Source organism: Lepisma saccharinum, chromosome 23 (genome assembly GCF_977018435.1).
Source record: "Lepisma saccharinum chromosome 23, izLepSacc3.1, whole genome shotgun sequence".
NCBI lineage: Eukaryota > Metazoa > Arthropoda > Insecta > Zygentoma > Lepismatidae > Lepisma > Lepisma saccharinum.
The window spans coordinates 10,611,742-10,683,830 of NC_139251.1; the positions used below are offsets into that span (position 1 = coordinate 10,611,742).

Genomic DNA, 72,089 nt, shown 5'->3' on the forward strand with positions numbered 1-72,089 from the left:
CAAACACTGTGACTACATGATGATAATAATATATGAAACATATTCCCCCCTCTTGATTGGATTAATTCCAGTCAAAAGATTCGCAAATTCAATTTTCATTGGGTAAGGGAATCAATTTGTTCACTGGTCTTTTAGTAAACCCTGTTTTTGATCTAATTTTTGCCACACACACTGCACCGTATTGTATATTATTATATGTATTATTGTATAAAAATTTTGACCAACCAACCATGTTTGTTGTTTTTGCGCTCTCGTTACTGAAAAACTGGTAACAGCCCGCTGTTCCTGTGTAGTGTATAGGGCGGCCATCTTGCTGACGTCACATTTCCCATCAGACCACGCGCGCTGATATGTGTACTTACAACAGAAGAGTACATATACCTGTTATTTATGTGTGGTGAAAAACGGTCTATTACATTATTATGTTTTTTTATTGTTGTATTAAGATTACTTGCTTCGTATTATAAGCTAATCAAAATTAACCAATTTGATTGCAAATGAGTTATTTTCTATTATTGTAATTAATAGGTATATATTCTACAGGAGACTTCATCTACTTGATTCAGCCGATGAGTGGATATCCAGCAGAACCTATTTTCATTATCTTTTATATTTTATACAATTATTGAACTGAAATTTATAGTTATTCTACTTTGTTTACTAACTTTTACACGACTCGACTCGTTCAAGAAAATATTTAAATGTTGGGTGGAAATTTTAGTCATAAGTTGTTTGACCCCTTACATAAAATTCAATTTTTTGGAATTTTTAAATTATATAATATGAAAATATAGCATGTTTCCTGTATTTTACGCTCAATTTTCACGAGATGGATCGGAGGACCGATTCGATGATGTGATGATTAAGATCATAATAATTTAATAAAATTGATGTAATTGAAATTTACAAAGGAACACCTAAGCCTAGTCTGGATTCGAAACCGGAATATTATAGATGGTCAGATTATGAGTCGACAACTAAATTTTCAAGAATTTTTCTCTAAAAAGAGTATCTAACTGATCTCATAAAAATCAATAACATTGCTGCACACCTACGAATTTTGTTTAAATTCCACTAATCAATCTAACGTCATCTTCCATCAGTAAATACCCTGATCGACCCACTTGTATGTACTTATCTTGATTATGAGCGTAGATCTGACAACATGGCACTCGGTTGCCATTACAAAAGATGCTGCCATCTGTTACCTTTTGTACGGCCTTAAGTGAGAGTTTGTAGTTCACATTAACGAATAATCAGTACCGGATCCATAAACCTCAAAACCCCGCGGTACGAGGGGAAGCCGGGGATGAGCAAATCTTTAGGGGGGGGTGGCTTTCGATGCATGTAATATAGTGTTCGTACTCGAATATGTGTATGTAAAACAATAAACGTAATATTTTTTTCCAGCACCGCAGAGCACCTAGTTTTGTGTAAGGTAAAAGCATATGCTATTAATTTTAGGTTGCCTAACAAGCGTAGTTTTTCAGGTAGTAATCTCTGTTGAATGCTACATGCCACACACTAAAAGTCAACTTCTTTCTAACAACGACTTTTTCATTCCTAGCTCTGGTGCGGGGCTACTACTTGAGACTGTACGTACAGTGGGATCCATGTGTATTACCGTGCAAATTGTCCATCACCACCATGTTCGTGCACTTTATTTGATCTAATAAGAGCTTCAAGAATTAAATGAAAGCTCAAAACAAGCTGTTGAAAAGTTCTGTAGCAGCATACATAAAAATCCATCGCTTATAATCACATAGGATGTAAGAGAAAAAAATAATGAAAATAGTCATGGACAATTTGCTAAGCAATGCTAGTGGATCCCAATACTAGTGTATTGTACAATTGAGTTTAGTGGTGAAGCGAGTCTTACGACTGAGGATGGGCAAAAAAAAAAACGTGTATGGAATGAATATTTACTTTAAGGGCCATGAAACCTAATTTGCTTACCTAACCAACCTAATGCAAAGTAAAATTTTGTATCGCTAACGCAAGTGGCGAACTAACAATCTGGTAATATTGACAAGAAATCACAAATAAAATGTTGCTTTGGATAAAATAAAGAACTTAAGCGTATATGTGACTTAGTAATGTATCAAGAAACAACACAGTTTTAAAATATTACAAGAAGTCAGTTGATTATTTTTTTTATAAAACACTCAAAAAATGCTGACCAGGGCAGAATTTATTATCAAATAAACACACTATAAACGCGACGATTCAACCTCATAGCAAGGTTGTCTTCAGACTCTCAACCACTTCAAATGCCATATTTTCCGGGGCGGGGGTGCAAAGTTTGTAGAACTGCAAATAATTATTTACCAAATTACATGATATTTATGTACAACACAGTTATTTGTGTGTTTATTTAAACATGTAATATATATATACATTTAGTTTATAGTATTTCAGAAACCTACACTGCTTTGCACATTAAGAGATTTTACGACCATTCGCAATATCTCATTAACATCACGTTTCAAATTACTACCTGTGTGTGACTTCCCTGGTTAATAACAAATGAACGGTTTTGTAAATCAATAAGACAATCCGGGTGTTTCTTCCTTGTGCTTCGTGCCATCCTCTGTTTTGACGATGTTGAAGAATATTCAACTAAATTTATAATACCCATAATTATTGCCAGACAATGAAGCATTATTCTTAATGAAGAAAGATTAGTCCAAGCCATCAGGGTAAGTTCTTTTGCACACAAGCAAATTGCTTTCACGTTACATTATTCTGTGTTGCATGATTTATTTGTTTCATTTACTTCAATTTTCTTCCATTCTTCATCGTGAAGATGAGAATGAACGGTGTTAAGGAGAAATGGTAAAACTTTGATAGCGTCCCAACGGATTTCTTCATATTTACACAAGAAACTACTTCCCGAAATGAGTTTCTGTAGCAGTTTAGAAGTTTGTGTTGGTATTTTCATTCATCGAGAAAAACCGATGTTGTCCGTATATGCTAAATTGAACGAAATGAGTGCTAATGGAACCTAACCTAACAGGCCTAACCTAACCTCGTAGGAATACCTCGTCCCCGTGATGGTTCGTGGGGCTATCGTGAATTTTTGGGGCTAACGTCAATGGTTTTCGGGGCTACCCGTGGATTGTTTTTGGGGCTAACGTCATTGGTTTGTGGGGCTACCCTTGGATGGTTTTGGGGGCTAACGTAAATGGTTTTTGGGGCTAACGTCAATGGCTTTTGGAGCCATTAAACCGTCAATGGTTTAATAATTACTCTTTATGTCAAAAATTGAACTTTTTTCTGTGAAAAAAGCAAAATAGCACCTTGAAGAATCTTTCGCAATGCAGAATAGGTAAGTACGAATGTTACAAATCACGAAATAAACGAGTGAGAGGTGTTGGGACGCTATCGAAGTTTTGCCGAAGAAATTATGTTTTACTCGTTTGCGCATTGTTACAAAATAATACCATGTCCACATTCATGACGAAGTTTTACAAGTGTAGAAATGTTAAGTATATCGAAGAAAATGAAAGGGCTGGCAATTTAGAACCTTCTTCTAAGCCATATTTGAAATATATTCTCTGTAGTTATACTACGTGTAATTCGAATACTTGTTCTTGTTGCAATTACCTATAAAATTACTAATCTACGTTATGCGAGTGAGTGTAGTGATAATAACTAACAAAATCATATAAAGTTGTCAAAAGATTCTCTCTCACTTAAAATAGTAAAGATAGCTTTCAAAAGACACGATTCAAAATGTACTTAACCTGAATTCACAGATATTTAGTGCAAATAGAGAGAAAGCGTAGACAATATATGTTGGAATTTACTCACAAATCATGCAATTTATCTACTGTAATTATTGCTAAATATTAAACATTTTTTGTAGAATTCTTGCGCACTCTCTTTAGGCCATTCATTAAGTATTATTACCATTACGAATACTTGCTTGTGATTTATAATACGTATAATGAATTGAGATCAGTGTGTATGTATTACCTTATACTATTTCAGTTTATTACCAATGATGATTGTTTCTATCATTCTATGGCCTTAAATTGGCACGCTGCAAGTTCCTTATACATGAAAATGTGCTAGGTTGCGTTTGGTTGAGTTAAATTAGTTTAGGTTAGGTTCAGTACAAGGTGAAATCTTTTACAACAATCGATCTCTTTACCTGAAAATGCTTTATTTTCATTTCTTCCCCCCGATCTCTAATATGAATACCTGCTTATTCCATCAATATGCTTTCAGGAATCGAATATTTTTTTAAATAAAATATAATTAAAATTAAAAATCTTAAATGTTTTGTTTCTCAATCAACTTACAAAGTTAAGCAGAAAGAATGTGAGATCAGAGTACCATATGGTGCAGGAATTTTACGAAGGCTCCACATTCATCGAAACAATAAAAAAAAAAGGAAAAGGAAATACATCATAAAACTGGGGAGGAATTTCACTTACGGTGAAGCGGCGTGGTCAGTGTAAGCGCTGCGAAGCCGGAAGTCACAGATTCATATCCTGGTATCGTTGTGTTTGTCCCGTCAACCATTTTTTAGTTCCTTATTAATACTCATCGCCGCGATTTACTTAAAATGTAAAAGACCAACGTGAAATAACCGAAATAGGAAGGTTAAATTTAAGAGGAATGTAGTAGTACCGGATCTACAAACCGCAAAACCCCGCAGTGCGGGGGGCCCGGAAGCAAGTAAGCCTTTAGGGGGGTCCTAAACCATTGACATAGTAGAGGGTTCGTATATGCGTATGTAAAATATAAACGTCGTTACTCAGGGGTAGAGAAACAAATACAATATATACAGGTAAAGGTATGTTTCCTGTACATACAACCGTGCCATGAAGGCATATTTATGGTATGTCGGGTAGGGCCCCACATATTTTCGATGTCGGCCATCTTGGAGGTGATGTGATCAGCACCACGCTGCGGCCGCCCTTACCGCCCACCCCCTGGTACCATTTGATTTGAGACTGGGTGGGCCCTGGAGCCTCTTTATGCGGGGAAAAAGCCGAAAATATTCCGGGTTTCCCGCGTTGCAGTCAGGCTAGAATTTCGCGAGAAATGCAGTGATGAAGGTTTCTTCAACCTATCATTAATCAGGAAAAAGTTATGACTGCATGATTGTAACAAATGTATCATTTTCCAGTTGTGAGAAAACAGTGTCATATGTATATCCCATCACCCCCATCCCATTTTAAAAAAAGGCAGTGTCTGCTGCCACGTTTTTTTTCTGCTGGAACCTCAAAAAAGATGCGCGTGGCAGCAGACTCGGTCTTTGTTTTATTGTGATTTCATCATGCTATGTATGCAATTACGTCTGTAACACATACTGTTAAGTTTTAGCGATTACTTACACAAAAATTATTTAAGATTAGGTCCCTTAGCATTCTTTTAATAATAAACCTAAATGCTCTCGCAGTTAGGTTAGGCTCCGTCAGCATTAAAATAATATCGCTAAATGCTTTCTAAAGAAAAGGGTTCTAAATTACCTGTACATTCATTCCCACTAATCATAAACTTGCATTTCTCTCGTCTTAATATATTCTTAAGATTTGTAACATCCTCTTAGCAGACGAATTACGTGGCACGAGCAAATTTGACCCTTATTCTTACTGCTGACACGCGTGGCAGCAGACTCGGCCTAAAAAAAATGAGTTGAATTCAATATGGCGGCCATAAATGTGGTTCCCCTTAGGCCTAACCGGTTTCAATCATGACCAATTGTACCCAGCCTAACTCCCTTTACTTTCGTTAGAGGGGTGTTAAGGGGCTTTGAATCACCCTCTAGGCCATTATATGTGACTTTGTCAATATGAGATCAAAAATTACACACACACACACAAATATATATATATATATATATATATATATATATATATATATATATATATATATATATATATATATATATATATATATATATATACATATATATATAATCAGTGGCTCGACAGCCCTGAAAGGGCCCTGGCCTATCTCCCTTCTTACACAATCCTACCTAGAGGTGTGGAGATCTTCAACCGGTAATGGGGTAACGTTGAACCCCCAGCCGTGTTAAGAGATTTCCGACACTGGATTACGCTACTCACTCGTAGCTCCCCAAGTTCCTCACGACGGTTGGTTGCCACCGGCCCTATACACAAGCCGAAAATTCCCGCAGACTGAACCCGGGTTCGAACCCATGCCGTCCCGCAGCCACCGTCCAATAATATATGGGGGGGATGTAAAGGTAGGTATGTAGAGGAGGCCATTGGTAATATGTTGCAGGGGGGGCAATATTTGTAGATCTGGCACTGAGTAGTAGCACAACATGACAAAATGTGAGCAATGCGAACCAAGAAAAAGAAATTGCTGAAGCACTATAACTGAACATACTAAACTAAACTAACTACGATATGAAAATTGAAAGTTAGGGAGCAGTAGGTAAATGTTTGGAAGGTTTCGCGCCAAAGTAACAAGTGACACACGACACATGTCGCTTGGTTTGATTGAATTGTTGTTTTAAGTCCACTTTATGCACAGAATGGCTAATCGGGACTGGACCTACAGTTTAAAGTGGGATCCGAACCACTGTACCATGTGCCTCTGCCGGGTAACGAACTCTGGATCCTTGATTACAATGCGACGACGCTACCACTACGCCATCGAGGAGGTTACACATGTCACATGGGAACGAACCAATCAACAGCAACGTTGCACACAGTACAGGCATAGGGAGGCTGTGCAAGCCTGGCTTCGATTGGCGAAATCCACAAGTGACACACGACACTTGTCGCTCACGCCAAGTGTGAAATCTCCCTTAGCAGTAACTGCTCGGTGCATAAGCAGTCATTCACAATCTTAGTCCTTCTTGCATGAATGTGATCAGCACAACGCTTCGGTCGCCTTGACACCCGCCTTCCAGGGTTTCCCCCACCCCGTACTCATCTAATAGAGACTGAGCATCAGAATTAACTAGTCCATAGTAGAGAAACCAAATATTCAAAAATAAGCCTCCAGTTTCACGGTAATAAACTGAGCGAGTTCAGCAGAAATATTTAAGATTTGACTTGAAAATACAGGCTTGCAGTTATATGCTTCAACTTTTTAAACATCTGATTTGAAATCTTACATAATTTAATTAAAAATTGTGTCACAAAAATATACATTGACCATTCTTTCTAAGTCGAAAAATCAACTTTAAAATGAAATTATTAGAAATCTTTCCCGGCCTTCAAAGTATAATTATTATTATACACGTACTGTTAACAAATGGAATGCACAAGTATTGCTCGGCAAATTGTCCACGACTGTTTTCATTATTTTTTCTCTTCCATTTCACATGTTTTAAAGAATGGAATTTTACTAAGAAGTGTAGAGATTACCAGCAGTTTCTTTTTTTCAAATATGGAGTATAAAGGAGTGAAATACCAAGTGAGACAAGTATACTATCTTATGGAGTTTGATCATTTATTCTCTCGCTATAAAGCGAATCTAGCATTCAACTTGGTCGAGAAGGTTAATTTATTTCAATGAATTACATGATTTATAATGTTCATATAATATGGAAACATGGACTACTGCAACATAACTTGAATGATTTAGAATCTGAGAACTAGTGTGAAAACCTAGTTATTTCTTAAAAACAGTAGTGACCCCTGAGATATAGTTCATCATCGAGAAGAACGTTCTACAAGAATAAAAACTTCTAGAAAACTATTTATAAAAATCTACAATAGTACGTCCTTTCCTTAACCAACAATATTTACATTCAATTACTTGCACATATTCATTTATTCTGTTTATCGAGACGTGTACGTATGGAACATATGCACGTTAAACTGGCTTGTTTAATGCATACAAACCTTTAGAAAACGCGCAGTGGAAATTTCCGCATTATAGGTCTACTTATTTTGCTATGGGGCAGCTATGCTATTAGAAAGTACAGATACAACACCTTTTCCAAAATATGCGAGTTTATTCATATTCACATAATGTGCAAGCACCATTAGTCTACATAAAGAAAGATTTTCGATGTTAAACTCGCTGAACTAAACATTTTCGTGTCGTATCACTTGTGCCAGTTGGATGGATATTAATTGAACTAAATAATTAATAATGATGAACTAAATCTATTCCTTTACAGTCAAGTCAATTCTCCACGTAGTTTAACGGACGAGAAAGATGAACAAAGTATAATTTGAGTGTGTGAGTGCCGATTCGAAACTTAAAAGTACTTATCCTTCTCCTCCCATGTCGTGGTTTCTCGGACACCTTCCTAAGGTCTAGAGGAAAAACTACTTCCTCTCCCTGGGTCAGAATCCAAAATGCGCTGCCTGAAGGGCTGCGACTTCGCACCAAGGTTTCCTTGTTACGTCATTGCGTAACCGATTCTACTGACCTCTGGTGGCAAAATAAGAATAATTCCATCCATCTGGCACACAAAAAACCAAAATGACGGCTCCGCGCGCACAACGGTCCATAAACAATACATAGCCTATATTTTCGCAGTGACAGCCCGCAGTTTCCACGGTTCAACGGGCATCGCTGCGTGCCGTGTTGCACGTTCCGCGTACATCTTTACTCCGCTGAATAAAAATATGTAGCCTATAAAATCGGTTTCGCAATGTGAATTGACAATGATAATGGATTTTAAAAACAAATGAAAAGAGCTTCAAAACAAGACCAATATTGTACTTGTAAGACTACCCAATACGAAAAACATTGGTTGTTTCGCAAAATTGACGATAACGGTTTCTTGACAAATTTTAAAAATCTGAAAATTAAGAATTGTGTTTAACCTTTACTCGGCCAATGGGTCACATGTGACCCATAGAAAATATAGGCTCAGTTGGCCGATGGGTCACTGGTGACCCATCGTGCTGATTAAAAAGTTCATGTGCTTTTAGCACCTTCATACTTGTGTGTGAGGTTGTAAACGCTGATAGATGTTCAGAAAAAACTTTGAAATGTCATGTGGAAGATAACCCACCCACCAAGGACCCCCTCCCCCCCCCCCACCGACTCCAAAATTACGTATGGAAGATGGCGCGAATTTTAAATTTGTACACTTATTTCACAAAAATGTTATAACTCTTAGACTATTTGACCAATCTACTTCGGGTAACTTCTGTGTTGCAGCTAAAACATCAGGGCATGCAACCGTGCAGGAATCAAAACGCCAAAGCCAATAAGAGTGGTTGGGTTGGGCGCGGCCCCCAACTTTCCATGAAAAAATCATACAAATGGGGAGTTTGCCCCTCTTCCCCCGCTATTTTGGGACGGAGAGGTAAACTTTAGCCTTATTTTCATAGAATGGTCCTTTCTCAACCGAATGAAAGTCATTTCATGTATCTGGGTGCATTACATTATCGAATATGTGAAAAAGCTCCCTGTTTTTATGATTTTTTTCATTGAAAGTTTGGGGCCGCGGCCCACTTCACCCTTCTTATTGGCTTTGGCTTTTTGATTTCTATACGGTTGCATGCCCTGATGTTCTAGCTGCAAAACAAAAGTTACCCGAAATAGATTGCTCAAATAGTCTTCGAAATATAGTAACGTTTTTCTGAAATAGGTGTAAAAATTTAAAAATTGCGCGCAAAGGCCGCGGGCAGAGAGGGGTTACGTTCGAAAACCCGCTCAGCGGTGTAAAGGTTAAAACCTTTCTGCCTGCACCATACTAAAATTTCATTACAATCGGATCACCCGTTTTCGATTTATAGAATTTCAAAAAGAGCGATCCCTTGCAAAACTCAAAAACACCGGCTCCTTTTTTGTTCTCACGACGATAAAAAATATAAGGAAAACTCGAAAGAAATATTTGGTTAGCAGAAATTAACACAGAATTAAATAAGCTGAATTTTCATGTAACTAGTATTTTATGTAGGTCTTCTGATTAATATTTAATTGGAGTCTAAACTGAAGAATCTACAGTATAATTTTTAATTCGACAGTAATTTCGTGTTGCTTTTGTTGATTGCGTAGCTTATCTTCCATTTTTGACTGTGGCGACGATGAGAATCATTAATGATTAGATTAAATTCATAATGGGACACTCACAAAGAAGCCCCATGTCAGAATTCGAACGCGGGAACTTCGGTGGTGAGCTCGAAAGTCAGCCTCTTAAGGCACTCGGCCATCGAGCCGGTGTAATGTAAATTAGCCTTTAAGATGGAAGAAACGAGGAGCACTGATCATTGGAGGTCGAATTCACTCATAGGAGACGAATAAGAAGAAAACAAAATATCACTTCGAGGCATACTAAGTATTCTGTAGTAGCCTATGTACCTTATTTCACATTTTTTTTTCTACAGAGGGTCGAATTGCCTTTTCCTCATCAGTAGCTCATTAAGTTAATTGAAGGTTCTTGTTTGTTGTACGTCCTGTTCTTACTATTACTTTAGTTGACATTTTGCTGACAAGCCGAACATACAAGGGCGAAACCGAACTTTTACAAAATTGAGAAAATGATATTTGGATTTGTCTCCTTCAAAGTACTCCTCTCCACTGTGCACACACTGCTCCCAGAGTTTCTTCCAGTCCTCTAATGACTGCTGGAACTCCAGTTTTGAAGTGGCGTGTAGGTCCCGCAGGAAGTTCTCTTTAATCTCTTCTCTATTGTCTGGAATCTGTGACCTTTGAGGGTTGATTTCAACTTGGGGAAGAGGAAGAAGTCTGCTGGTGACAAATCAGGGGAATAGGACTGTTGTGGAACATCAGGTGTCTGGTGCTTTGCCAAAAACTCCCGGACAACGATTGAGGAATGAGCACGTGCATTATCGTGATGAACCATCCAGGATTTGTTCTGCCACATCTGGGGCCTATTGCGACACACATTTTTTTCGTAATAGTCGCATGAAGTTAACGTAGAATTTTGCATTCACTGTGGAACCATGCGGCACAAACTGCCTGTCTAAGAACACGATCAACATCACTTTAACATGGGACCCACTCATTCGTACAGTTTTGGGGCGTGGTGAGGATTTTCCGACCCACTGTGATGATTGGCCCGTAGTTTCCACATCGTAGCCGTAGACTTCATGCAACATGTAGTACGTCTCTTTAAAAGTTTTCTGCAATATCACACATGTTCGCTGCTCTTCCAGTTCCTTCATGACAGGGTAACTGAAAATCGCCGCGGGCCCTCAACACACTTGCACTCAATGCAAATTTCTGCATATTGTGGTCAGCAACAGCTTTGAAACTGGGCCAAATTAATAACTAAGGACACCGCTAGGCACCGCCACTGTCAGTTCTCTTCAACGAATTTATGTAGGGGAAAGTGGGGCACGTTGCAACAGTGCTTTATCGGTTATGTAGGATGGCTCTACTGCGTTGCGCTTATTGTCGTTCCAACACACGTTGGTAGGTGTCTCTGATGAACCGTTCGTTACGTCAGTTTTTCAGATGTTGTCAGAGTGGAGGAAGAAAGATGAATTTTGTGGACGGCGAGTAATTTTTAAGAATCTATTACAATTTCTAATATGCAATTCCTATAAATTACCACAGCATGCGACATGTGGTCAATTGAAAGCATGTTTATTGAAGGTGTGGAACGTGATATTGCTTTCCATGTGATGCAGTTTTTGTGGAGGCAAGAATAGCTTTCGTAATCAAACATGTCGGTGAAGCAAGTTGCAACAAATGTTGCAACTTACCCCACAGTGTTGCAAAGTGCCCCATGACAGATCAGCGCTTTGATAAGAAATTAAATGTAATTGTTCACTGTCCCGAATGTGATAAATCGAAGTACGGTTTATTGTCTACTAATTTTACAATCTTTTCAAGTAAAAGAAATATGTGATCGCATATATTTAGTCCTTAGCTTAAGACACGTGGCTGCAGAGTTCAACATTCATTATTCAACTCTCTCAAGATACATACAAAAGAAGAAATTACAATGAAGTGGTTGGTCCTCGTGAGGGACAGAACATGAGTTGTGGGAAGAGAATATCTTCAAAATGTACTTGCAGCGTTCCAGTGATATTATGTTTGGATTAACACCACAGGAAGTGCGAAAATTGGCTCATCTCTATACAGTTAAGTTTGATATAAGTGCTCCTTCATCGTGGTCGGTAAACGGAATGGCTGGTAGCCTATTGAATGGTTCAGGGGATTCCTGCAGAGAAACAAAGATGTTTCCGTGCTCTTGCCTGAATCAACTTCTTTATCAAGAATGTCCAGTTTCAACAAAGAAAATGTGCACATGTTTTTTGACAAAGTTTCCGAAGTTCTGTCCAGAAACAATTATTCATCCTCAAGAATATGGAATATGGATGAAACTGGTGTCACAACTGCTACTGCTATGAAACCAAATAAGGTTGTAGATCGAAAAGGAACAAACCAGGTTGGCATAGTGAGCAGTGCAGAAAAGGTGAACTTGTGACAGTAAGTGCTCAAGGGACTTTTTTATACCTCCAATGCTGATATTTCCACGTAAAAATTTTCGGAACCATTTCATTCGAGATGGCCCAACACACTGTATTGGAACAGATACTTGTTCAGGTTGGATGATAGAGGAGACGTTTCTCCAATTCATTCGACACTTCATTTCGCAGGTGAATCCTAACGAAAACTCCTCTGTGCTTCTTTTTATTGTTACTCTTCCCATCTCAGCTGTGAAGCTTTAAATAAATGCAAAAATAATAATATTACTCTTTTGTCGTTTCCTCCACACTGTTCGCATCGACTACAACCCTTAGATGTCAGTGTTTTCGGCCCATTTAAGAAAGTGTATGGCCGAGCAATTGATTCTTGGCATAAGAATCATCCAGGAAAAACTCGTACAATCTACGACATACCACAGTTAAAACAGCATTTTTGAATGCAGTTACCTCTACCAACACAAAATCAGGTTTTGCTCAAACAGGAATATTTCCCTTCAATTCTGACGTATCCCAAAAAAAGCGACTTTGCGTCGTGTTTCGTTTCATATGGACCAAATCCAGCAGGACAGGTAGATAGTAGGCCTCCCTTATCTGATAGTGATGACATAGTCCAAACTGCCAGGTGCGATACACTGCCAATTACGTCATCTTCAGGTGATGTTCAAAGTAAACCTTTGCATTCGCAAATTGAAATGCCGGGTCCAAGTGGCACACAAATGTCTTCAGTAGTGAGCAGACCTAAAGTTTCCTTCTCTCCTGAAAATGTTCGTCCATAGCCAAAGGCTGAACCCAGGAAAACTACGAAACGTAAACGAAGTGCCATTCTAACAGACACACCTAAAAAAAGGCTTTGGAAGATGCAAAGAAGAGTAGAGCAAAGGAAAAGGGCAAGAAGAAAATTATATACAAGAAAACATTATTCCAAAGTTCTTGCAGAGAATATCACTGTTAAGTGTGTGGAAAATCCTACATAGAGGAAGAAGACTGGGTGCAGTGCAAACAATGCAAAATGGTCCCATTGACTGTGTGCGGAGAGAAATCCTCATTATGGGTGCATTGATTGCAAAGAGTGTCATTCTGACAATGCATAATCACTGTTGCAACGTACCCCAAACACTGTTGCAACTTATCCCATGCATGGGGCACATAGCAACACTCGGACCTGCTTTAAATTAACAGACTTTTCTTACTTGAGGTTCAAAATTACAATTTCATATTTGTTTCTTAAGTAGCCAAAAGACGTACCATTTCATACCATATTTGTAACTTGTTCCAACTGTAATAGTTTTTGAATAAAAAAACTGAAAAGTGTTACAAAGTGCCCCACCTTCCCCTACAAACTTTACAAAAGAATTTCGGTTTATTTTTGAACAGGCTTCGTATCTTTGTGTAAGGAAAAATAATGAAATTATTGAAGTGTTACAAGTCGAACACAAAATTCTCTGAACTTTCTTTTTGGCCACTTGGTGCTCCCGCTCTTCGCAGGACATCTGGGAATGCCAAATCGTCGAATGAGCAGCGGAAACAGGAGGCTGGAATTCTCGATGTCAGCCCTTCACGGCACGGCTAGTTTTCTATTTCCATTTAGGAGAGTTTCGTAGTCCGATGGACAACTTCGACTGACGCCTTCCACATCTTTTCTGTGGAAGTACCGAGATCTCTATCTGCACATAGATCGTATGCAGCTGATAAAATAAATTAGGTGCAACCTTAAGGCTACGAGGGACAATTTCCATGTCCAGCCAGAGCCAGTTGCGAGAACCCGAAACTGCTCCCCCTCCACCGACCTTTACTCTCAGCTATCTGGGGAATGAGAGGTCTGTCCGCTGGATGGTTGTACGATGGGAAGAAAACTTAGCATTACACTTATGGGAGTACTATATTACCTGGAATATCAAATGGTGTAGAAAAACAAATGAATGTAGCATCCTCAATATTTCATTTGCGGTTGGAAAAGTCAAAATGTCTATTTGATTAGACGTATCTTAAAGTTGAAGTTGACTCTCCATAAGGAATATGTGGGATCCTGTAAATAAAGGGTGTCTCAAAAATATGGGACATTTTGAAATGGAAAATAAAAGAAGAAAATGAACTTCGAAGCAAATGTATTCATGGAGATGAATAGTACAGGGTATGCAATTTGTAAACATGTTAATCATTCACAAGATGGCCTTCATGTTTTGAAGATGACGTCAGGAAGATGGTTACCGTTTGTGCGTACACATTCCTGAAGTCATCGGGGAACATCGTGCATTGCTCGATTTAGGGTGACGAGACGTCCTCTTTTATCCGGACATGTCTTCCTTTTTATGTGTCTGTCCGGTGTCCGGGCGGATTTTTTAGAAATCGGTAAATGTCCTCCTTTTTTTGGAAAGAGTATAGCATCGACCATAACAAATGTGCTGCATAGAGAAAGCTTCCACATAAAACGATCACCATTTAAGGCATATCACTTGAGGCGCGTTAAGTATTCGAGCAATGGTCACCTAGCATCTGGGAGCTGAACACAATCACTTCCCCGACTGTCATTAGTAGGGTACGGATTTATAGGCACTAAAAACCTCTGAAATAGGCACCAAAATAACGAAAATAGGCACTTAAAAAGGCACTAAAAGGCACCCTAAAATTAAAAAAAAGACATTAATATAGGCAATGAATGTGAACTTACTTCAATTTTCTTCTTACAATGCACAGTTAATATAACTGTATTAGCACTTCAGTTTATACATAAAAGAGCGCTAACGATTAACAAACTATTAATACTCTTTAGATCGAAATTCACATTTGCTGGAAATCGTCAGTTAATTAGTTCTCACAAAAGAGCTTGTGCTAACGACTATGCGAATTTGAACAAATCATGAAAAAACAATTTTCACCATTGTAACAAAAAATATATTTTAATCAGTATTCCAATTGAGACCCTCAGTTCTGGCGAATACCAGATATCAGTCAGTACAACATCAACAAAGCCTTCTTCAATGTAGGGAAAGCCAAAGGCACGTAAAAAAAAGCTGAAGTATGCAAAAATTGCAGAATAACCATTTTTTGGCCGATTAAGCAAAATATGCCCTAACCCTCAAAATAGGCACTTATAGCCACTATAAAAATGCGTTTTTCGACTAGAAATTCACTGAAACAAACTTTAAACATTAAGCATATGTTTTACTACAAAGGAATTAAAAATGGCAAATAGGCAAAATTCCACACCCTAGTCATTACTATTATTCTAAGTTCTAACTAGTTCCTTCTGCCTCTGAGACTGCTGAAGCATATGTAGTCTGGGCAGTTCCTTTTGGATTGATTGTGTCTCAAGTCATAATTAATATGTTTGATATTTTTATCAATAGATGTCAGGGGCTTTCAGTTTTGTTTTATGTTTAATCTCGAACAAAGAGAGAGAGTGACGCTCAGTCGGTTCGCGAGACAATATGGCCGAGTGTGTGCGGTGATTTCATTCCGTCCATCGCGTTGCATTGCAGCAAGTTTGTACATACATGAAATCTTTTGTTTTAGTCAATATATCTTCGTCATTAGTGAGTGTCATTTGCAATCATCCGAGTCGAATCACCTTATGGAAAACAATATGGTCCTCCACTCCAGAGGTATGGGTTTGTGATAAAGCGACACGCAGTAAGTACTATCATTTTCTTTGGCGTGCATCGTACAAATTAGACAGATCCATCTCGGACCAACAGGCAAGCACATTTTGGTCCACCAGGGCCAAACACAATCCATTCATTTTGGTTCTCCAGTGACCACAAATCATTCAGATTGATTTGGTTTATTTTACTTCGCTTTTCTGCCACTTTTGGCTAATCGCGAAGATGGGTATGAGCGATGATATGATGATTTTGATGAAGGGACACTCACAAAGAACACCCATGCCCTGGCCGGGATTCGAATCCGGGACCTCTGGCGTTGTGGCGCGGTGTGCTAACCACTACATCACGGAGGTCGGTCAGTTCCTTTTCGAGTTATGCATAGGCAAACGGGTAGTGAGAATTTTGATTATTAAGTAATATTTACTTTTATGAAATAATGAAGCGAAAGTTTAAATTCAACAATGATCTAGCAAGAAAATATTTAGAAACGAATATGAGGTAAAGTGTAAAGTGGCTATCACTTGTCCTTGCTGTGGAAAGAGTGCTAGAAATGTTCGTGGCATTAAAATGACATTTCTCTACCCAATTTAAACTACCTAAAATTTTAATTCGGTTTTTGGAAATAAGTTAAAGCAAATCTTTGTTGCATATTCTTTGTTAAATAACTGATTAGGAGATTGCTTTCGTTGCTTAAAGGTAAGAGGAAGTTATTGAAAGAGATCACCTGAAAAGTATCTGTAAGCAAAATGTTGGTAAGATTTTTTTATATTGCTTAAATTATGAGTAATAGCAAATATGTTGCAATTTTTTGCTGTTTCCTCTTTCTATATGACTTTGTTCTCCTTTCTCGCGGTGCTCTGTCCTCTTTTTTGAATGTATGTATTAGGCTCATCCTGAAAGTAAGCTTCCCTGAGGTCGTGCACAAAAAGGAAACATTATTTCATTCAATGATTTATTGCCACAGATACAGCACTTATCCAGTTACTTGTAAACATAATTCCCGCCGGAATTCAGGCACTTGTCATAGTGTGGGACCAACTTCTGTATACCTGCGCCGTAGAAGTCCGCCGCTTGGGCGCCGAACCCCTGTGTGACAACCGTCTGAGCCTCTTCCTCGCTGTGAAAATGTTGACCTGACAGGAACTTTTTCAGGTGCAAGAACAGGTGGGAATCACTGTGATGATCCGGTTGAGAAAATCTTCATCATCATGGTAAAGCTGCAGAAATGTCAGCGCCGTGCCCATGCGTTTTCCTTTGTGTTCGGCCATCAGTTGTTTCGGCACCCACCGGGCACACAATTTCCGGAAGAAGAAGCGTTTGGTAACAGTGTCGTGCAACAACGACCGAGAAATCTGCGGGAAATGTCTGCTGAGTTCCGTGATCGTGACGTGACGATCGTCCAACAAGCGCTGCTGCACCTGCTCCACAAGCTCGCCCATAACGGCCGATGGCCGCCCACTGCGCACGTCGTCATGCACGTTTTGCCGGCCTTCAGTAAATGTCCTGCACAACGACGCACCATCTGCCTGCTCATGACGTCTGGCCCATACACCTGACACAGCTGACGATGAATTTCGATCGGCTGCATGTTTTGTGCGTTCAAGAACTTGATCACCGAACGAACCTCGCACGCGGCGGGAGATGTAATAAGAGCCGCCATGTTTCATCGCTGCAGCTCCGCTACTGAGGACTTTCGGGAGGTGTCTTCTAGGACATTCACTAGCCAGGGCATGTGCCTCTCACGCATGCGCAAAACCGGTTTTAATACGCATGGCCTGCCACCTGTGGGCGAGTGGGAAACTTACTTTCTGGATGCGCCTAATATCTGGTCACCCTATGTAACATGTCCACAGGAATCTGGTTGATTTCCTCACAGATTCGTGTCTTCAGTTCTGCAATTGTTGCCGGTCGATATTCATACACCTTTGTCTTTAGATAGGCCCACAAAAAAAAAATAATAATCAATCATAGACCGTGAGATCTGGGGATCTCCGGGGCCATGGGGTGTCACCAAATCGCGAAATCACTCGATGGCCAAACAACTGTCGTTCGGTTTCAATTTCTGGACAATCTGAAGTTTGTACGGATGCAATATTAGGTCACATTTCATTATTCTATGCACGCTTAACCTATGCAGCCGCAGAGACACTGCCTGGCGTCGAACAGAGCGTTGTGGACTTCTCTCGGACAGCCTGTATGTTCTCCTGTGTTCGGGCACTGCGAGGTCGTCCTGTTTGTTTCTGCTTCAAGGTCGAACCTGTTTCCTCGAATTTACGTACTCAATTTGCTATTGCATGCGCTGATGGAACTTGTGCATGCCGTTGCAGTTGCTAATGTCGCCGAAATTCTCGACGTGCAGCAGTGACACTGTCGTTATTCTTATAAATACGCTTTCACAGCGTATGCACGCTGTGCACCACTGCTCCATGATAACTAAATGGCATGGCACCTACTTCATGTTTTGTACGTTACGTGACACCACATTACTCGCAGTGTTGCCAAGTAACGATTTGAAAGATCCCATATTTTTTTAGGCAACCTTTACTTATTCGTCATATTTTTCACAGGGCGTATCTGTCTTAATAAGCAACCTAGAAAACGGCTTGCACTTTCAACATGGGGAGAAATTCATGCTCTATTTTGTCTCTGTCGTTTTTAAAATAGCAGTTCACATTACGATGTCATTGAAATAAATCTCCCTCTTAGCCTTAAATGCCCTATCTGTATACTGTCTCAAAGAATTCTCGACAAGTTCTAGACTAGTATTAGTGCCAAATAGAATAACCTTATTGCTTTTTGTGATTCTGCCTTCTGTAATCTCGAATTGAGAATAGTTAGTAGGCGGTGGATGTACCGTTACAGACTGCTGATTACTCCGAAGTGGTGTTCCTTTAATCCAGTAAACATTTATCGTTTTCTGCCTCTTTTAAGTACGAAAATCCATCATGAATTTGTTTCTTTCCACCCTGAGAGCTACTCATTAACAAAGTGATGAGGAAGTAACGCACAATCAGTATTTATAGTCATTGAAAAGTGAAAGTTAATGCCAGTAGTCAGAGGTTTTCGATTTTTGTTATTTAGCGTTGTTTTTCTGCCACTTGTGGCTAATCGATACGATAGAAGCCAGAGGTGAAAAGGCATGAAAAAGAAAAACATCAAAGATTTAGAACCAAAATGACCAGGTACCAAAATTCGTGAATCCAAAATTACCTTGCGCCAAAATGTCCGCACCAAGATGTTTAAATAGCACTAAAAGGTCGGGCACCAAAATTGTCGTAGACCCCTCCATACTACTAAAGATTAAAAACAAAAAAAATGGAACTGCGAGGCCCTGTGCTGTTATACGAGTCGCACTCCTCGAATAGTAGCCCTGCTTGTGACTGTACATTATGCTTATTTAAAAGGTAACTTTGATTGATATGTTTTTATCTTTCATGCGTTTGTATGGATGATCAATTCAGACACACCTGAGTAATCTCCAACTAAGTGCTACAAAACAAGATATACAGAGAATAATCATTGTAACACTGTTAAGCCTTGCTTCCATGTTAATAAAACATTAAAATACTGACCAAGGGAGAAATTTGTTCTATAAAAAATATATACACTAAAAAAGGTAACGTTTCCACCCTCTAAGAGGATCTTCTTCAGACGAATATTCACACTAGAATGATCTGTGTGATCTAGTGTGAATATTCGTCTGAAGAAGACCCTGTTAGAGGGTGGAAACATTACCTTTTTAGTGTATATATTTTTTATACAATACATTTCTGCCTTGGTCAGTATTTTAACATTTTATTAAGAATAATCATACATGTGAACGTTTAAATTATTTACAACAACCAAGAAAACAAATGTGCAATTCTCTGAAAAGTGAAACCAGAATATCAAATAACGAAGTTGTAATATTAATTTTATATTCATGGTATTTAGGTAGAGTAGAATCCAAACCATCATGAAAAACAAAAAAACAGGTAAATAATTAGAAAATATTAAAAAATAAAGTTGTAGGTCAATTTACAAGTTCAAAAATCTAAAACTTTACCTCAGGTACGGATATATTTTAATAGATGTATATATAATTAACATATTTGAATTATTTTTATTTATCAAATATTGAATATGGAAATAAACGAATTAGTCTTTTAATACACTGCAAAACTGGCATTTTTAAAGTACTCCGTGGCCTTGTCACGTGCATCACGCAATATTATTATTTTTTCTTGTGGAAAAAGAATTTTTTGTAGAAAAATGTTTCGAAACTAAAACATACTTTCAATACACAGCATGAAGTACTGGGAATGCAATTATTACAATTTCATTCAAGCCACTGAGACACCAGTGCAAATAGTTTTCGTGTCCCGTGCATCATACTTCAAAGCATAACATCTTGAAACTTGAACTGTCCTCAGGAATTAACTATGAGAGGAGGCCTTTTTTGCTTGGTTGGGTAAAGTAACTTATTAGTCTTCAAAGGCTACTTCCAGTAGTTGGTTTGATTTAATTTGATTTGGTTTGGTTTATTTTATTTCGTTTTTCTGTCACTTTTGGCTAATTGCGAAGATGGAGATCAGAGATGATATTATGAAACATGCCCAAGACGGGATTGGAACCCGAATCTCCTGGTATCGTAGCGCGATGTGCTAACCACTTCGCCACAGGGCACGGTCAAGTGTTTGGTATCACCAGCCTTCACCATTACGGATATCTCATAATCATCAGCAACCTTTCTCGCAAATCCACCGTGATAGTGTTCGTCGTCATATCTTACTATGTCCCAGTCACCAGTGATGCAGCCTGTACTCCCATTCACATGAATTTCTGCGTTCTCAGGGGTATATAAATATTTACCTTGAACAGCTTTCATGCTATGTATAGATTTGGTGCCTACAATTGGCTGAGCTCATCCCAACTTCTCTCTCGTGAAATGCTTCTGCTTTTATCAAAATTAGTTTTGGACATCAGATTTCTAATTACTTCTGAAAAATCCGAAGTAGTCTGTTCAATTGGTGCAGATTTACTTTTGCTCATTACATGAGTACGAATAAGTGATTACGCTTGTCCGCTGATTCCATCTACTTCCTTCCCATGTGAAGTTGCAAAATACTTCCGCATTAATGTTTTTCTGTATTTGCAACCAAGTTCTAGCAAAACAAGGCCTTTTACGTTTGAATTCTGAAGATGTTCGTTCCTTCGAACATATAACTTCATCAATATTGGCGATGGTCTCTGATTTAGGATCAATTGCTTCATACAGAGCACCAACAAAGCAACTAACAGTAATTTTACCTTAAAGCATGCACACAAGATATATCTGACATTCACCATGGAATGTTGAAGCAGCTGTAAATAATGTACAGGATATAGGATTGAGTGATTGTGTTGGTGCTTTAAGTCCACTTTATGCACAGTAAGGTTAATCGGATGCGAACCATGTACCTCCACCGGGTATCAAACCTGGGGCCCCTTGATTACAAGGCGATGACGCTACACTGCGCCATCGGGAAGGCCCTTAGGATACAAAAGTTTAGTCCTACATTGTTATCTGCAAATCTGCAATACCATTATGCAGAATTGAATAAGATATAGTTGAATATATTTATAAAGTAATTTTTCTTAAAGGCTTAAAATACCAAATCTTTTGTCCTTGAGATACTTTAAAAATAGTGTTGCCACCTTTTGAGAGAGTTTATGGAGACAGACTCACCTGCAGTGCAGTGACAACATAAGGGAGAGAAATGTCCCGTGCATCACATATTAAATGTCCCGTGCGTCACACAAGGAAAGAAAATATTAAAAAAATGTTGTTTTTTTTTAAATATAAAAATGTTGTTCATTGCATATTGTAGTACAAAGTCTTTAGCATACTATGTCTAAATATGGTACCCTGAAACTTCTTCAAATCACAGAAATAATCAATTAAAAACAACTTTGTGCTTCTCACACGTTTTTCTGAGTCCCTTGCATCACAGAGCTTCTTTATTAAATTTTGCATTGTTAATTTGAGAAAGGATTTTATTTCTTGGCATATGGTAAGCAACCACCCAGTATTAAAAACAATGAATATGAAAGATCAGTGCAATATCAATTAACCAGCATACCAGACTCATTTAACCATGTGCAAATGTCCCGTGCATCACGTAGAGAATCGCCTAAATACTGCTTTTTAAAGAACAATACAAATATTAATATTGCTGCAGTTTCTGGTGTAATTTAAAATATAATAAACATGGAAATGCAAAATTAGCAAATTAAAAAATACTAAAACACACATTATAGATTATACGGTATCACCAAGGAAGAGCAAAAGTGAAAAGGTGATGTTTCTTTTTTTATTATTCACTGGTGCGAATCGTTGCTACACTGAAGGACAAGAGTTTATATTGATTTAAATACTTGAAATTGTCTAAAATCTTAGAGTCCATTCTGATCTTCAAATGTTAAGTTTAATAATATTGTTTTTACGCCAAGCTTGACAACATAATCAGATTTTTAATTATCCTTTGCAATCCTGATACATACACGGACGTCCAATCACAACGTCAACGTATCCCTTGTATATTTCAGATATATAAAAATATGTCAGTATATAAGGTTTTTTGTGGGAGGCAGGACTGAGTTTCATATTTCATAAATTTAGTTTCCTAAACTATTGCTGGACAATAAATTTCAGGACTGCATTCTGCCACACCATGTAGTTTGTTGAAGTGTATGTACATAAATATCAGTGACGTATACTGGGTTAAGAACCTGTGCTATCGCACCATATCATAGTGTTCGAATGGACAAAGATTTGCTGGTGGGGGTGTTTTTGTTATATTAACTCATTTGGAGTGGCGGGTTGAAGTGATGTGACTCTGTGATTAAAAATATATACCTCATAAATAAAACATGGAAATATACACTGTCAGTAAGGAAAAGATTTCCACAATTTCATTCTTATTTGCATAAATGAGAGGCCCATATTCTGAAATATTATGTATGCCTATATACGAGAAAAAAAAATTTCAACCTACCTATTTTCATGATTTTAAGTTCGGCTACTCCTTGTTGGCGCAGTAATAACGTCGTTGCCTTGAAACTAAGGGGTCCCGGATTCGATACATGGTGGTTTAGATACCACTTTAACTGTAGGTCCGATCCCCATTAGTTTATCTGTTCATAGAGTGGACATACAAGAAAAATCCACAACGATTTGGAGCTTATCGTCATTCGTAAGCCGAAAAGACAGTTTGTTAACTATGTCCCTCATTTCAGTTCACTACACAACACACAGCACATATCATTCACAAAAATACAATCCCCTCACTACTGTATTCACACGCTGCCTCTAAATAAATTCCACGCACCAAGACCACTCAACGCGATCTAGACTAGAACTGGTCCTTGTCATTTCGGTATACCATTTCCGCTCAGCCAACAATTTTCTACTCCCCACTGTATCTAGTTGTTTGAAGGTCAACGACCTCTTTTTCAACTCCTCTGCAAGCGTTCAATGATGTTCTTGTCCCTGCCACATGACACTTTCCCCTTTGGTCGCGATAATTTTGCTTCAAAATTCCCCATTCCTGGGAAGATTACATGCTGGGAAAAAATTGTTTGCAGCATTGACCCAGACTGTTGAGGAAGTTCAGAAGGTTTTTCCCCGCCATATACAACCCTGTTCTCGCTCCTGTAACAGTTTGACTCCACAATTCCCCGATCCTGGGGAAATTACATGGTGGGAAAAATTGGTTTGTAACATTGATCGGAGCCCTGTCAGGCTTAACCGTCACCCCCGTGGAATTGCCAGCCAGCTGGGCCAGCTGTCTCGCGAATTCAAAGAAAGCGGGCAATGTTTCCAACTTCTAACAAATCAGGTTCATCTTCTTATTGCAATGAACAATTTTATGCACATTTTCTGATAGATATTTTTTTCTATATTTTATTCCCTGAGTCTGGGCTTCGTAGATAGCCTAGATAAACCCGAATATACACCTCTGGTACATATATAAAGTGTTCCTCGCTGAAAGTGCAGAATTCCTAATAGACTATTGTGTTCTTTTTTTTCAGATGCTGCATGCTATTGGACGAGGTTTTGCAAGCGGAAACAAAGAGCTTTTCCAGATTGCTTTGAAACATGGAGCAGAACAGACTACCCAGATGTCTGCAGGAAAGCTTCAAGTTACAAGGGCAGGCCTTTCTACTAGTTCAAACAACCTAGCCAATACACCTCCATCACATGACTCGCTTAAAAGTGAGTCACAAAATTGTGCAATAAAGAATCCTGGAGCCACGAAAGGAAATAAGCCTCAAAATAATGAAGGATTAATCGTCAACTCGGCGGAAACTGGAGGACCGATTCACGAACAAAATACAACTAAGACTGTAGAAGATTCAGGTATTGGGATGTGCAACATGAAAGAAACAAATTCTTCACCGAAGAAAATAGCGGCTAGCATAATAGAGCAAATGTTGCCAAATACAGCAATATCTACTGCTACGCCAACAATTTCTAGCGATTCTGGTCAGAAGACTTCTATCTTCAATGCACCTCAATGTCAACCTAATAAAGCTAGTGATGAAGGTGGTTCCGTTTCTTCTGATGAAACTCTGATAAGCTCAATATTTTCAACTCTATCCAGATATAATAGAAGTACCTTGAAAGCACCTTATTGTCCTCCACACAAAGCTTTTGACAATGTAGATTCGCCTTCTCTGACTGTGTCTTCATCTACAACTGCAGGTTCTGTCTTTGCAAGTGGATCGAATTATAACACAAGTACCTTGAACGCACCTTATTGTCCTCCACATAAAGCTTTTGACAATGTAGACTCGAATTCTCTGACTGTGTCTTCATCGACAACTGCAAGTTCTGTCTTTTCAAGTAGATCGAATTATAGCACAAATATCTTGAAAGCACCTTACTGTCCTCCACATAAAGCTTTTGACAATGTAGACTCGAATTCTCTGACTGTGTCTTCATCGACAACTGCAAGTTCTGTCTTTGCAAGTGGATCGAATTATAACACAAGTACCTTGAAAGCACCTGATTGTCCTCCACACAAAGCTTTTGACAATATAGACTCGCCTTCTCTGACTGCGTCTTCATCTTCAACTTCAAGTTCTGTCTTTGCAAGTGGATCGAATTATAACACAAGTACCTTGAAAACACCTCATTGTCCTCCACACAAGGCTTTTGACAATGTGGACTCGCCTTCTATGACTGTGTCTTCATCGACAACTGCAAGTTCTGTCTTTGCAAGTGGATCGAATTATAACACAAGTACCTTGAAAGCACCTTATTATCCTCCACACAAGGCTTGCGAAGCAGAATCTCTATCAACCGACGATTCAACTTTTGCTAGAAGCTCCATCTTCGCAAGTGTTTCTAATTATAAAATATGTGGTCTGAAGGCGCACAACTTCGATGGAAAATCAGTCGGCACGGCAAGCTCCTCTTCTGCAAGTAGTATACCAGCAACCAGTCCAACATCTTCTGTACCAGGTATTTCCATTTACATGTCAGGTAATTTGAAGACGCCTTACTGCCCTCCTCACAAAGTCGATGATGCGTCACCTTTCTCTTATTCATATGGCACTCCTTTTGCTGTAACGTCTAACTTAGAGCAACCGTACTGTCCACCTCATAAAACTGACGATATAAAAGGAATTATGCCACTGAATATTTTTGCAACATCGCCTGGTATCACCAGCGAAAAATCATCGGAAAACTTGTCAGTATCGTTAAGTGCACAAATGAACTCAGAGTTTCCTTTAAATGCTGCGCAAAACGCAATTTTTTCTCAGTCAAACACGAAATCTGAAATTCAATCAGCTTCATTTCCAAAACTCAATTTGCCAAGAGGAGAAACTGAAGAATCTAAATCGTATCCTAAAGATGCATACTACAGAATGATACGATTTAAAAGATATCGTGAACGTAAACCTAACACATACTCAAAGTGTCCTACAACAAATCCATTTCGTATAGCAAGTTCAAATATAACGGGTGCTATTTCAAGAATTTCAACAAAACCAGTTAAAACATTTATGCCATCATCAAATGTAGAAGATACGACCATTAAAGCGTCCTTAGCTGAAGACACTTCAACCGTGCCTGTTTCGAATGTCGCTGCAAATACTTCAGAGCCTTCAGTATCGTCGGAAGTTAGCAGTCAGGCTTTAAGTAGGAAAGACGTCTACGTAAAACTTACATCATCCATAAGTTCATTACTAAAAGATAAAGATAAGAAAGAATTTCGAAATCAAATTAGTGAGTTGATCACTTCGTTATCAAAAGGGAAAAGATCCAAAGACGTGCTTTCAAAGAAATCGTCAGATAAAAGCTTAGAGACTACGGGAGACCCGCCAGTAAAGTATTCTGCAGCTACACACTCTCCTCAAGCAGATCAAGGTTCTGCCGATGTGCATAATACACCTAAGACTGATCCCTCAGAAAAAACGTGTCCAGCTAGATTTCCTGGTTCACACCCTACAAAACTTTCCGGAAATTCTGCTAGTACCAAATTATTTTGTCCGAATACTGGTAAAGAATCAACAATCCGTTGTTATCCCCGAATAGATGCGAATATCACATCTACCAGAAAACATCTTGTGAATCCACAGAAGATGCATGTTAAATTTTCGACCGCAACAAATTTTCTTTCCAAAGATTTTGGGTCACATATGTCTTCAAGATCTTCCAATGCCATATCCTGTGCATCTAAAGGTTCGGGTTCCAAGTCTTCAGATTCTTCCGCTCAATGCGATTCTAGCAGTAAAAATAAAGGCAAAGACAAAGAGAAGTGTCAAGTCGAAAAGCCAGCCACAGACAAAAAGGCATCTTCATGCGATGCATCTAAAGATAAAAAAGATGTTAATATGAAAGAAAAGTTGTCTGATTTTGGTAAAGGAAGCACCATTGTTGCATCATCTCAAGCCAAAGGCACAAAATGTGCCCCTTCCAGTGCAGCCAAAGACAAAAAGTCTTGCGATTTATCGAAATCTAAAAAGGACGATGGACTTTGTGCTAAACCTACGCCTGTACCAGTTCAGGAAAAACCTGCGGAAAAAGCCAAACCTCTTGAGAAACCGCCTGCACCTGGCTCTGCTCCCTCTTGTCCTCAAGCTAGTTCTTCTAAACCGGAAGTTAAGCCATGTTCTACTGGAGGAGGTGGCAAAGACGATAAAGGTGTCACACGAATCTTAGAAAGAGATGACCAAGATAAATTCAAGCTTCCCAAGAGATTCCAAGGCATAAATATCAACATCGGGTAAGTACTAGAAAATATTTATATGTTTTAAAGTTAACCTAATCAGTGCTCGAAGTGAGGAGGGATGTGGGGGTTTTAGTATCCCCCTATGTAGCAAAATTTTTGCATTATATCCCCCAGCTGCCTCACTGTCGTCATGTTAAACCATACGAGCAGCTCCCCAGCTAACTTCAAGGCTTGGCCAAACATCCCCCCAGTAACATTTTTCAGTTCAGGCGCTGAACATAATTATTTGTGAGTATGATAGTACCTATTTATTCATGACTTGATGAAAATATTTACAGTGGAGTCGCCGTACTAACTGGTGTTTAATCACAGCGCAGAACGGTTATTTTGACAAAATCCTGTTTTCCTAATGGCTGATTTGGGGAGGGGGATTTTTAACACTGTCAGTTCTTGCCCAAGTGGTGAGTGTAATTGGCTGTTTGAGTTCCTTCGCAGGTAAACGCGGCAACTGAGGGTCTCTGACATAAAGGGGTTCCCGCGCCGGATATAAGAGCGGCGTTACTGTAGTATTTGAGTTGCTGTTTCAAGTCCACTTTATGCACAGTAAGGCTAATCGGGACTGGACCTACAGTTTAAAGTGGGATCCGAACCACTTGTGCCTCCACCGGGTATCGAACCCGGGACCCCTTGCTTACAAGGCAATGACGCTACCACTGCGCCATGGGGGAGGCCCCGTTACTGTAGTAGTTTCTAGTTTAATTTATATACTCGTAGTTCCAACGTAAGGGAAGATAAGATAAGTCGACGAAGCAGTCAATATGAATTCATTTTTATCGGGACTAGTCTGTGGCAATTACAATACGTTGCATGCCAATGTTGATAATTATCATGATGGTTGTTGAAGAAGAATTGACTTTTGGATGATAACGACAGCAAGAAGTAAATTACCACTGTTAGAGACTTTGAAAAGTACATAAATTTCTACAAATTACACAGTATCCTGAAAAAGAACCCTGCATCGTCCTTACCAAGACAAAGAGGCGTGAGAGACGATTAAGATGGCATATTCTTAATGAATGTCGACTTTACTCAGAAAATAAGTATAACACTCAAGGGATACAGAAAGAACATGCTCTCCCGAACAATCAAGAAAAGTGAGATATGCATGATCCTTTGATCCGATAGGAGCAATATGAAAAGTTGACAATAAGTTTAATTTGAAGTTTGGTGAGCAAGTTGACGATCAACAATTTGGTGCATCTTGGCAAGTGGTAAAGTTTGTTCTTCCAAAGTTCAAATATATTCAATTGCAATGAACTAAGTACTAAGGCAAAAGGTTAATGTGTAAGACTTGGTGGTAGTTGTGCAAGTTTCTTGTGATATAAACAGTCTGATCAGATTCTCAATCTCGTTTCCGTGTAATGTTCAAGGAACAAACAGTTTGTCAGTCTTTACTATTTGGCAACACTGATATATTGAATTATATTCACATTCACCCAGTTTCAGGGTTGCAGTTAAAATAGTGGGATGCACAAGTATTACCTGGCATATTGCCCATAACTATTTTCTGTTGCATCCTACGTGCTATTGCAGAACTTGTCAGCAGCTTGTTTGGCGTTTTGAGAGAAGGAAAGAGAATATACATGGTGATGGACAATTTGTTTGGTAATACTTAAACATCTTAATCTACAGTCAGTAGCGGCGATTAGGTGCGAAAACTGGAGGGGGGGGGGACAAGGACAGTTGACTTCCTCTTCGTAGAAAGCTTAGCATTAAAAGGCCATAGTGGAGGGCATGGACGTCCGCAGGATTTTTTCCAGGGAGGTGCAAGGATGGTACTTTTTCCAGGGGGGGGGGGCAAAAAGCCACATTTTCCCCAATAATAATGTTGTTCCCTCAAAAAACATTGCTTAAATTTGAATTTATCGTGTTCGTTCATTAATTAACACATATTATTGTGGCTGAAATGAAATTATACCGTGCGTCCATTTCGATCATGGGGCAATATGAAGAACACTTTCGAGATAAATTAGGATCCTTGTAGACATTGTTGTAGATTAGGCGGTTATTGCCTCTTTTGTCCCTCCACCATGGGCGTCCGGAAGGGGGAGCCATGGCCCCCCCCTGGAAAATGAAAGTCAACTAAAAATTATATATTTGACACATACCCGTGCGTCCATTTCGATCTGCAGCCGAGAGATCGGGAGAAGCGTGGCGGGCGGCGCTGGCGGAGATGCCGACATTTGCGGCCTGAAATGCCCGCTTATTTTTATGGACATATGCAGACATTTATATAAATATTGCAAAACGAGCACTAACCTGTGTTATAAGAGTATGGTTTTAATTTTAGTAGCTTAGTGGCTGTATGTGCTGATGATTTTGACACTCCCATCTCCTGTGAAACACGGCGTAGAGGTTTGTTTGGATAACTTTCTAACGCTGCCCCGATTTCATCGAGTTCATCGAGGAAGCTCACGAAAACCATTGACTTTTAATGGTTTCGTCGGCAGCGTAATCTTGATACAGTGTTGCACATTCGAAACCTCCAAACGATCCCCATCGACACAAAACTCTTTCAAGGATATAAACTTAAGCAGGACGTTGCTGGTCAAAACTATGATTAAAATGTTTTATTATCTGTGACTCTTATCGTCACTTCTAAAGCGTATTTTTTTGTGTATATAATTGCAGAACTTGGATGAATTACAGATGATGAATTATAACCCAGGTTAGTGCTCGTTTTGCAATATTTATATAAATGTCTGGATATGTCCGTAAAAATAAGCCAGCATTACAGGCCGCAAATGTCGGCATCTCCGCCAGCGCCGCCCGCCACGCTTCTCCCGATCTCTCGGCTGCAGATCGAAATGGACGCACGGGTATGTGTCAAATATATAATTTTTAGTTGACTTTCATTTTCCAGGGGGGGGCCATGGCTCCCCCTTCCGGACGCCCATGGTGGAGGGACAAAAGAGGCAATAACCGCCTAATCTACGACAATGTCTACAAGGATCCTAATTTATCTCGAAAGTGTTCTTCATATTGCCCCATGATCGTCAACTTAGCTATCCCCTGGAACATGATGGCGAATGTTCCCTTACCCTTCTCTGTGTTCCTCAACTTAATACATATAACAGCTACGCTTGCTTGTGATAGCTTTTTTGTAGTAATGTGCGTGGTAAATTTTGTCTTCTCTTTGTTAAAAATTATGTAAGTTGTTCTTCATCACGTCTGGCTACACCTCCCTGTTCATTGCTTCAATCCTGCGGGTTCCAATCTACTCTCAACAACCTCATTTTCCATTCTCAAAGTATATCGTATCAATTTCCATTTCACCGTTTTATCTGTAGGACACCCCACCCAGGATCCGAACCACTATGTTCCTCCGCCAGGTATCGAACCCAGGGGGGTACTTTATGAATATCCGTTGGAAGAAATTATACCTACATTATAGTGTCACTGCTTTTCTACTCGCCACTTTCGGTTTCTTTCTGTCTGGTTTCAATTTCTCTATCTTCTTCAGCCAATTTTGCAGTAAAGTTTTAGACATTGTTACACTAAGTAGAACGACAACACATGAACTGAGATGCTACACTGAGACTGACCTAAGGCATTTGACTGTTCTCTTCTCTACCACTCCAAAATCATCCATCTCGCCCAGGTTACAGAAAATAGTGTTGCTAACCATAGTAACACAATTCACTACAAGAGTCAAACCTGTATCTTTGAATTTCTTCCCTTACTTTTATCGTACATTTTTCACATGAAAGAATCATGGACGTCCGCAGGATTTTTTCCAGGAAGAGACAAGGAAGGTATTTTTCCAGGGTGGGTGGGGGGGCAAACAAGGGACATTTTCCCCAGTAATAGTATTGTTTCCTCAAAAAACATTGCTTAAATTTGAATTTATCACATTCATGCAATAATTAACGCATATTACTATGGCTGAAATGAAATTATATGTGAAAAATATATAATTTCTGGTTGACTTTCATTTTCCGGGAAGCGGGAAAGACGCCCATGGAAAGAATTGAAAAGAAAATTAAACGAAATGTAAATTTCATTGACTCAGGGATTGAATTTACAAATCTGTAACGGATTTAAGAAATTTTTATTTAGGTATGCAAACGCTGAACTGTCAACACTGTGTGCGGTATGTGCTCCCTGGAAGGAGGGCTAGAGGTCAGTTTGACATTTTCCAGATGGCAGTGTCCATTCCCTAGCGAAGCCTTGTCAAGGGAGCTGGTGTTTCCAGGAAATCACCATGTTGAACATTCCACCCTCCTTCTTTGACACTTTGGTAGTAGTTGATCGAAAGGTCCATTGGACTACGCTCCTTGTAGAGCTACAAATGGTTCCTTTATGTTGAAGTATTGTCATCTATTGTTGATATAAAAAAAATCCATATTTACACCCCCCCTGCAGAGAGGGTGTTCCACTTTTCTGCTTGGAGGGGGTGTTCATCAAAATTTGGGGTGTGTGGATAAATCACTGACTGTGTGTCTGATGAACCAAGACACACAATGTGCTTTCTCCTGTGGGTTCCACATGATCAATCACTAATGAGTCACCTTCAACAGGAAAAAAGAAAAACTTTATAGTTTTTACATCATGTACAACAAACAGCATGTAAATATGTGACTTAGAATTGGAGTTATTAAAACTTGAAATTTTAAAGATAATTCTTGCAGACCCTATATATTTCGACACTCATGACGAAACCAGGATTTGACCTTCGAAACCGAGACGAGAAAGAGAAAGGCTTCCTTGCACACGAGGCGAGACAAGAGACTGCCAAGTCTGAAAGTCTCTTTGTCGGTTTCGTCTTCAGTTGTAAATGTCTATCATGTTCTCGATGCCTTCTGGTTCTCGTCTGAGTTACAACAATTCCAATAATACCAAGTGTTTCAGAAATAATTGAGGAGTTACAAAAGAACATTACAAGTAAAGTATTGAGCTTACGCTAATGAAACCAGTCCAGAACGAACGAGGAACGCAAACAGTTTGTGCTTGTATGTTTTGTTAAGCTGAGAGTTCACATTCCTGCCACTAGGCGACACTCACATCATTTGCAGTGCTTTGTTCAGCTGTAACTCGCACCGCATGGTACAAACGGTTTACAAAAACAGGTTGTGTGTGTAAAGGAAAACCACCTGGTCGCTCATCAACCTCTGAGCATGTTTTGTGCACAGCCCACAAAAATCAACCGCAACTGCAGCTAGAGAACTAGGCATGTCCAAAGACAACAGCGCGGAGGTTCTCCGTAAGCATGTGCCCTTCAAACCATATGTACCGTGTCACCCGTGATGCACATTGAACATTTGTAAGTGAATAGAAAGAAAAACTAGTTTGTGTTCCTCATTCATCTGGAGTGGTTTCATTCACGAAAGTTCAATACTTTACTTGCAATAAATTTTTGTATCCTCATTTTTTTTTCCTGAAACACCCGGTATACTAGGCACCAGTCAATCTTGCAAGATAATTTCACAGTTTTCAAGAATTAAGCTGAAATCTGTCCATCATGTAACACACTTTTCTCCCTCTTCCCAGGTTCGAGTTTTCAGCTCTAGCTAAGGAAAACAGTGCACTTCTGGTTGGCCAGGATTTTCCAGATACCGAGCCGCCATCCGAAATTGTAGAATGCCTGGAACAAGTTGCAAGCTCCAATGAACCCCGCCTTCATCATTATGGCAGAGGTTTTGTACGTAAGATTTTGCTGATTGCATAATTCTCAATTTCGAATATAGGCTGCATTTAACTGAAGCTATTAGTACTAATCGTAACATACCAATATGTATTTCTTACATTGTTAACTTCCTGCAGCACTGCACAAATTCCATTTCATTTGGTTTGAAAACAGAAGTTGGCAAAGTAACAAATGTTAATAAAAGTAAACAATAATGCATCCCGCACCGTAGCCACCTAAGGTGCAAGCTTTGGGCTCCAGCTACGGGAGGCGTGCAGGTTCGAGTGTCCTGAGATTTTGGCCTGTATATGGGACTGTTGTCCACCCACCATCCTGAGGAAATTGGGGAGCTATGAATGAGTAGCGTAACCCGGTCATAGAAAAGCTACAACTACCAGGGGGTTCGTCGTGCTGACCACATGTTTTCCCGTAACTCCTCTGGTGGGAGTGAGGCCGGCAGTTAATGGGTAAGCACTGGCCCTCATGGGCTGTTACGCTACAGGTTATTATACAACAATCCTTTATCAAGTTAAGAATTTAAGTAATTATATTAGGTGTGCCCATGTGCGTAAAATCAGCACAAAGCTGTTAGAAAGGGAAACATCAAAAATTGTTATGTGACTTTAAATTTAATTGCGCTCATAAATGAATTAGGAAGTCTATGGGAAAATAAGAAATAAAGTCAATATGTAAGTGACAAAATAACATATGCCAATGTGCATACAGTACTCTATTGGACAGTATAATCATCTAAAAATTTTCTGAATGTTAGTGACAATAGTTCTACATTAGTATGCAATGTTAATGTGAAGTATAATTATTAATGCTAAGTATAATCATCTGTAAAGGTGTTGTCCTATGGTTTATCCTTATGTGTGCTAAGATATGTCTTTACAGCCTCAGCTTTTGATTAGATAAGGGAAAAAAACACTAAGTTGCTGACCAAGGCAGTTTATTAAGATTTATAAACACTTTACAAGTAACGTTTGAACCCTGTATCAGGGCCTTCATCAGACTAAGAACTAAATTAAATGATGAATTACTCAAACAGAAAGTGTCTCAGATAGCACGTAAGTTAACTGCAAGCTAAATCGAGATTCGATTTAACTTCTTGTTAACTTACGTGCTATCTGATATATATATACACATGGCAGGGTGACTAGCCACACAAAAACACATCATGTTGACAGTCCTTATCTTGGACGATTTCTATAAAGGAATTACGTGCATATGCCTCTTGACAGTTGACTCATGGGTCTCCATCACTGCCTCCTCTGATCAACATGGTGGTCATCCCTTCTGTTTTCCACATTAGAAGAACTCCTGACACTACTTCACAGCATTGCATTTGCTCCATACCCTGCCATTCTTTCACAACAAGTCTCAAAACAATTGAGATGTGTCATCCACAGAAATCATACAGTTCGTCTTATGTTAAGCTTGGAGCAACATTCCAATCCAACCCATGCTTGTCATGTCATCAAGTGGTCCTGGGTTCGATGCCTGATGGAGGCACATAGTGGTTTGGGTCCCACTTCCCACTTTAACTGTTGGTTAGCCTACCTGTGCATAAAAAACTCAATACAGTACGATTGTTATACCTTTTAGCACTATGGCAATGTAGGAGACTAAACTGTGTTTGATACAACCTGTCACGTTTCCTGCACTTGCTGATCATTGGCATTTCTAGCAGAAATATGCGACGCTGCCGCTGTAGACCGAGTGAACCCCATGTTGGGGGAAGCCAAAGCCAGACTGTGTATAAGATATGTGGGAATGCACAAATTCAACACCACACTACAAAACAAGCTTCTTCCAGACACAAACAAAACACATGGGAGTTACACTACAACGTCGTACGTCAGAGTCCACGTAAGTGCCTCTCATCTGGCTTCCCTTCGCTCCTCACTGTCTAATAGATGACTTTTTCCTGGTTTCTCATTTGCACAGAAACTGTCGAGCGATCACTAGCGTGCGAAATGCAACAGATTGTACCAAATGTGGTTTAACCAGGGAGTTATGAATGCCATGAACATATTCCATGCATATGCCTCATTTGTTGCACAATTCTACCAAGAGATGGCAACAGGTGTAATTTATTTTTTGTATCACCATTGTATAACATTAATGCTTTGGTATTTTCTGGATATAGAGCCTACATTTCATATATTTATTTACTAGCATATCATCTATTTTGTAGTTATATGTATGTAACTCGTCTGTATAATTTGCAGGGTCACCCAAGGCTCGTTAATGCAGTAGCCTGTCTCTACTCGCAGCTAATCCAGCACGAAATTAATCCTTATACAGAGGTGGTGGTCACTGTTGGAGGAACACATGGATTCTACTGCACTGTTCTGAGTCACATTAACTACGGCGATGAAGTTATTGTCCTGGAACCATTCTGCGATCATTACGAAGCAATAATAAAAGCAGCTGGAGGAAAGCTGGTACCAGTGCCGATGAAATTTGTGAGTACTTTTATGTAGTGTTTCCACCTTCACTTTTATGTTTGTCATACATGGTGATTTATCCACACAATTTCATTCAACATCCCCCCTCCCACCTGCACAAGTTCTCTTTTATTTTTTTGCCTCTGCCCTAAAGTGTTTGCTCAAAAGGATAATTTCTGAGCATTTAGGTTTAAAATTTAGCTTTACACTCACCTAAAAGTCACCTTACACATCCCCTTTGATGCAAGTGTTCTCAGGTTTGATTCCTGTTGGAGCTCCAAGAATTTCAGTGTGACACAGCATCTTGAGGACAATTGAAGGGAATGCTGCTGTGACATAGTGCCACACGCTGTTTACTTTCATTACACACTTGCAAAACATTTCAAATGAAATGCTGCGAAGGTCGATAAATATAAATTTTTCAATGGGTTACACTGCACAGTACAAGCAGCAGAAGAAATTTTGAGTAAACACGGATTTCTTTGATTTGCTTGACTTTAAAATCTGTGTTTCTCTCAAATATGAAAACGTGGCTTGACACTATATACCTATATCCCTTTGACTCTGTTCTCGAAAATCAGAAAGCTGTGGTGATAGGACTTGATACACTGATAACGCATAACCAAATGAAAAGCTACTTGCTCTTAATTGCCCTCAATTGGCTATTGCACCATAAGTTTAGTTCACGTGCATCAGGGACAGTGATAAGGAAGAGGGAGCAGTTGCCCATCTAACAACCCATACAGCACACACATATCCAGGAGACATCTTCTGTATATTCGTGCTGAAATTCTGGATGTCCTGGAATGTCCAGTAAACATTCATAGGATGTCCCCTGGATATCCATATGTCCGTCCAGGGGACGTTCATAGGATATCCAGGAAGGATGTGTTTTGGACATTTTGTGGATCAGTTTTGGATGTGTTTTGGACATTCTATGGATGACTTTTGGATATGTTTCAGACATGATTTCACGTGATAGGGACATTATCTGGATGTTTTCATTTTATTGTGGATAAGGATATATTCTGGACTAAAATTGTACCTAATCTGGGCATTATGCTGATATTTTTCGCACATACTTTGGATACGAAGAGATCATTCCTGGACTAGATTTACACATATTGAAGACCTCGATTACACATATGCTTATAATAAGTACTCCACTCTCTCTCTCTCTCTCTCTCTCTCTCTCTCTCTCTCTCTCTCTCCTCTCTCTCTCTCTCTCTCACTCACTCACTCACTCACTCACACACATGCACTTATGCACACAAATTCACATATACGCATCCGAAAAGTATTATGTATTCACACGCATAAGCAGAGTAAGGAGAGCTTATTCTTCACTACCATGTAAGGCAAGGTTCTCATGCAAACTGCCGTTGTGTTTGAGATGAGACACAAAGAAAGCCTCGTGGTAACTTTCACTTGCTTGGCATGCATGCTGACTTATTGAAAAGACAATGCACCTACGAGCAATTCCTGTGGTAGATGTTTTTAATGTACGATTTATTACTGCATAACAGAGTTTGAGTGCTAACTCAATTGTGACTAGATACTATGACTGAATCTTTACATGCATATCAAAATATTTACGTCAAATTTGTGATAACATGTAGACGTAATACCACATATCCCATGAATATCCAGAATGGGATGTCCTATGGATATCCAGGATGGGATATCCACAATATCCATGGATCTGAGTAGTAGTGGGTCTAGCAGTGATAGATTACTCAATCTTACTGTTTCTATAAGTTTTAAAAGTCAATATATGGGATATTCATTTTCATGTTGCATTTTTATCCTTCTTTGCTGCTACACAGACTGGAGAGAACTCCCTCTCCTTCTTCTATCACTGTTTAATGGGTTGAATAGGTAGAGACTGCAGAATATTTTTTTTAAGTTTCCCTCACCTCTAGCCTATCGATGGCTGCAATAATTCAAAAGTCATGGTTTCAGGTAGCCTATCACCACCTGTAGGGACTGATCAGGGATTGCCTGCCCTCCCCCCTCCTTGCAATGCCCTTTCATTTCACTTGAAAAACTAGGGGGGGGGGAGATTTCTGTGGTCATTACACACCTGTAGTATTACCACCATACATTTTTCACATCACATTTATGCATAATAGTCTGATAGAATCACATGACTTGAAGACTTATTATTTATGAAACGGTAAAGTTAGTATCGACTCAGAACTAACTTTTATTAACTTTTCGTTCTTTGGTGGAATAAGTAAAGCATGGTGTTAAGCTTGTTTGGAAACGCTTGTCTCAAGTGTTTTTGTTGTATTTCAGAGGAAAAAAAGTTGTGGTCCAATAAACGTATGCAGTGATTGGACGCTCGAGATTGAATTGCTGAAATGTTCATTTAATAATTGTACAAAGATGATAATTCTCAACAATCCCATGGTTCCTATTGGTAAATCATTCTGCAGGGAGGACTTGGAACTGATTTCTGCACTGTGCAAGCAATGGAACGTTTTGTGTGTATCTGACGAAACATTTGAAAACCTAGTCTACGAGCCCAATGAACATATTAGGATGGGTGAGTATATTAAATAAATAAAATATTCACATTCTGTCATGAATGTTCTTCTTGGTAGTAGATGTTACTTGTTAAATTTACTGATTACATAAAAATAATAAATTTTCTTCTTCTTAAGGCTCAGCTGGACTTTTGACTGACACAAAGTCAGTTGTTTTCAAAATTTCCTCTCCATTCAAAAAATTGCTATGACATTCCAAAATCTGAGAAATTAAATTGCATCGTAATGGCACAAAGCTATTGAGAATATTTAGACAACAGCAAACGCAAACCACAGGAAAATTCACGTGAATGCTCTAGAAGGAATTCTAAGCATACTTAATTTTTCAGATTTTGAAATATCATAGAGGAAAATTCGACCCTTGTGTGGGCTAAAGGTTCAGCTGAGATTTAAATATGTACAGCATCACACAGTACTTTCTTTGGTCTAAATAAATGTTAATATTCAACAGTTGCATATTATTAATTAAATGTAACACTTGAGCTAGAGATTAGGGTGACCAGACACATATATTCAAAAAAGAGGACAAGGCATGGCGAAAAAGGAGGACAAAGTCTTAAAAAAGAGGACATTGCAAAAAATGGCAACAGCCATTTGCCATTATTCATAATTTAATTAATATAAACAATCTTACCAACACTTTGCTCACAAATACTTCTGAGATGATCCTTTTCAATAATCTCCTCTTACTTTTAAGCAAAGAAAGCAATCTCCCAAGCTATTCTTTAACACTCAGACTAACTAAGAATATCTATAATTTGAAGTACAGAATTTTGTTCCTTTTCCATCTTGTGAGATCGTTGTTGAATTTACACGTTCGCTTCGTTATTTCATAAAAAGTAAATAATATGTAATAATCAAAATTCTCAGTACGAGCTTCTGTATCGTGTATGAGTGACTTGAAGAGAAACTGGCCGACTTGTCCACATGCAGAATTGCCTTTTCCGAGAACAAAATTTAGACTTTATATTCACTATATGTTTATATATATATTATTTACATAATGACGAGAGACAAGTTAGAAATGAACAAATTCATAGACATAATACAAGACAAAGAAAAACTTCCATGTCCATTCTTCAAACTTCCTTCTTGGCTACAAAATATCACTCCTTTTAAGAAAAAATGCAGTAATCAAGCAATATCTTGCAGAAAGAGCGCTGCATGACATAAATGAATTGTAAAATAGATTGGGCACAACTGTCAATTATGTAAAAAAAATCTACTAATCTCATAGACCTTAGTGTTTATAAATACTATCACATAAATTTAAGGAATAATGTATCGAACTTAAGGAAAATAAATCAAGCATACACTATATATTTTTATTATGGGCATACCTGTTTATCATTGTTTTTAAATATGGAGAAACTAGTACTCACTTTTATCCATGAAGCTGTTTTTTTCTTTTTCGATTAATTTCAGTGGCCACTGCCACCATCCTCGTTGGAACTTGCTGTACTGTTGCTTGGCGTGCGTCTTTTGTTTGTAGTTCTCTGGCTGCCGCTAGGTACGCTGTTGTTAACTGTGTGTCTGGGTCTTTGTCGTCTGCTATTTCTGTGCGATAACTGTTGTAGTAGGGGAAATCAAGTGTGGTGCGCTTGCCCGCTATCGATGTTTAGCTCATGCGAGAAGTGCATTATGGCATGCGTTTCCTTGATATTGGTGTCTACGAGTGTGTATGCAGTGTGTTTGACTTGAACCTTTTGAATTTTATGGCTATTGTTTTTGATATGTTTAGCAAGACCAGTAGTGGGTTGGGCTTTTTTCGCATCTGCTAGGTGCTGTTGGATTCTTTCATTGACAGATCTGATGGACCTGCCGATGTAATGTGCCTTGCATATATGCCCGGACCGGAATTTGATCCCAGGACCTATGAGTTGACAAGGATGATAACATCAGTGGCGTATTCTGAGAATTTGACACGGTTTACCACAACAACTCTTATTTAGTGTATATATTTATTAATTGTTAATTAGGTATAATATAAATAAAACACCAATGCAGGCCAAGTAAATCAAAAACAGAAGTCCGACTTCAAATTTTCCGGCAATTCCTGTATATATGAAAAAAGTTGGTTTACCAGTGATATACCAGATGACATGGGAGAATATGCTACTGGATAAGATAGTAAATGTATGCCTGGAAAACAAATTAATTAAATGTAGTAATCACTAATGTTACTTATTCATAAACATTTTGGCACAAAGCATAACCGATCATTCAATTAAGTTAATAATTGACCACATTGTATTGAGGTCTTTAACTCATGTCTGTGATCATCACCACAAATTTTTGTAGTTATTGACATACAATTGAGAGTAGAACTAATAATACTTATTATTATTATCAACATAAATCAATAATAAAAATGTCATCATCATCAATATTATTGTTAATACTATTAATATAATATTATATGGGAGACTCTTCCACTTGATCCACCAGATAAGTGATCATCTAGGTCAACTGCTTTTTGGGGTGTAAGGTTCCTTCCATGTAGTACACCCAATTGTCAACCTCACTTCCACATAGTACACCCTGGACTGCACGAGTCTCTGGCGACTGGCCCTATGGCCAACATAATTCTGTGTGTTGTCCTGTCTTTTGTCCTTATGTGGGCTGAGTGCCTCTAGACAGCCTCAGCTTTTAACCAGTCAGAATATTTTAATATTTTAGTTAGGACACAAAATTACAGTTATGTTAATTTAGTTCTGGTAAGGGGCTGAACCCCGTATAAAGTAACGGGTGCAAAATAGCCTATGTGCTGAAGCACCCAAAATTTTAAATTCAAATTCAAAATTCAACTGCTTTTCGTTATTTTTTTACACTTAATATACTGAAATGCATTGTTATTCTATTTTATTATTAAATCAGTGGCATACCGCAATTCTGGGCCCCCTGCAAGTATAATATTGGGGCCCCTTAGTGAAGAAAAAATATCGAGACACACAATAGTAAGCTACCCCCACCCCCAGTTTAAATCATATTAAGTTTTACTGCAAATACCTTGACTTCTCATTTTTGTCATCGACATAGGCTATATATCAGTGTAGTAGTTTCTCGAAATTAAATCAGAATGGTCTGAATCCCTGATGAATAACTGGAAGAAGAAATTAGAAATATTTTCTCTTGTTTCATCACAGTGGCACAGACAGTATTATTTTTTGGAGGAGGGGGAGGCTTCACACAGTCAAATATTTTGTTCATGATCATTTGTATTTTTTGGTTGAAACATTTTTTTACAAAAATAGGTTACATATAATACACATGTATGAATATGGTTTGGGGAAATTGATTAAAGAGTAGTAAGCACTCCTTTTTGGACTTTAAGGTGGATGCGCCTTCAGCCCCCAAAGCCTGGCTGTGCCAGGCTGATTCTACAAAAGAGCCACTCACATTATGCTTCTTATACTAATAGTGAGTTATACTCTCAAGCAAACTTATCATTCCAGTTTTGGGGGTTGAACCGGACCTCTAGATTGTCAATGGTGACCTAGCATCACAAGGTCAATTGCAGTCTGCTACGAGAAAATAGCAACGGACTCCACTCTTGGAAGAAAGATGATAAAGCAGCAGTGGGACTTTATTCACTGAAAATTTATCACTCAATGAAATGCCGATTGAAAGGTCTGGTACTCCCCCCACCCCCCAAAAAGGTTGTTCCTGCACGAGCACGGTGTTGAATTTTGATGTTAATGCCATTTCGTTTCAATAGACCACTCACATTTCTTTGGGATTTGTTCATGAAAAAAGAACCATTTTGTTAATAGATTATCAGTGCTCAAAGAGCGTGTGTAAGGGGGGAGTGTAAAGGATGCAGGGAGGTGCTATCCCCAAGCTCAGGAAAAATCATAAAGCCCCCCCCCCCCCTTTCACCAGCTAGGATAACTTGCATAAGCATCCTCCTTCACCTACTGCATTGTCTTCACATTGATCCATGTGAGGATCCTTGCTTCTAGCATATTCACAGCTAGGAATTTTCACTTCGAGCACTGTAATATGCCTGTTGTGGAATAAGGCAAAAGGGATAATAGCCCTTGGGCTCCACCTCCTGAGTGTTTAGGCCACTTTGAAGTAAAACATAAGACGTGTGGACAATGTGGGATATTTATCTCTGAGCTTATTTTAATTTCATATTGAGGCTAAGTTTGTGATAAACTGCGTAGCTATAAAGGTATGGGATGAGAGAATTTCCTTTTTGACTGCCATCTGTGAGTAAGTTAATTCTGTATTTCGGAGGAGACATCCATATGCCAAGTTTCCTGGGCCCCTCTGGCTGAGACAACATGGGACATAGCGAGGGCCCCTACACCACTGTATTAAATGTACAAGGGTTGTTCAAGGTTGACCGGGATTTTCGTACGTAAAAAATCGATGAATAGCCGGATCATGATGAAACGTGCGGGTGACGTAATGTATTCCTTCGCGAGTAACTAGCGCCTGGCATGACGTATTTCGCGCATGCGCAGCAGTTGCAGCGAACATGGCGGCAAGCAGTGTGTCTGTGGCTGTGGAGTTGCGGGGTGTAATCAAATTTCTCGTGAAGGAGAAAGTGAAAACAGCTGAGATTTTCAGACGATTGCAAGTACAGTATGGTGAACAAACGATGTCGCGGACAAGAGTGTACGAATGGTGTGAGCAGTTTTGCGAAGGACGGGAGCTGGTGACAAATGAAGCGCATGGACACATTCGCCCGACTGCAGTGAATATGGCACGTGTTGAGCAAATGATTCTTGAGAATCGGCGAGTAACAGTGCGGGTATTACTCCACATTGTTGAGTGGTGCTGTACGAAAGTCCATTCGCAAGAAAAGACCTGGGATGTTGTCTGGAAATGTCATTCTTCTCCATGACAATGCCCACCCTCACACGGCCAATGTGACAACAACAACTCTGGCCGACATGCGCTGGGAAGTTCTGCCCCATCCCCCCTACAGTCCGGATTTAGCCCCAAGTGATTATCATTTGTTTGCACCCCTTAAAGATCATCTGGGAGGGAAGAAATTCACGACAGACGAAGCACTGCGGAACGATGTCCTCCAGTGGCTACGACAACAACCAAGTTCTTTCTACGCCAAAGGAATTCGGGAGCTGCCAGAACGATGGCAACAGTGCCTCGGCGCGCACGGAGAATACTTTGAAAAACTGACATAGTTTGGTGTTTCTTTTGCTACCTATTTCCTCTGCAGAAATAAAAGTCCCGGTCAACCTTGAACAACCCTTGTAACACAACTTATTCAATTGTTAGAAGTTATGAGAAAATTTTAGTCATAAAGTTCATTTTTTTTCTCTTTTCTTCTTTTTCTTGAAATGTTGAAAATACATGGAATCATTTATTCTTTGGATTAAGTGGTAGAATTTGAAAACATGGAGTTCTGCTCTGGCTCCTACATTTTACCCTCAATTTATTTATGTTGGCTTACTTTTGTTATTCTGTTGAAGTTCTCTGTTATTGACTTTGATTTGCTTTTACTAACTTGAAATTAACAATTTCCAGGCTGGTTTCACCATTCCCCCCATCCCTCACTTATCCTTATGGAGCCAATGCTAATGTCTGCAGATAATATAAAGTGTAATGTGAAGTGTAAAATGTATCAGTATGTTAAAATCTGATAAAATAGACACTAACCAAAAATAATTTATCTTGTAGTCTACGGTTGTTACAAGCATAAAATCACAGTTTTTTGATGTGATGTTTCAGGAGAAGACATGTTCCCTTCATCAGACATTTATTTTTAGTTTGATTAAAGATGCAGTTATAACAATGATCAAAAATTTTTAACAAATAAGAATCAGTGAAAAATATTTAATAGCTCAATCGTTAGGCTAGGGCATCTACCACATGAGAGATCCAGGTTTGATCCCCAACAGGGGAGAATGGGGATTTTTTCCACCTGTTCATGAAGCTCTGGCACCCACCCAGCATTGTATAAAGTGGGGTAACTGGAGGAAACACTGTGAGGTAAAGGCAGCCAGGGGTGTGGTGCTGATCACATCACCCCACCTTCAGCCAAGATCAAGAAAGTGTGGCATGGTGCAAAGCACAGGAGAACACTTTACTTTTTTTTTACTTTAATGAAACTAAAAATAAATTCCTGACGAAGGGAGTGTGTGCTCTCCTGAAACTTCACAACAAAAAACTGTGTTTTTATTCTTGAAATAACCATAGACTACAAAAGAAATAATTCTACAATGCAAGCAACGTGTACATACAAGTAAATAATTGCCCTTTTATCAATTATTAGCTTCCATGCCTGGAATGTGGGAACGCACCTTGACCATCTGTTCCTTTGGAAACATAGTCAACGTGACTGGATGGAGAGTTGGATGGGTTTACGGCCCACAGAATATGCTTAACAACCTGTTTGTTCCACAAATACTTACTGTTAGGGCTTGTCCCACGCCTATTCAGGTAAGACTAGATGGATTTGCATTTGTGTGTGTATGTGAAAAAATGCTTAAGTTATTCACAAAGCAAAAGAGTAAAAAGATGAAGAATGTTTGCAAATTCTGGATGGTAATATTTATACTCAGAGCCTGCTGTAGCCTGTTTGAAGCAACATATTGTGGTAAAAATTGGTATAGAGGCTATGAAGGCCATTTGTAAGCAAATGCTGATGAAAAAAACTTCAAACTTTCAACACCAGGCAAATATGTGGCACTAAAATAACAACAACCAGAAGTGGGGCATGCAAAACTTCATTTTTTGTTTGTGAGTACAGCAGTGTCAATATGTATGCCATTAATGTGAATGACCATTTAGAAGTGAAAGACAGTGTGATAAATGGTTCCAGGATGATGTTCACTGTACACCAGGGTGTGAAATCACTACTGCTTGGTTGGGGGAAGGAGCAGACAGACAGACAGATGCACACACACGCACACACACACACACTACATATATAATGTAAATATGTGTCAATTATCAAATATTCAAATTATATTATAAAATATACTATACATACAGCATATTATATCCTTCATTTAAAATTTGATTGCAAATTGCAGATTTTAATATACCACTAATGTCATGAACATCAACAATGATTTGTGTGACTAAAGTGGAGGGGCAAAAATTAAGAGACATTAACATTAAAAAGATAACAGTTTCCTACATAAATTTCACATCTAAATGCTATTACGAGTTTTATTAAAATATAAATATATACTTTGCGGTAGCTGACAAAAGGCGATGAGAAATGGAGAACAAATAACAAGTCCGATTAATTTCTGTGTTCTGGGGATTGCTGGGTTTAGTGTCCTTAGAGATGAAGCTCTTTGTTGTTCGTGCTTTGTGTATGTTTTTGATATTATTCCAGTAAAGTATATTCGACTCCCAAACTAATTTTTTATGTTTATTGTTAAAACAGAAACTCTTCCCCCGGAAATGTTTGGTGGGGAGGGGACATTTCAGGAGCTGGGGAATTCCCCCCTGGGATTTCACACCCTGCAGTACACCAGATTTCAGTGCCACATTTCCACCTGGTGGTGAAAATTTAAACTTCCTGAGGAGAAGATTTTTAATCTCAGATAGCTCTGAGGAGACCAACCTTAATTGTTATCACTTGTTACAAATAGGTTTCATAGATTTTTGTGATTTTTTTTACTTCGCTTTTCTGCCACTTTTGGCTAATCACAAAGATGAGGATGAGTGATGACATGATGAAATAGGCTTAAAAACTTTGTCCATGAATATTATTCATAAAACTATACCCTGTCCCAGCTAACTGTAGAACAGGGTCATGCATATCGGCAGAGGAGGAGTAGGAAAATTGAGTGGTGAAAGTGCAGTGTCGCCAACCATACAGTCCTGACCGTACATGTGCGGAAATTTCATGGCATGTACGGACGTACGGTCCAGATCTTAGTCCTTATGCTAAATGCACATCTTGTCAAAATTTGCTCTTGCAGTTTTATCCCTAATATTGCCCTAAGAAATTCTTAAACCAATCGTACGGACCTGGAGACAAAAATATGGTCTATTTGCCATGTGCGTTCGGTATTATCCTTTTCAAAAGTTTGCAAGGCTTACAGAGAGAAGGAGGAAATCGGGTAACTCCCGTCGCCCATTACGCAATCCCGTTTCTCTCACTGTTCATTGGTGGAGCCGTCTCGCGTCACTACTTGCGCAGAGACTTGTTCGCCTGGTCTACAGTTAGCTGGTAAGGAGCATTACATCATTTTTACAGTGGTATTAAATGTTAGAGTTTTTCTCCTAAGTTTAGTTTATGCACAGTTAGGATACATTGATTGATTGTTATTTTAAGTCCCCTTTTTGCACAGCAAGGCTAATCAGAACTGGACCTACAATTTAAAGTGGGATCCAAACCACTATGTGCCTCCACCAGGTGTCGAACCCACGATCCCTTGATTACAAGGCAACGACACTACCACTGCACCATCGGGGAAGCCCTTAGACTAATTAGGACTGGACCTACAGTTTAAAGTGGAATCTGACCCACTGTGGAATGTGCCTGCAACAGGTATCTGATAAAGTTCAACTACTTTCACCCATCCCTAAAATATAGTCATTATAGAAACTGGGAATTTCTCTAGTAGCACAAGCATTAATTTAATTCTTGCTGTAAACTAACAAAAAGTTTGGGCTTGTGGTGATGGCATTGGTTCGACTTAATTATACAGCACTTTTTTACTACAGGAAGCTGTGGCAGTGGCACTTGAAAATGAAGCTCAGAGATTTGGAAAACCAGACTGTGTGTTGGATAATTTGCGCAGTGAAATGGAATGCAAGAGGAACTTCATGACTGAAATCTTATGTGAGGTTGGATTAAGACCTACGCTGCCTGATGGAACCTACTATCTAATTGCTGATTTCTCAGTATACCGTAAGTAGCTTTGTTTGCATGCATAATTCACATAACAGTTTTTTCCTCAACATTTTTGATCACCATATACAAATTATCTTGCAAAGTCCATTTTGATCCCTACTGGAAAACCAACATTTTAATCTTGACCCATATTGATTGATTGATTGAATTTGAAATTGTGGTGTGTGCATCAGCACTTAGGCTATTTTGCACCCGTCACATTATACAGGCTCCAGACCCTTACTATAACTAAATTATAACTAATACAACATAACTATAGTGTCGGAGGATTAAAATATTCTTACCTGGGTTAGAAGCTGGGGCTCTAAAGAGGCACTCAGCACACAGCCCTACAGAGTGAATGACCAAATAGTAAAACAGTATCGGGAGAATGGCAACCAGATTTGGTTATGTGGAGAAGTTTCTGATATGTAAAGTGGATAGAAATGTGAAAGTGAATGATGCCTACTTTCAGTCATCCATTATGACACCCATCTTCCCTACAGACATCCCTCTGTTTACAGACATCCCTCTTTTGTACAGAGGGGGCACTCAACAGGTGTGAATTCATATGGACAAGGTCTCAAGACATACTGCCTGAACATTCATCTGCTTCTATCAGGAAATGTAGCAGGAAACAGAGGGTCCGTGTTATCACATTTCAGGACATTCCAGTGAAAAGCCCTGATGCCAGTCCTGTAGATTTCCGTGCATTCGGACTCTCGAAATGACATCTGAAACATTGCCATCCATGCACCCCTCCCTGATCTTTGAAGAGCCTGCAGAGAGGAATGAGATAGGATTCTCATGCACGTTCTCAAATGTAGTTTGCTACAATGGAAACTCCGATGTAGGGTGATAGTCCACAATGCTGGTGATCCAATAGAACACAACTAGTGGTGGCACCAAGGCATTTCATGAGGCCAGTCAGTACACTTTGAAAGTCATTCTGATATATTCTGAACAACCTTCTGTATTACACTATTATTCCAAAACATTAGTGTAAAAGTTCCATTATGTTCAAGTGCTCCAGTGTAAATAATAAACTACTTTCAATCTTCACATTTAAGCAATTTATAAGTAATATTTTCTATAAAGGAATGACATAAAATACTGGTAACTTTTCTATCAGTTGGCATTTGGGCATTTTAAAGTTTTGGAATCACTTTCATGAGTTTCACATTTCAAAATTCCAATCATCAATCTTACAGAATATAAGAGCCATTATTTTGAAGTTGAAACAAAAAAAGGGATATTTGGATAGTTGTATTTTTTGATTTGCTTCATATTTTTATATGTTGAAATACGTCATGAGAAATTAATATTGTGCAATTTTGAGACCTTGAAAAAAATTTCCCTTCCCTGTAGAAAATGTCAAAGTTCAAGGTCAGACCACCCATTTTTCATGAGAAGTGAAACATGGGTAAGTTTGGAATGCTGAATCTTTGGAAATAAACAACATTGCAAACATTTGTTTTGATATACTGTTAACATAAGACTGGTTGATTAAATACATTCAATTGTTTTGATGGGACATTGTTGCTTTCCATTGTTATGTGGCAACAAAGGGGGTTCAAAATGCAGTTTTTTTCCAGTTTTCAGCCCTTAATATCTTGGTTAAGCAACAGTGCTCCAATATTTGTTTACTGGCCATTCAAGCTCATTATTAAGACAAGCTAGCTGATATAGCGCATTACTTGGATATTGATGCTGTTAGCAGATATAATACTTTGAATACTCAAAATTTGTGAAATCTGCATCTTTAGAATTAGGCCTATTTCAAAACAGCATCAAGGTAAAAATACACTAAGTATGCCAACTTGTAGATGAATATATTTATAAACACCAGGAAATGAAAAAAAATTGGGGCCTCGTCCCATTTTCGAGAAAATAATTTTTAAAATATTAAAAAATTTCAATGTAAATTATCACACTTCCTCCCCTATCAGAAAGTGGAACTCAGACCTTTCTCCCACTTTTCTTTGTTCCAAATGGAAGAGTCCATGTCTTCACAAGTTGTTGGACAGTTTTCGTTTTTCTTTCTTTGATGGATATCATAATGGTAACGTCGCATCCTTGTAATCAAGGGGTCCCAGGTTTGATGCAAGGTTGAGGCACAAGTTGTTTAGATCCCACTTTAAACTGCAAGTCCATAGTCCCGATTAGCTTTCCTGTGAATAAAGTGGGTTTAAAAACAAAGCTTTATGTACAGTGGTGTACCAAGGACTTTCTAATGGGGGTGAAGGGATATATGTTTTTTAGTATCTTTTCCTGCCTTTGACATTCTTTTTACTGGGTGAAAGGAGGGCATGAACATGGGTATTCTTTGTGAATGACCCTTCATGAATTTCATCGTATCATCACTCATTCTCATCGTCGCGATTAGCTAAAGTGGCAGAAAAGCAACGCAAAATAACAAATCAGATCCATTCTTATCTTCTTTGCGATGCCAGAGGCCTGCATATCTTCACGATTTGAAGTTTATCCTCATGCAAAAGCAGAGTAAATTGTTTTGGCAATAGTTCGTTAATTATGTCATTCATTTTCGTTCACTACACGACGCAGCACAGATCATTCAAAACATATATACGTAATTCACTCACTCAATACACATAAGAAAATCCACACAGTAAGAAACCTAATTTTCTCAAACTTCCTTCAACGCAATTTCCACTCGCAAATTGCCCTTTGTCATCTCCGGCCAGTCAGTCTACCTCAGCCAGTCATAAGCAAAGCAGCAGAGGGGTTGAAAACGTCATTGGTTGAAGGTCAGCGGCCTGTGAGTTCTGCATGTGTTCGATGGGACAGTGTTGTTTTGGCCTAGAGGACAAATTCCCTATCACATGCCAGCCACTCTTTTTCCCGTTCGTGTAATAGAAGTTTAGTTTCAAAATTTCCCTTACCTAGGAAAATCCCATGCTGCTTAGTGCATTGGCATCGCTGTAAGGTTTTACCGCCATTGTAAAACGAAGAGTTCCCTGTCTAAGAAGCCACTACAAATACGTCACCGACCACCCCCAGGTGCTGGTCGGGAAAGAATATAACCGCTGAGGTCTGGTGGTAGTTTTAAAGCAAAGGAGTCCATCCCCATGTATAGAGCGAGCACAAGGAAAACAAATCTCGAACGAAAAATTCCCACGCAGCCTTTTCTTCCGTTGAGCTCGGGCCATAAGGAAGCATTGTCCACTCTCCCCCTCCTCTCGTCGCTGGAGTACGGTGCACAGGAGTCGCGGGTTTTATACGATCATTTTTTCCAGTGGTCGTTGTTTGAGAGTGAAGCATCAGTCACATTTGATAGTCGATTATTTTCTGTATCTAATCTGGACTTCGGTGATAGACTAGGTTGCCTAGAATATACGTGCCTGTTGCAAACTCATAGAAGTAAAATAATCCACACAAAAATCCAGCATTGTTACAGGATTCATTACGTAAGGTAAAACAACAGCCAATTTGTAGTATGGGATACGCTACCGCAAATGATGTCTCACTTTAAACCCAATGCTCTTTCTTTTGTACTTATTGCTTCACCTTTATGGTTAACTCTTTGCACCAGTAATCATTTCCCATAAATTTGGCTTCTTTCTTGCATGCGAATTGAATATATTTTACTTGCATTTTTTTAGACAAAATGAGATTACATGGTAATGTATATTTCTAGATAGGAGTGTATTTGAAATTTGTTTGTAGATTTTATGTAAATTGTATCTTATGTAAATAAAATATATAATGGGCATAAACAGCCATATGCAATGCTGTAAGTCCAATAAATATATTGATGATCAAAACAAGACAAATAAAGTTTGTAAATTTATTGCGGTTGGAACTTTGATAAGCATTCTAACGATTTTTGTTCCGCCAAATATAGTTCACTTCGGAAAATAACTTGGTGACATGGCAAGGCAAGATAAGTGTGAACATTTTGTAGGAATATGCATTGTAACTTTCAATGAGCTTAGAGATTGTGTACATAATGATATTTTATAACATTGGTTATTTTCTAAAAATAATCATGTGAAGAGCAAGGAAGTAGTGCCACTTTCAACATGGCGAGTTCTATGCATGTGGGAAGGTCTCCGTGTTCAGTGATACATCAAATCGGTGAGATGGTTTGTTTACAGAAGGTCTCAGGGTTGGTGATTTACACTTTAGTGTATTTTTACCTTGATGCTGTTTTGAGATAGACCTAATTCTAAAGATACAGATTTTGCAAATTTTGAGTATTCAAAGGGTTATATCTGTTAACAGCATCAATATCCAAGTAATATGCTATATCAGCTAGCTTGTCCTATTACTGAGCTTCAATGCTCAGTAATCAAATCTTTGGGGTACTGTTACTTAACCAAGATATTAAGGGCCGAAAACAGGAAAAAACTGCATTTTGGACCCCCTTTGTTGTCACATAATAATGGAAAGCAACAATGTCCCATCAAAACAATTGAATGTATATAAGCAACCAGTCTTATATTAACAGTGTATCAAATCAAAAGTCTGGGATGTTGTTGATTTCCAACGATACAGCACTCCGAACTTACCCATGTTTCACTTTTCATGAAAAATGGGCAGTCTGACTTTGAACTTTGACATTATCTAGAGGAGGGAAAAATTTTTCAAGGTCTCAAAATTGCACAATATTCATTTCTCATGACCTACTTCAACATATAAGAAAACGAAGCCAATCAAAAAATACAACTATCCAAATATCCCTTTTTTTGTTTCAATTTCAAAATATGGCTCATAAGTTTTCTTAACCTGGCTGATAACGCGAGAACACTTGTTCGGATCAGATTTCTTCTGAGTTAGTGTTTTTAATTATCACTCCATAGTCATCCATATTAGAGCACTGTACTACTCAGTTTATGTTATACATATGTGTCTTATACGTGTTAGCAAACTACCAGGTTCAATAATGGTAAAAGTTACTTTCAATAATGGTAACTGTTACAATATAATTTTGCACAATCAGTAATTGCAACAATTTCATGTTTCAACTGCAACATTTGTTTGATAAAATGTTATTATTTACTATTTTTCTTACATATTTTCCTTTCACTTTTCAGAGAATGACTTGTACAAGAACCTAAGTCTCCTTACAGATAAATTCATGGATATGAGATTCGCTAAGTGGATGATAAAGTGTAGAAAGGTACAAGCCCTGCCTCTTAGTATAATGTATGCAGAGAAACACAGAGGACTTCTCGACAATCACATCAGATTCTGTTTCTGCAAGGTCAGTGAGATATTCTTTTCTTTGTTATACTTTAGCATTCTTGGAAATGTTAAATATTTGGTACGATCAATAAATAACTGGATTAATGCTGTGAAAAAGCAAAATAAAGTGACACAGCGATGAAACTTACAGGATTTGTAGGCCAGGCTGGGGTACGCCACATGGCTGCGAGACGAGTTCCAGACCGCGTCGCTACGTGGCAGCACTGGCAGGGAAGGGAGGTTGTGTATGTGCAATTTGCCTCCAAGGTGCCAGTCAGTCATTCAGTGAGGTGAGTCATGGAGTTCGCAGTGTCAGGTGCCACAAAGGAGGTTCAGCGATCCATGATACAGTTTCTGACGGCAGAAGTCAACACACCAGGGTACATTTACGAGCGTATGACTGCTGTGTATGGTGGTGAGTGCGTGTCCCGAACACAAGTGTATGAGTGGGCGGGTCGGTTTCGAGCAGGACACACAACAGTGTCTGATGCGGCGCATAGTGGGTGCCCTAAATGTGCCATTACGGATGAGTCTATTTCTGCCGTTGATGACCTCATACGGGAGTGTCAGGGGATTAGTCTGAACCAGATTGCAACCGAACTCGGCATTAGTCATGGTACAGCATACACTATTGTTCATGAACACCTTCAATACCGGAAGGTGTGTGCAGCCTGGGTGCGAAAGATACTCACAGAGGAGCAAAAGGCTACATGGATGGGAAAGAGTCTCACGTATCTCCTGCGGTACTCGACAGAGGGCGAGGGTTTCCTGGAGTGCATTGTGGCAATGGACGAGATCTTGCTTAGCCAGTATACACCAAAGAGTAAACGTGACAGGAAGGAGTGGAAACACCCCTCATCCCAACGACTCAAGAAAAGCAGACAAGTCGACTTTGTCGTGGTCCACTTCTCGGTCACTTTCTCCGGCAGGGTGAGAAAATGAACGCTGCTCTGTACTCTGACATCTTGCGAAACAAGGTGAGACCTGCAATCAGGCACAAGCGGCATGGCTTCTTGTCACAAGGTGTCATCCTACTGCAAGAAAATGCATATCCCCACGTTGCTGGACACACTATGGACATGATCGCACAAATGGTTTGGGAATGCTTAGATCATCCCCCCACAGCCCTGACCTATCCCCGTGTGACTTTCATGTGTTTAGCCCACTGCAAGGCACCCTATGTGGAATCCCCTTTGCCTCGGATGCCCAACTGCAAGAGGTGGTATTCCACTGGTGCTCAGAGCAGCCACAGAACTTCTAGGACACGGGCATCAAAAATCTGGTGAAGCAGTGCCTGCCTCAACATTCATTCCAGTTATTTCTTGACCGTACCAAATACATTCTCTCAAATGTAAGAGGTGAACATCTGTGAGGCCAGCTTGAAGATTGAATTAAAAGTATTAATGCTTACACCTGCACTTAGCTGAAAGTAATGAAGTGCTTATCATCCACCTTCATCATAAGGACTAAATCAGGGATTAGGATGTGGGACTTCAACTTAGAATTTGGTTATGTAAACATCAAAATTTTGGAATATAAAAAGACTGAATTTTAGGTTCAAGTATACAAAGTGACATTTCAGTGCAGTCATGGTGAGTACAACATTAAATGTAAGTTAAAAATCCCCCCCCCCCCTGATAATCTTTATCTCAAGGTGAAAATTCTTTTTAAAGAAGTTTACACATTTTATCGAAGTTACACATTTTATCGCATACAGTGGAACCGCGATTTTACGTTCCTCAGTTTTAAATTTTTCCACACAATAAATTCAACATTAACATGTTCACTGCTGATCAAAATTTGTATATTCACCCCAGGTGCTGAATTTTTTGTTTACCACATTATGTACTTTTATGGTTCCTTGTAGTTAATAGACAACATAAAACACGTTTTTTTTTTTTTTTTGTAATGGAAGTCATCATGAACAAATATGGCAGTGGACGCCTTTCGGCGCCATTAGCACACAACATCAAATTTCCTTGCTCTGTGCTGAAGATGCCGAAAGGCGCCCACTGATATTTTTGTTTCTATCTACATTCACAACATACGATTCTGAGAGAGTTGTTAAAAATTATGATTTCTTTTGTTGTAGAAATAATTGCTTTCATTTTTAGAGATAAAAATTTTACATACTTATTACTTGTACATACAGCAAACAAAATATTGGTACATCAAAACTTCTACATATTCTTTACATGACATGCAGACATTATTTTCAAATAATGACTTTACTTGTTTGTGATAATTATAAAAACATGGATGCAAACACAGTCCAGGAGTACCAGGACAGATTACACAGTTGTAAATAGTGTCGGTTCTCTTTCCATTTTTCTTGCATTCCCGACATTTCTTCCGCAGTGTTCTTCCCTTTGGTCCTTGCTGACACTTTCTTGGTAGATGATCTTATTTTCCTGAAGGAGTTGGAAGAATTCCGGTCTGGCTGATTTGAAGGACAGCAAGTGTCTAATTATAACCAATCTGAAATAACATAGGTTCTTTGTTTTGTTTACAGTGTGTTTGTTGTGGAGGTGGAAAACATTTAGAACCTTAAGCTGTACGTAGTGGACAAACAGTTATACCACCTTATTGTCTTGCAATCACTTGGGTAGTAAGACATCATTTGGTTCTGTCTGTCTACTCCCGACATGTAGCAATTGTACTGTACAATCAGAAGTGGTTTCATGTGTTTTTCATTTCTTTCATTTATGATCTCAACTAATTCATTTGGAAATTCTGTAGATATATAAAGCACTTCTCTTTTATCGTGCCACTTGCCAATCATGATGCCTCCATCAGAGTATTTCCCTGTGCTTTCCCCCTTTTTGAGTTTCGCTCGTGTGACTATCTGTGGGTTGTTTTTTCTGTTAGCCCTAAGGCTACCTGTGGAATACGTTTTTTTTTCTCCAGGAGAACCTGGGATAGTTCATGACTGTTGTAGAACTTGTCCATGTAGAGGGAATGTCCATTGTATAATTTTTCCTCCATGAGATGCAGGACTACTTTACTGGAGTGAGCCTTTCCACCTAGTTCATCATATGCACCACTGTATACAAAAGTCTTTAGTACAAGGCCATCAGGTTCTGTTAGTACATATATTTTAATACCATATTTATGTATTTTACCTTCTATGTACTGCCTAAAGAAAAGCCAACCACGCCACAGAAGCATTGCTTCTTCTAAGCTGAGCTCCTTTCCTGGATAGTATACCGAGTGCATCTTATTGTTAAAATGGTCTAACACTGATCTAATTTTGATAAATGATCATCAGGTTTAGGCTCATCAGAACGAGGATTTCTGCAGAAATGTAAACAGCGCAGTATGATCAAAAATCGGTCTCTGCTCATAAATTGAGGAAAACAACTCAAGAATAAGGTATCAACTTTCCCATAGTCCTGTAAACAAGGCATAGCGACTGTCCCAGTATGTAGAAGAAGACCTAAAAGTACTTTTAGTTCTTCCACAGTCAAGTCCCTCAACACCGAAATCCGTGAATTAACCTTCATACCTTCTGAAAGAAATATCTCTTCAGCGTAGTTGCTTGTAACTAACTAACTAACTCTCTAGCCTTCTTAAACCCGAAGGTTCATGGCTGCAGCAACACAGGCCTTCCATCTTTCCCTATTTTGAGCAAGTTCTATATACTCTTTTCCATCCCTACCGATTTCCCTTAGGTCTATCTCAACGTTGTCCCTCCATCTTCGTCTTGGCCTTCCTACAGGTCTCTTACCATCAGGTTTCCCAACAAGAATCTTGTAAACTCCTCTTTCCTCTCCCATTCGTGCCACATGGCCTGCCCACCTAAGTCTTCTTGATTTAATTATTCTAATAATATCTGGACATGAATACAAATTATGTAACCTTCTCCACTCACCTGTCTCCTCATCCCTTTTAGGTCCAAAGATTTTCCTAAGGATCTTATTTTCAAATACTCTCAATTTATGTTCCTCTTTCAATGTAAGGGACCAAGTTTCACATCCATATAATACTACAGGCAAAATTACTGTTTTGTATATTTTAACTTTTAGTTTCTTAGATATTAAACGAGAAGACAAAAGTTTATGAAGAGAGAAGTAACATGCATTTCCTGAATTAAGCCTACTTTTTATTTCCTCTTTAATATCATTTTCATTTGTTAATATTACTCCTAAGTATTTGAATTTGGAAACTGGTTCAAACGAGTTGTTATCAATAATTAGATTTTGATTATTACCTAACACTTGGTTTCGACCTGTAAGCATATATTTAGTTTTCTCTTTGTTAACTTCCAAACCTATCTCTTTAGCAGTTTTGAAAAATATTTTAGCATTATTCTTAATTGTATTCACATCATCCCCCAGTAAGTCTACATCATCTGCATATGCTAACAACTGAGTCACACCATTTAATTTTAGTCCTTCTTTAGCTTATTTTACCTTCCTAACAGCATATTGTAAGGCAAAATTAAAGAGCAATGGAGATAATGCATCTCCTTGTTTTAACCCATCATGAATTGTAAATTTGTCAGACATATTAATACCCACACGAATTTTACTTTCTGTTTCACTGGTGCATATTTTTATCATACTAACAAGCTTCTTAGGTATTCCAAACTCGACTAATATATTATATAATTTATCTCTTTTCACAGAACCATATGCTTTCTTGAAATCAATGAATAGCTGATGGACATTTTGATTATATTCCCATTTTTTTTCAAGTGTCTTTCTGATGTGAAAAATTTGATCTGTAGTTGATCTGTTACGTTTAAATCCACATTGATAATCACCTATAATTTCATTAGCATATGGGGTTAGTCTTGTTAAAAGAATGTTAGATAATATTTTATATGTTGTTGAGAGTAGAGAAATTCCACGGTAATTATTGCAGTTCATTTTATCACCTTTTTTAAACACAGGAACAATTATGGATTCTTTCCACTGTTGAGGGATTTCTTCTTTATTCCATATTAAACAAATTAATTTATGGATTTGACATATTAATGAATTTCCACCATATTTAATTAACTCAGCTGGTATTAAGTCAATGCCAGGTGCTTTGTTATTCTTTAGCCTCTTAATAGCATCTTTAACTTCAGTCAAGTTAGGTTCTGGAACTAAAGGTTCTGCTGTGTGGACTTCATTTACTTCTGATTTATCTCCTACATGAACATTTAAAAGGTCATTAAAGTAGTTCTTCCATCTATTTAGAATATCGCTTGGGTCAGCTAGAAAATCACCGTCTTTATCTTTTATCAAGTTTACTTTAGGTTGCCACCCCTTTCTAAATTCATTTACACCTTTATATAAATCTCTGATATTTTTATTTTTACTGTTTGTTTCAATTTCGTTAATTTTGCTTTTCAAGTAATCTCTTTTTTTACTTCTAAACGTGCGGTTAACTTCTCGCTTTATTATATTATAATTGTTTAGATTTGTATCATCAGAGTTATTTAACCACCTAAGTCTAGCCTGATTTCTTATTTCTATTAGATTATGACATTCATTATCAAACCATGGCTTACTTTTTCTCGGTTTATGGTATCCTATACTTTCTTTAGCTGCTGATTCTATTGCATTACGTATGTGCTCCCAATTCTTATTTACGTCTGTTTCATTTATATTTTCATCATCATTTAAATCCTGCAAAACATCAAATCTATTTGACAGTTTAATTTGGTAATCTTTCTTAATTCTTTCATCAGTAAACTTTCCTGTATCAAATTTTATAACTTTTAGATTTTGTTGCTTATGATTTATCACTGAGAGTCTCTCTCTTAATTTTGCAATTACTAAATAATGGTCACTGGCACAGTCAGCACCTCTATGTGTACGAACGTCAATTATACTAGTATGCCTTCTCTTATCAATGAGAATATGATCTATCTGATTATGAGTTTTACCATCTGGAGAAGACCAGGTATATTTATGGATATCTTTATGTTTAAAAGTGGTACTTTTCACAATTAAATTCTTTGAGGTTGCAAAAGTGATCAATCTTATACCATTATTATTACTTAATTCCTGAAGACTTTCTTTACCAATCGTGGGTTTAAATGTCTCTTCTTTGCCAATCTGTGCATTACAGTCACCTAACAGAATTTTCATATCATACTGAGAAAATTTATCAAAGACCTGTTCTAACTCTGTATAAAAATCATCTTTAGTATTATCATCTTTGTAGTTGCTTGTATATCTGATAATTTCCTCAAGAAACAAATCATCAAGCAATAATTGGAAATAATCACATGAGCTATTGTTACCAGGCAGAGGAACTAGAAGCACATTACTTTTAGTAAAATGAATTAGCGTTAGACGTGAAGGATCATCAGTCCAAATGGTCGTGTCTGCTTCGTTTGAATAGGCATCACTGGCACCTTCTGTTGCAGATTCACTATGCTCACTATCAACACACAAAACACCATCATTTTCAGTCATTTCACTTTCATCACTAGAATGTTCAAATAAATCACTCGAACCTACAGATATATTATCCAGTTCACTAATCGTCATGCTCTCGATATCAATATTTTTAGCCCTTGATGAAGTAAGAGGCCGATTCATTTCCCCTCATCTTTCACGATTCATTTTCTGCAGTACTTCGCAACGAATGCAACAATGAACTAAATCTAAACTTCATCTACCACCACTTGCAGTACGACAATGGCTGCAGTAAAACTGGCAGGCTGATCTCTCGCCAAAATCAACTCTGCACGAAGCGAATGAGAAGCGCCAATCGGTGTTCAACGCATATCGGGAGAAATCACCCAGACGCCGATCGGCACTTTCAGCAGTGAACGTGTTAATGGTCCCAATAGAGGAAAATGCTATAAAATTTTTCCCGATTTTAAGTTTTTTGAGCTTGGTCCCCTGAAAAACGTAAAATCGAGGTTCCACTGTATTTTGTCGTTGAAATAATAAATGCTACAGGATTTTGCATAACTCACAGGGTAATCAGTTCTCTGCAAACATAAACAAGCAAGAGAAATTGATTGAATTGTTGTCTTAAGTCCACTTTATGCACAGAAAAGTTAATTGTGATTGGACCTACAGTTTTTAAAATGGGATCCACAAGTAAGAGAAATGTAAATGCAAACAGAAATATACAATTGTGCTCATTTATCTTGATGGATGACTGTACATGCCTCAGTAATTCTCACTTTGTAAGGAATTATGGTTCTGAATATGCATTGCTCTCTTGCAGTCTGATGATACTCTGGAAAAGTTTGCAGATCAGCTGAAGGACCTCAGATCTTTCCTCGTGAGTGCACCACCACCAGCAGAGGCCAAAAAGAAGGCAAAAGCTTGCGGCAGAAAATAGGTACTGCGTTGATAAGATAAACAACATTTTCAGCAACATCCCTACTCCACTTCATGCAGCATCAATACAAGTACAAGGGAGAAAAAATTGCCATTATAATAAAATCAATTTTGTACTTTTTGATATCAACACTAAAAGACTTTCATCAAACATGACAAAACATCCTGCAGGCCTGTACAACTTAAGTGTAAATATATTTGCAACATTTCTTTATCACTGAATTATTTATGGAACTTTTACATGTGTCCCATCCTAAATGCTTTAGTGTTGACACCTGAAAAAAGTGAGTGGGAAGCTGCGGAAGAAGGATTACTTTCAAGGAAGGGAGAGGTGAATCATATATACAAGGGAGAGTCACATGAAAACCTTCACTTGTTTTCGTTTCTTGTCTATTAGATTTCTGTATGTATGGTTGCAAAAGTTTGCTGCATTTTAGCACAGACCTATTGCTGTTCTACATATATCTTCAACTTTGAGTTAGTGCCTGTATACCTTAAGAAGAATAAGTCTTTGTGGTCCATGTGCAGTTACTTATGAGCCACTGTGTAGGGCTTTCCACCCATCTGCCTCTGAACGAAGCCATTGTCGAACTTTCTCCTCCATTAGTAAACTTGCTGGTGGGGTAAGCATGCACGGAGACGATGAATTTTCATTTGCTGAGAAATGTCTGGAAGTTTTAGGCTGACAGAGAAAAAGAAACCATTCCTCTTTGCTGGTGCAAGTGTGTATAGGAGGCACAATCTTTAAAATGACAAAATGACATTTTGAAGCTCACTTGATTAATGTTGCAGCCTTGAGGTGGTTTTGTAAAACAACAGTTGATACCTCATGTAAATTTAAGCTATATACAGTTTGTCCTACAATTTTTATTGGACTTCTAAGGTTTACCTTTGACTCTCCTAGTAGTAAACCACTACATACCATACAAAAATGTATACTTTGGTTAAAAGAGCATTTATTTACTGATTTTCTTCGATTTGACTGTTGGTTGTATTGACTTGCAATTGTTCTATTTTGATATTACATCACTTTTCTACCTCTTGGGTTAGTAATAACAAGCAATTGTACTGTTGATGAGGGTTACCCTTGATAGACATCAACACTATTCAGCAATAGAGACAGCCCTTTCACCCTGATACCAAGACATATGGAAAGAGAGAATGTTCTGTCTGTCAATGTGAGAATAGAAACATTTAGTACATCGGTCAACTACATTTTATTTGTAAGAATATCAAAGTAATAGAGAATATAATAACAACAACTTGTGGTGCAACAGCCTGTGAGGAGCAGGGTCTACATACCGACTGCTCGCTTCACTCTCATCTGCGAAGGTGGGAGATATCCAACCAGTTAAGGGGTGACATGTGGTCAGCATGCCAAATCCCCAGTCGTTGTTGTAGGCTTACATGACTTCCATTTCATTCATAATGGTGGGTGGTCACATAAAAAAGTACTATCTCATCTCTAAGTTGGAAATGTAGATATTGAAGAGAGATTATCTACCTTCATGCTCTTTTCAGAAGAATCCAAATAGCAGAAAATCTTGAATTCAAGAAATGCAGCTTTAATAAATTGAAGATCACCCCTGGCCAGCCAACAGGACAAGCACCCGGCCACTTGGACTCAGCAGGGAGATTAGACTTGTGAACCCAAGAAGTTTCTGTCAGAAATTATTAAACACTTATTTTCTTGTCGATGCTATTGTCTGCTGGAACATTCTTTCTTTTAACATATAACCACTCATCCCTGATACACTGAACAAATGTGATTATTTGTTGAAGTGGGTAGTTTGCAAATGTAGGTTGAAATGTGACACTAGACAGGTAACATTAACATAAGTCTTAACTTTCTTCGTCTCCTTCCATCTCACATGTTGGTGGTTAAACTTTTCATGCCATGAATGTAAGTTTCCTTGTGTTTGGAGAAGACCATATTGGTTAAGAACTTGTATAAACTCAGGCATTGCATGTCCTTCCTGATTGCTAATAGTATCATAAAAACTAATTACCTCAAAAACATACAATCTGCTGTTAATTAAATTTGCTGATATAAGCCAGGTTGGCGATTTATTAGTTAATTTTGACAGCAAAATCTGTTTACCATATTGATTATATTGACTATTTCAACAGCTCCAATAATTAGAAGACTCTACTTTTGCCTGTATTGAAGTTAAGGCATTTTTATTAATTTTGACCAATTCATCACCCTAGTTCTTTGCATTTTTGTGAAAGTTTGCATAAGCAGTTTCTCAATTAGAAAAAAATAAAAACTATATCCAGTCTGCAACAAATTAACTGCACCGTGTAACACAATGGAACGCAAACTGTGTTTTAGGTGATATGTAGACAATTATACCACTCATATTTTACTTTAGATTAATCCTGGGCCTTCTTTTATATGTCTGTTAATAATTAAAGCCTGGATATTGACCTTTTTATTGTTTTTTTTTTTATTTTCAGTAAAATAATCATTACATTTTGATTTTGAACAAACTGACATTATTAATAAATCGCACTGCAACCACAATTTTTCCAGCAAAACTCAATGTATCTGCTCAAACTATGAACACGGAATAATCCATTGAACATTAAGAGAAACATGAAAATTATTACAACACAAATGGCACTCGGAACTTGGTATGCCATCCCTTAGCTGCCTTCAGTGAAGCCAACCTGTGTGGCATACTGTAGACAAGTTGCTGACACAGGTCCACATTCAATTCATGGTACCATGTGGTCACAATGGCTTCCATGAGCTCCCTCCTGGACTTGAAGGACTTTCCCTGCAGCCGACAGGACATGAGGTGCCACAAATTCTCAATCGGGTTACGATCTGGCAAGTTGGATGGCCACCAGAATCGGTTAATACCCACGTCACAACACCACTCATTCACTGCACGGGCTCTGTGGCAGGGAGCATTGTCATCCTGGTAGATGACTAACTAACTAACTCTCTAGCCTTCTTAAACCCAAAAGTTCATGGCTCCAGCAACACAGGCCTTCCATCTTTCCATATCTTGATCTGTATACTGTTTTCCATCTCTACCGATTTCCTTTAGGTCCATCTCAACGTTGTCTCTCCATCTTCGTCTTGGCCTTCCTATAGGTCTCTTACCATCAGGTTTCCCAACAAGAATCCTGTGAATTCCTCTATCCTCTCCCATTCATGCCACATGGCCTGCCCACCTAAGTCTTCTTGATTTAATTATTCTAATAATATCTGGGCATGAATACAAATTATGTAGTTCTAAATTATGTAACCTTCTCCAATCACCTGTCTCCTCATCCCTTTTAGGCCCAAATATTTTCCTAAGGATCTTACTTTCAAATACTCTCAATTTATGTTCCTCTTTCAATGTAAGGGACCAAGTTTCACACCCATATAATACTACAGGGAAAATTACTGTTTTGTATATTTTAACTTTCTTAGATATTAAACGAGAAGACAAAAGTTTATGAAGAGAGAAGTAACATGCATTTCCTGAATTAAGCCTATTTTTTATTTCCTCTTTAATATAATTTTCATTTGTTAATATTGCTCCTAAGTATTTGTATTTGGTAACTGGTTCAAACGAGTTGTTATCAATAATTAGATTTTGATTATTACCTAACACTTGGTTTCGGCCTGTAAACATATATTTAGTTTTCTCTTTGTTAACTTCCAAACCTATCTGTTTAGCAGTTTTGAAAAATATTTTAGCATTATTCTTAATTGTATTTATATCATCCCCTAATAAGTCTACATCATCTGCATATGCTAACAACTGAGCCATCCTGGTAGATGAAATAATCTAAATTCTCATTTGAGAAGTAATCTCGAGCAGTTGGTAACAACCTTTTTGATAAAATTGATATGTATTTTTCAGCATTAACTTTCCAGTACAAATTTCGAGCCTGCCCACACTCCTCAATGTGAAACATCCCCACACCATTACACTTGTACTGAACTTTTGTATTTCTAAGATGCAATCACTCTTCAGTTCTTCACATTTTATCATCCAGAGGCGAACACCACTATCATTCCCAGTCAACATAAATTTCTTCTCGTCAGAAAAAATTACATGTTTCCATTCTTCAATACCCCAAGTGAGTTACTTTTCGCAAAACTTCCTCCTATCAATGATGTGTTTTGTGTGAGACGTGGCTTTCTCCTTGGCATTTTCTTTGAAATTCTCGTTTTCTTCAGTGTTCTGGCTATGGTCATATGCGACACAGTGACACCAACATCAGCGAGAGTGGCTGCAATTTTTCTTGTGGTAGATGATCGATTTCTTTATACTAATGCAGTTATTTTGCACACAACTCGTGGACTTGTTTTAGGTTTTCTCCAACACTGGCTCCTCATGGACGAAGTATCACGAATTGCTTGCTTCCTAAGAACTCTCCCCACGGTGCTGTGATGTACAGTGGTGGAAAAAAGTTCTTCCCCATAAGATTTTAATGGCAGTAAATAATGCCGGAAAGGTAGGCAACACACATTGCACCTTTAGGTGATCGGGTGATTCTGTCTGTCTCAAGAGCAACTCGTCTTTCATGCAATAGCCAACAGACACAGGAAATGTAGGAAAGTCACGTGACTTGTCAGGTGGAATGTTGTTCGTCATAAAATCGCCTTTTCCCAAGGCAGGTTGCAGAACCGACAAGAGTTATAGCCTATGTCCGAAAATGATTCCCCTAAAACCGTTGCTCTTGAGACAGACAGAATCACCCGATCACCTAAAGGTGCAATGTGTGTTGCCTACCTTTCCGGCATTATTTACTGGCATTAAAATCTTATGGGGAAAAACTTTTTTCCACCACTGTACATAGTATGCCATAAACTATGACATTTAAATGCCATTTTAAATGTCACTTTACTTTTTAAAGATTACATCAGAAACATGTGTTCCATCTTGGCGTACACATTCTGAAAACCTGCTGTGGAAACTCTGGATTGCCCGCTGTATCATGTCTCGAGGAATATCAGTGATTTATGCTGCAATCTTCTGTTTCAGTTCAGCAATGGTTTGCGAATCGCCTCCATCGACTGTCGAGCAGTATGAAGTGGCTCCGTCCTGCTGAAACAATATGTTGTCGGTGTCAAGATGTGCGTCGTGCAACTTCGGTGCAATGAATGTTTCAAGCATAGCAACATACTGATCTGATGTCGCTGTTGTTGCGCTTTCTCAAAAATAAGGCCCGAAAACACCATGACTTGACACTGCACACCATACTTAACCTTGGTGCTATGTAATGGACGCTCGTGAAGGTGACAAGGATTTTCCTGTGACCAGTAACGGAAATTCTGTTTGTTAACACAGCCGCTAAGGTGGAAATGGGCTTCGTCAGATATCCACAAATTGTTAAGGAAATTGGCGTCCTCGTTAACCTTAGCCAACACCATTTCGCAAAACTTGTTACGCAACACAGGGTCTTCGGGATGTAATTGCTGCACAATCTGTAACTTGTAGGGGTGGAATTTCATTTCATGCAGTATTCTTTGTACGCTTCTTCGACTACACTCTAGGGCTGATGCATGTTGTCGAACGGAGCAGCGAGGGCTCCTCTGAATGGCAACTCGAACTGCTTCAATTTTCTCTGGTATACGTACTGTTCGAACTCTACCTGGGGGCTTCTTCTTCAACGCTCAACCGGTTTCTTCGAAATTACGCACCCATGTTGTAATCACACGAGCCGATGGGACACGAGCATGACGTCCTAGCTGGCAATGCTGCCGAAATACCCTTTGCGCTGCAGTCACACTATCACCGTTCTTATAAAAAACTTTCACAGCGAAAGCACGCTCCGAACCATTCCAATGCTGCATCATTATTAAATAGTAAAGCCTCCTCAACGATGTCTTATCGGTCCCGAACAAATTCCGGCGCTACAGTTTTGCCAATTTTACATTCAAATTTTGCCATTTCTCTGAGCCACCCTGCATTTTACAGGAAAATGTGAATCCTTTAAAGTATAATATAAACAAATAAACAAATATATTTTGAACAATCCATTTGGACTAAACGATTGCATTTTGTACATTAAAGCGTGTATAGCAATTATACTATATCAACAAATTGACATATCGCTAGAGGTGCAATCTGGTCGACTATCATAGTTAAGAAGCAACTTAGAGTTGAATTTAATTCGATAATATTTCTATGAATCCATATTCTCATTTTCAGCAAGAACGCAAATTTACTTATAAATTAGTAATAGTTTATTAGAAAACTAAATATAATATTATTAAATTGTAAAAGGTAAAACAAAGATTACATACACGGATGAAAAACAAAGTTGTTATATTTAACAACTTATCGTTTCTCATTTTAATTATAAATAAATAAGTATTATTATTCATAGCAAGAAGTTAATAATAAAAAATGGTAATAATATTATTCTCATTTACAAAATGAATAAATAGTAAAATGAATCTGTAACAAAACCACAGGTCAATTTTATTTTTCTTGAACGTGTTCTTTTATAGGTTCTGACTCATGATGGTTCTAACCTGCGTTAATTTATCATTCTTTTTAAGTAAGAACTTTTAAATACATTTCAAGAAAACTGCACAAAAGATAAACACGTTTCTCCGGAAACTAGCAGCTCCAAAAGAAGGTTTTTCAATTTCATGGAGTTGGTATCAAGTTTTAACAGCAACTTAATTTCAAACTTTTAATTTGACCAGTACCCCTTTGTCATTCCCTGAAATGAACATTCTTTTGATTGCAGATATGGTGTGCATGCCAGTATTATAATTGAAGAGATTTGTTTTAAATTCGGAAAATGGCGAATTGTAATAAAACGTGGCTGTTCTGATATTAGCATGCAACGGAGGCAAGTTTCCATGAAAATCCTTTCACCTTAGCATACAGATAATACAAATTGGAAACAGAGTTGCCAAGTGCAGCCCTTCCCCCACGTTAAAAAATTTAAAGGTAATAATTTAAGTGTAGTAATGCAACTGTTGATAAAGTTACTTCTACTGCAAATGGTAACTTTGTTACAGGTACAGCTACTTACTTATAGTTGTAATTCCTAAAAGAGGTAACTGTTACTTCCAAACACTGGTACATGGTAAAGATTATGTCGCCCTTTGTATAATCCGTCAGGCGTAATATGGTGGCCTCAGAGATGGCCATTGTACTCCATTGTGCTAATGAATATAGATAGTTATTTAAGCATTCTTATCTCATTTTAATAATGTGATGAAAAAATGTGGAAATTTGCAATTTAAAATGTCAAAATATTAATACCTCAAAAGAAGACCTACAAGATGTCCACATCATATAAAGTGAACCGCCTCTTTCGAAAGATCGTACGGAGACACAGACGCCCATGTAAGAATCGAGGTGAGAATGAGACGAGATCGAGACAGACCTCTGTAAAATCGAGACGAGATCAAGTCTTAATATCAGATCCTCGGTCTCAATGTCATTTTTCTTTCAGAATACCTTATGCCAAGATATTTTAATTTAGCCACTGTGCTTTTGCCCGGAATCAACCCGGGACCCCATGAGTACGGTCACGGACACTGCCGGCTTGTAACGATTCCATCGAAAGTCAATGTATTCATTACAAGCCGGCAGTGTACGTGACTGTACAAGATTATGTCAAAAATGACTTACGCAAAAAATAACTTCATTATGCAACGTATTAAGCAGGTTTCAACCTGACTATTTATAGGTAAGCCGAACTATATATACGCCAAACGGAAATAATATTGTTAATGAAATTCGTGTGCGTGTATGTGTGTGTATTTATTTATTTCGGATTAAGGGTTTGGAACTGGAAGTATCTTTTGGTAAACTAAAAATATTTTAATTCTATTAAAGTCAACATCACTGATTGATAAGACTTGAAACTTCCCTTCTTTTTTCTTTCCCGACATAAATTGTTCGAAACAATGGAAAGTATGTCAATTTTCGTGCACAAGGAAGAAGCAATGCCTTGGATATTCCTGATTGTTGACATTTTAAAAATAGGCAAAGTGTTCCCATGGAATTAGTGCAGCGAAAAACAATATCAGCACTAGACGCAAATTTTGCGACAAGAAAAAAATAAAGATTAAGAAATAGTATAGAGTGCGATATCCTCACGAGCAAAAGATAAAAGAGACATTGAAGACATGGCTAAGAAGTCAAGTGTAGAGCAACCGCTGCCAAGCCTAGAAGAGACCGAGCCAGTTCGAGAGACCGAGACAGAAATCGATTCCCAGAGAGTTACCGAGATTGAGATAGTTACTAATATAACTGAGGAGGCTGATGAGACTGGCCCTTCAGTTGAGAGCGGTCCTTCTCAAAGTCCACTGAGGAAAACCAGGTCGAAATTGATTCCTCTGAAGATTCGCCCACAAAGAATTCCACAACCCCACGATGAAGCTGAGGAGGAGACGGAAGACATTCCCCCAAGAGTGGTTCAGTTCTCAGATGTTGTCGAGGAGTGCACCATAAGCAACTATTCGCGGTCAATAATCTCCGAACTTCGAATCCGGAGCGAGACCGGAAGAATCAAGCTGATGAAACCCGACGCACATCCCGCCGAAGCCAAGACTTACCTAAAAAGGATGGAGGTGCTGTTCTACTACCTCAGCCCATGCATCGGGATCGGTGGCGTCTGGAGATTCCCATACATGTGTTACGTTCACAAGGGAGGAGCTTTCCTCGCACCGTACCTAATCTTCATCCTCATTTGTGGGTTACCTATGTTCCACCTAGAACATGTGGTGGCTCAGTTTACTAGTAGCGGATACATCAAAATGTTTGGTGCGTCTCCGATCACGAAAGGAGCTGGATATGCAACGCTGATAGTGAATATGTTCTTATGCGCGTTCGCGTGCGTCTTTGGCACGTACTCACTCTTCTTCATGGCATATCCCCTGAAAGAAAGTGCAGATTGGAGCACCTGCAAGAACGTTTATAATGACGGAAACTGTACCGAGCTGGGAAGCAGTGGCTTGGCAAGCTTAGCAAGTAACCCACAAAGCCCGTCGGAGCAGTATCTTACGAAATTCGCCCTCAAGACATCTTCAAGTATCGAGGATCCTGCTGGAGGACTTGTGCTAGAGATGGAGGTGTTGCATCTCGTATTATGCGCTCTGATTATTACTTGCTGTAACGTAGGCTGGAAGAACTTTCGCATAAGCTTCTACTTTCTCGTGCCGCTCGGTTACATTGCCATGACAATCATGATGTTCCGTGGAGTCACTCTTCCAGGCGCAGCGAACGGGCTTAGAGCCTTTTTTGTACCAGAAATTAAGGAACTTCTTCGCGTCGGAACGTGGGTGGACGCAGCAGTCCAAGCGCTGTTCACCGTCGGGGTCGGACACGGCACCGCAGTACATCGAGCTCGCTTCAACTACGTGAACCATAATTGCTGGTGGGAAGTGTTTTGCGTCCCTGGTATGAGTACGGCCGCGAGCGTAATCTTCGGACTCGTGCTATTTAGCGGCTTGGGCTTCTTGCAAGCGCAAACTGGCATCCCATTCTTCTCCCTGGCGAAGGACGGGCCAGCAGTGATGTTCTCCGTTTATCCTGCGATGATAGCCACCATGCCTTGTCCCCAGCTATGGAACGTCCTGGTATTTGCCTCTCTCGGCTATACCGCACTCTCCTGGATAGTGATACAACTTGACGCTTTCCAGTGGAGTCTGTACGACGTTTATCCCACTCTGAAGAAGGACAGATTGCCGCGTATCGTAGTCACCGTGTTCTTTGTTTTCCTAGTCTCTGCTTTCTGCATTCGAGAAAATGGAATATACTGGTTCAAATTGCTGGATACCCACGCTACGCCGACGCTAGTGATCATCTGCGTCATGGAAGTGCTTGCGTTTGTGTTCATCTACGGCATGAAAAAGTACGAAAGACTTTTGATGTTTGTTCACGGTAGGAGGACAGTTAATGGATTGTGGTGGCTGTGTTGGGTGGTCGTAACTCCGGTAACATTACTCTGTGTCTATGGTTCCTTCGTTGTCTGCAGTAGCAAACCAATTTCATACGGGGCAGAGCCATTTCCCCTTTGGACCGTAGCAGCAGGGTGGGGGGCATCGTTTCTTACTATAGTTTTCATTCCAGCGTACGTTATAACGATGCTAGCAAACATGGGGGGAACACTGCTACAACGGTTACGAAATCTCACCCGCAGATCGCTGCAGTTCGCCCCAGAGTATGAAATGGATGCAAATTACTGGCACGAATTTTGCAGAATGTATATGCCCGGCTCAAGGTTTTCAAACTGTGTTGAAACGTTTTTTCATCGAAGATCACGCGATGTGGACATTGAACGAGGAGATGCTGTATTATAATAACTTTTCATGTAGTTTATATAAGTATTTTACACGTTAGAATCTATCAAAATTTCGTAAATACAGATACTTGAACTTGTGCGAGTAAAAAGTAATTTTCCATGCAAATTTAACATCAAGACTTGTTTATTCCAATTCTTCTACGATCAGCTTCACATTGTAATCCACATTAGGGTTTACCTCTTAATGAATATCTGTAGACGCACTAACTATAGATATAGCAATTCAATATGAGCTGTGTATGCATCTTTTTCTGTACACAGTCTCGTCTGTTCCAGAAAAACGATTTTTAAACCTGTTTTAAAGAATACTGTATCTTTCAAATAACCATAAAATTTTGAATAAATGGAAACAGCAAATCGGTGTGTGCTATTCTAAAAATGGAACTTTTCCTCTCTTCCTCATTACATATCAGATTATTTAAATTTTAATTTGAAATTACTACTACATACAAACAGTGCCGGTTCTACAAATGCTGGGCCCTCCTGCAAAATATTACTAACGGCCCCAGGCCCATAGCCTGAATTTTATATCGAGGAGAGCAGCAGCCGCCATCTAAAGCGAAAATTTTGTGTGTGTGAGGAGGGGCGGTACAATCCCCTAGGATGAATTTCTCAGTACAATACAAGTTATTATACAAGATGTTTAATGGAAGTAAAATTAATTTCCACTATACATTGTTTAAATTATAAATTTGTAGAATTTCGGGTGGAGCTTCAGTCCCCGAGCCCTCCCGGGCCTTAGTGCCTGAACGACCCGCTCTGTTTGATCGGGCTGGGGAAAGATAATGTCAAAGGTTTGCTCTTATTCAGTTTCTCCATTGTATGTAGCGAGATTTCATTGTAGTTATTTAACTTCGATTTTCTGTCACTTTTGGCTAATCGTAACGACGAGGATGAGTATGATAGAATTAAGTTGAAGGAACACTCACAACGAACACTCAACCCTTGGCCAGGATTCGAATCCGGTATCCAAGGCTTAGTAGCGCGCTATGCTAACCACTACGCCACGAAGGTCGACATACACTTCTGGAAAGCTAGATATAATTGAATTGAAGTTTTGCCAAATCAAATAGAGATGAAACTTTCGAGAAGTTACTTTTGAAAGGGACAACAATTGAACTGGGAATAATGGGTTGATATCTGTTTCAGATTATTTCTGTAATAGGTGTACTTTTGCTTGCAGTGCAGTATGCGTTGGGTTGGTCATGTAAAGTGGTGGGTTTGGTAAGGAAATTAAGATTTGATGTCTCCATAGTAAATAGTAATTTTGTTCTATTTACGGGGCCTCTCCAATGACATAATGATAGCGTCGTCGCCTTGTAATCAAGATGTTCCAGGGGCATAGTGGTTCGGATCCCACTTTAAACTGTAGGTACAGTCCCGATTAGCCTTACTGTGTATAAAGTGGACTTAATTCAATCAATCAATGTTCTATTTATGGGGCTTTCGTCCCTTGCTCCCTGGTTGATTGATTTGCTGTTGATTTGTTGTTTTAAGTCCACTTTATGCACAGTAAGCCTAATTGGGACTGGACCTACAGTTTAAAGTGAGATCTGAACCACTTGTGCCTCTACGCGGGTATCGAACCCGGGACCCCTTGATTACAAGGCGACGGCTACCACTGCGCCATTGTGGAGGCCCTGGTTGATTGATTTGACTGTACATGCAGAACAGTCTCAGCAAGTAGTTTCACACCACAGAACTACGGAAAAAACGCTCGTGGTTAGTAGGAAATGAATGTTTAGTTTGTTGTTTGCGCTATTACTTATGAGACACCCTGTATATTTCAAACTACATATATATTAAGAGGACAAGAAATTTTGTTTTTGAGGACGACATATTCGATTAGACTAAAATGACTTAACGTCCATAATTTGTTACAGTTAGTGAAAACATTAGCTTGATAAAAGAACTAGAAACTAACAAGTTTCTACTAGAATATGAATGAAAAGCCTCTACTACGGTGCTATGTTAATTTTACAATGAAAATTTTGTTCCAGTGCCTAAAACCCGTAACGCTGTTTTTCACTACATTCCGGCTGGGGACTTCATTATCTAACACAAAGATTAATGATGAATGATGGCATTATGGGTGAAAGAATGTAAGAGCATTCCTTAGCAGAATGTCAAACCTAGTATTGTACAATTTAGATTTTAGTACGTTAACCATCGGACGGTATACCAATTCTAACTCCGCAGGGAGGTGTTTTTGGCAGGCGAAGTTTCTTTTGATTAATTAAAGCATAAAGCCGTGTTTTCCGAAGAGTTGCAGCTTGTTTTTTCCTACCTGTTATCCTTACCTCCGCTGAGCAAACACCGTCGCGCTCCTGCCGTGTATTACACCAGAGAATTCAGTCGCAAAACTTGTAAATTATTGAAACACCCTCTGTGTTGGTCTCTCGTAATGCCGTAAACAGGAATATGGAAACATGTGTAACAGATGTCACCTCTAAAATTGTTCATGCAATTTACAAACAACCCTCGTATTTGTACCATTTATGAATAACAAAGTGCAGGGAGCTAATTTTGGATGCACAAAACATGCATCTAGACAGAAACACACAAAAAATGTAGTTCCACCGCAGGTAATGACCATCATTCACCTCATTTACACAACACACA

At 38.7% G+C, this 72,089-nt stretch overlaps 2 protein-coding genes and 1 non-coding gene across 3 annotated transcripts; 2 read left to right on the forward strand and 1 right to left on the reverse strand.

The window, feature by feature from the left end:
* Positions 1–2,537: 2,537 nt before the first annotated feature.
* LOC146005384 (uncharacterized) lies at positions 2,538–59,380 on the forward strand. The gene is made up of 9 exons (XM_083144608.1): positions 2,538–2,699; positions 24,014–27,216; positions 32,713–32,863; positions 35,083–35,319; positions 37,600–37,849; positions 44,098–44,264; positions 46,512–46,698; positions 51,738–51,907; positions 59,068–59,380. The coding sequence occupies exons 2-9, from the start codon at positions 24,014–24,016 to the stop codon at positions 59,182–59,184; spliced, it is 4,482 nt and encodes a 1,493-aa protein (XP_083000734.1). The 5' UTR covers positions 2,538–2,699; the 3' UTR covers positions 59,185–59,380.
* Positions 27,819–27,893, reverse strand: TRNAT-UGU (transfer RNA threonine (anticodon UGU)). Its single transcript has one exon. It is a non-coding gene; the product is annotated as a tRNA-Thr (tRNA).
* A 7,910-nt stretch (positions 59,381–67,290) lies between the features above and the next one.
* On the forward strand, positions 67,291–69,465 carry LOC146005421 (sodium-dependent dopamine transporter-like). Its single transcript, XM_083144662.1, has one exon. It carries the CDS (start codon positions 67,291–67,293, stop codon positions 69,463–69,465), a length of 2,175 nt encoding a protein of 724 aa, XP_083000788.1.
* Positions 69,466–72,089: the final 2,624 nt, after the last annotated feature.

What these genes read in the sequence shown, in the direction of transcription:
- LOC146005421 (XM_083144662.1), top strand. Translation starts at nt 67,291, where the DNA reads ATGGCTAAGAAGTCAAGTGTAGAGCAACCGCTGCCAAGCCTAGAAGAG.
- LOC146005384 (XM_083144608.1), top strand. Translation starts at nt 24,014, where the DNA reads ATGCTGCATGCTATTGGACGAGGTTTTGCAAGCGGAAACAAAGAGCTT. An exon ending in TACCAGTGCCGATGAAATTT is followed by an intron (nt 35,320 to 37,599) that starts GTGAGTACTTTT and finishes GTTGTATTTCAG; the next exon opens with AGGAAAAAAAGTTGTGGTCC. An exon ending in CAATGAACATATTAGGATGG is followed by an intron (nt 37,850 to 44,097) that starts GTGAGTATATTA and finishes ATCAATTATTAG; the next exon opens with CTTCCATGCCTGGAATGTGG.